Consider the following 72,089-nt stretch of genomic DNA (forward strand, 5'->3'; position numbering starts at 1 on the left):
ACTACCAAGTCCTTTCCTGTCCCTGACAAATGCACTCCTACAAAGATTTTTCAAAAATGTCACACTGTCCTTCCTCATGCATCTCTTCACTCTCTCTTCCTTTTAATTATATCAAATATGATCTCTTTATCTTCTTTTCAGAGCCTTTTCCAGTCTTTCTCCTCCCTAAATCTCTCATCCAGTGTCAAAGGACAAATCTTGCCCCTTATGCCTCTCCCCATCATTCCCATATTACATTTTCAAACAAGTGCTTTCATATATTATTCCATCTTGACACTAATGTTTTGAGGGAGGTCCCTATAATTATTGGCACAACCATTTAAACATAAAGACAATTAAAAATGTTTCTATAAATACATTAGTAACAAAATAAGCGCTAAGGAGAATCTCCATCCTTTATTGGATGTGGGGGAAAACATAATGACAAAGGATGAGGAAAAGGCTGAGGTACTTAATTGCCTCCTTTGCCTCAGTCTTAATAGTAAGGCCAGTTGTTCTCCAGGTGCCCAGCCCCCTGAGCTGGAAGACAGGGACAGGAAGCAGACTGAAGCCTCATAAAACAAGGAGAAACAGTTAGTGACCTGATACACTGCTTAGACACATATGAATCTATGGGGCCAGATGGGATCCACTCAAGGGTACTGAGGGAGCTGGCAGAAGTGCTCACCAAGCCACTTCCCATCGTTTATCAGCAGTCCTGGCTAAGCGGGGAGGTCCCAGTTGACCAGAGGTTTGCAAATGTGACGCCCATCTACAAGAAGGGCTGGAAGGAAGAACTCCAGGCCTGTCAGCCTGACCTTGGTGCCAGAAAATGTTATGGAGCAGATCATCTTGAGTGCCATCATGCAGCATGTACAGGACATCCAAGTCCTCAGGCCCCATCAGCATGGGTTTATGAGAAGCAGGTCCTGCTTGACTAACCTGATCTCCTTCTATGACAAGGTGATTCACTCAGGGGATGAGGGAAAGGCTGTGGATGTTGTCTGCCTAGACTGTAGTAAAGCCTTTGACACTGTTTCTCACAGCATTCTCCTGCAGAAACTGGCTGCTCACGTCTTGGATGGGTGTACTCTTTGCTGAGTGAAAAACTGGCTGGATGGGCAGGCCCAAAGAGTGGTGGTGAATGGAGTTAAATCCAGTTGATGGCCAGTCACCAGTGGTGTTCCTCATGGCTCAGTACTGGGGCCAGTTCTGTTTAATATCTTTATCAAGGATCTGGATGACGGGATCGAGTGCACCCTCAGTATGCTTACAGATGACACCAAGGTGGGCAGGAGTGTTGATCTGCTTGAGGGTAGGAAGGCACTACAGAGGGATCGGGACAGGCTGAATCAATGAGCCAAGGCCAATTTTGTGAGGTTCAACAAGGCTCAGTGCTGAGTCCTGCACCTGGGTCACAACAACCCCATACAACATTACAGGCTTAGAGAAGAGTGCCTGGAAAGCTGCCAGGTGGAAAAGGATCTGGGGGTGTTGGTCAACAGCTGGCTGAATATGAGCCAGCAGCGTGCCCAGGTGGCCAAGAATGCCAATAGCATCCTGGTTTGTGTCAGGAATAGTGTGGCCAGCAGGACTAGGGAAGTGATTGTCTCCCCTGTACTCAGCACTGGTGAGGCCATACCTCTGTGGATCTGAATACTGTGTTGACTTTTGGGCCCCTCACTATGAGAAAGACATTGAGGTTTTGGAGCACGTCCAGAGAAGGGCAAGGAAGCTGGAGAAGGGTTTAGACCACAGGTCTTATGCAGAGTGGCTGAGGGAACTGGGATTGTTTAGCCTGCAGAAAAGAAGGCGCAGGGGAGACCTTATCACTCTCTACAACTACCTGTAAGGAGGTTGTAGCAAGGTGGTGTTGGTCTCTTCTCTCATGTAGCAAGTGGTAGGATGAGAGGAAATGGCCAGCAGAGGTTTAGATTGGATATTAGGAAAAATTTCTTCACAAAAGGGTTATCAAGCATTGGAACAGGCTGCCCAGGGAAGTGCTTGAGTCACCATCCCTGGGGGTATTTAAAAGACACCTAGATGTGTCACTTAGGGACCTGGTTTAGTGGTGGACTTGACAGTATTAGGTTAATGGTTGGACCTGATGATCTCAAAGGTCTTTTCCAACCTGAATGACTGTATGATTTAGTTGTTCTTTTTTAAATCTTTCTTATACTTTCCTTTGCTACACTGCTTCTATGGTAGAGAAGAGCGATTATGCTTTTCATACACTTGCAATGTTCATTCAGTGAGAACACTGCAAATCACACTCATCAGTGGGGTCACATTGCTGACACTGCTGCTCATCAGCCTGCCTACATTCACCTTTCCTCTCTTGTCTAATTAAACTTAGAGTTCCTAGGCACAGCCTTTTGTGTGTGTGTATTTGTGATTAGCAAATTCAAAACCACAATAGTGATGAGATACCACTACACAGTACTAGATGCAAAGCCCGAGGAGCAACTAATTTGAGCAAGTATGCTAAATACATATGGCACAAGAACCATGTCTGATTTCACTGAAGATAGAAAGGGAAATTACTGATACCAATATTGCAAGATGGCATCCTTAAACACTCGAAAGCAGTAACAACATCCAGATGAGCAAGCATCTTTGTGATTCATTCCTACCTGCCTGTTGATAAAGAATATTACAGGCAGCTATTGTGATTATCACCTTCTCCACCAAACATTGGTAAGAAGTCCATCTTCAGCAAGGCTTGACAATGAATGAAGGACAGTCAAAGGAAACATGAACGTGACAAGTTCTTACACTGCTGCTGTGAACCACAAAATGGAACCTGACTCCTGTGCACTTTCTCCTCCTCTGTAGTTTGCTAAATACTTTGTTGTTTCCTATATTACATTTTTGCTGCTTTCCACATTGTGCATGTAGATGGGATGTTGTCATGTCCTTGTTCAACACAGTACTATTCGCTCAGTTAGATCTTTCCTATGACCCCACATGTTACATGCTATTAAAGAAAGTAAACTGAGAGAAGAAACAAGAAGTACACATAGCAAAGCTTGTTTCATACATGGTCTTATTACACTGAGCTTCATCTTTGTATTCCTTTCAGTTGTTCTTTTTCTAATTCACTGTGGCACCTGCCTAAAATCAGATTACAAATTCACTGGGTCGGGTATTTTGCATCTCTTTTGAAAAGGGCTTTGTGCAAATTCTATGCAAATGGTAAACATCAATCATCACCATAATACTAATAAACGCAAATTAAATGCTGCTCCAGGAGCTATTCCCTCAGAATTGTAAGTCAGCATTTATGTAGGACTTCCCCCCCACCCTCTGGACTTCAAATACAGTGGTTAATTAATTGAGGCTGAATGACAATGTCATAATTAGCCAAGCCCAGGCTGCTCTTAACAGTGATGGGGCTACCAACGTAATGAAGGTATTCATGATTCCAAGAAAGCACCCATTGCCATTTCACTGAATGGAATTAATATATTGTTTATGCACAGAATGATTGATCTTATGACAGCACTAAGTCCATACAGAATTGTAAGGAGCATGGAAAATGAAGAGAAAGAGCTTGCATCTTCACTCAGCAGCTGACAATCACTACATGTGATCTATAGAAACAGTGTCTGAACAACACTGGAGGCTCAGTTGCTTTAGCCTTTCATAAACATAGGGACAACACACAGGGATTTACAGACCAACTACTGTATGTAGTATACATCATATGGATACAGTTACAGGCATTAAGGAACCATACAACATTCAGGATATACACTAACCCTAACACGTGCTTGGAAACTTACAGGAAATGGGTGAGTTTTTTCCATTGTGTTAACCACAGACTACTGATGACCATCTATGCCTAGGAAGTCCTTTCTTTCTCATGTGCCTTTTCTCTTAGGCAGTTAGAGGCTAAACAACCAACAAGCTGATAGTCTAATCATTTTTAAGAAATAAAGCTCTTTAGTTACAAAGCTGATTGTGTCAAATCAGCTATAAATAGTTGATTGGGCTATAACAAATAGAAATTAAATTAATTATCTACTTAGAGCACCACAGTCTCCAGAAATATACTCCATAGCATGAATGTGTATTGTCTACTGACACTATGCTACCTCCTGAAGTGAGTCTATGCCAATCATATGTGGGATATAACAACTACAAATAAGGAATACTGTAAAAGTTCAAAGAGAACAGGAGTGATTCAGTTCCTGATTTCTCATCAATACAAATGACACTGCCAGTTGTGCTGTCATCACTTCATACACTATCCTCATGTTCAGTACATGCATGATTATACAGGTGCCAAAGAAAGTCATGCTACTATGCTACTGCAAAAAAACAGTTTCCTCTCCAGAGATTTTTTTTTGGTGTCACAGACAAACTAACTCAGGACTGCTCATGCACTATCAGCTATATGCAAACCTCCCAGTTACACCAACTTTTCTCAGAAACCTTGATGTGGCAGGCACAGGAGCTGTATGTCTGCCCAGTGAAGGTACTTGTGTGCACAACTGGCTGACATACCCTATGTCCTAATTCATCCATCACAGGCATACACATGCAAGCCTACTGGATCCCAGGAAATATCATCATGGCTATGAGCAGGAGGCTAAAGTCTGTGCTATGCCTTATGCTGTTGGAGTATAAGCAAAAAACTACCTAAAGCCATTACAACAGCTTCTGAGTATCTCTTGCAGCTAGAGCGATCCTCTAGGATGATGAGGAGTCCCGAGGCTTTTCTCATTTACCAGAGCCTCAGAAAAGCTGCCAACGAAATGTCTCACAGTCCACCTGCCTTTGCTTTTTTTCTCATATTTGCTTTTCTCCTCTCCCAGAGAACGGTGAGCTGGAAGCTTCAAGCAAGCAATCTGTGCCTTCTCGAGGCTACTTCTCATATTAAGAAATATCCCCAGGGGTGCAGTTTTTCAGGATCCTTACATATGACCTGTAGTTCTGTAATTTGATCTTTGCTTCTAGTCTTTCAAATAGCAAAAACATTCAGAGATTTAAGAAAAATACAAAGCCTTGCTGTCACTGGCTTCCAAAAATTTAACCTATTCTGTTTAGTGCTTTACCAATGAGCTACAGAATATGTCATGATATGGGAAAAAAGCCAACAAATACTGTTAGAGAAAAGGATTCTATTTTCATGTAGGTAGAAATCTTGCATCAAATGCATCAGGCAATACCACTTGGGAAGACCTGCAATTCTCAGCATCCCCATTGCTGATACTATCATCAAAAGCCATGAAACAAGTCAAGTCTCGTGATAAGAGCTATGTCCGTCACTAGTGAAGCATCATACAGTTATCAAAACACCAAATCACTGCCATCACCAACTGATGTTTATCCTGGACACAACAAAACTACTTAAGCAACCAGACCTTCTGAGCTAACCACCATGCACAAAATTAAGTTACATATTTTGCATGTACATACTGGAAAAAAAAAAACCAAACAACCTACTGAATAGTCCCTGTCTACCAAAGAAAATGAACTGTCTGAATATAAACACTATGCACCAAAGGTTCATTTGTGCATGAAAACAATTGAATATTAATTTATTTGCATTTTGTAATGTATTCTTCTCTCTCCATGTTAGTTTGCTCTATTTATCATACTGCTTCACCACTTCTCTACCTGTAGGGATAGTAGAAATTCAACATATCTTGGTGGCAGTCTGTGAGAGAGCGCTGTATTGGGAGACAGCAGAAAGTAAGGTATTCTGTAAGGCAGTTTCAGTGGAAACCTTTGCCTTTTTCCTTGCTCTTAGTTCTTTCCTTCAGTAGAAGGTATCTGACCACTTTCCCAACATCTTACTGTGTTCTGAAGGTCCTTTTTGATTCCCAGAGGATGAAAGGAGATGCAACTACATCCAGCCACTATCAGGTGAAAAGATGATACTCGATTCCAGCATCAGCAGCTAGAGACTGCTATGATAAGAAGAACAGAGCTACCTCAGTCTTCCTCAGTGAAAAAGAGGTTTCCTATAATCATGTGATGAATGAACATCAAACTATAGGTGATAAAGAAGTACAACAGAGGCCTAATGAATAATCCAGCCTTAACAAACAGAAGCTCAACAAGCAATCCTACCAATAAGTAGGTTTTTAAAGAGATGCTGAAGGACAAGAAGCATGCTCCTCTCTCACCACTCATTCCATGTATGATACACAGTTTTTTGAGAAACCTGTATCTGATCTGGCATGAGAGTTTAGACCACAACACAAATGCAGAGACAATAATGAAGATGCTGCACACGTGTAGTTTGATTGCCATTTGGATAACCACACCATCACAGTATGAATAAACTAATCAGAGCTGGGTTGTACATGAGAAATCTTGCTTGTCACCAACAAGTCTCTCAGTTTGCTCCTAACAGCCTGCTGGGAAGGAGTAACATGTGGTACCATTGCCAAATAGCTGCACATCTACTGGTTTTGAAGTCCAGGAGAGAAGGGATACACAGGGCACTGTAGAACATCTATGCAGCTCTTATCACTGCAATATCTTGCCTTGTGGTCCTCACAGTGAAAATTATGAACTGGATGCTCTGCTCTCCTGCATCTTGCAAAAAATACTGGTACACAGGCACACCCATATTGCCCACTGTTGCTCAGTTTTGCTTGAGATCTCTTGGTATCTGCCATATAGTATGTAGGTATGTGCATGTACCTGTATACATATATATATACACACATACACATACTTCCTACAACACTTCTACTAACCCTTCTCCTGACACTTCTACTAACACTTCTACTGAGTATTTTTGTGACATTTCTCTTCTTACTCCCTTCTGCAAACCCTTTTGTTGCATACAGCACAGAAGGGACTTGCGGATATCCTGTTCAACTGGAACTTTTGGGTGGAGCAACACTGCTGGCAGCAGCACCTCCTGTTTTCTCTCCTCCTTTAGGCGTAGTCCCATCTCTGATTATCTACAAGGCTTTATCACTGCTATTCCTAAACTCTGGCATTGCTCATCTGCAGATGACTTATATACATGCCACTGCTGGTTCCTCAGTGTCCTGCTGCACAACCCTTCTAACCAGAAAGTCAAGCACTGTTTGATGTTACTTCACCACTTTAAGGGGCACTAGGAACCAATGTACTGCTCCCTTGCTCCCTTGAGATATGCGTTGGGGGAAGGACAACACTGGGGAAGGGGCCAGCTCCTGAGACACAAAAACTGTCTGTCTGATAGGCACAATGACAGGCATGCTTGTTGCTGGTATTTTGAGGGGCTGAGGTGATTGGAAAATCCCAAGAACACTTTCTGCACTTCTGACTTTGCATGTTCGTTCCATCCAGGACTGCCTGTTAGCTTGCTCCCTGCCTAATGTCCTTCATATCTCAGGCTTCCTCAACAAGCCCTCCTTCCACCCTCATGCACTTTTCCTCTACTCTGAATCACAGAACGGTTGAGGTTAGAAGGGATCTCTGAGGGTCAGCATGTCCAACCCACCCCGCTCAAGCAGGATCGCCTAGAGCAGGTTGCCCAAGACTGTGTCCAGATGGCTTTTGAATATCTCCAAACTATCTCCAATCTCTACAGCTACTCTTCAGGTATTTATATACATTGATGGGATCCCCACTGAGTCATCTGTTCTCCAGGCTGAACAGTCCCAGCTCTCTCAGCCTTTCCTCATAGGAGAGATGCTGTAGTCCCTTAAACATCTTCATGGCTCTTTGCTGGACACTGTTCAGTAGCTCCATGTCTTTCTTGTACTGGGAAGCCCAGAACTGGACACAGTTCTCCAGGTGTGGCCTCATCAGTGCTGAGTAGAGGGGAAGGATCACCTCCCTTGACCTGCTCTTTCTCTCTCTCTCCTTCCCTGGTCCACGAACTCCCTCTTATATGATCCATCTTTCTCCCAATATTTTTGTGTCTATTTAAATCCTTCTTAAAGACATTTGGGGAAGGATCACCTCCCTTGACCTGCTCTTTCTCTCTCTCTCCTTCCCTGTTTCACGAACTCCCTCCCATATGATCCATCTTTCTCCCAATATTTTTGCGTCTATTTAAATCCTTCTTAAAGACATTTATAGAACTAGTATCCTCTCAAAAAAATGCTATGCTTTTTGAAGGACAGTAAATTCTTCACAAACCATGTCACCCATCAGACACAAGAATTTCATATGCAACAAGTGATCTGATTTCAAGTAACCAATTTTTCTTGATGCTAGGCAATAAAAAGTTAACACGGTGTTACTATGACCCTCCATCACAACTGTTAGTAAAAGTAAGGAACAAATTCATACTCCCAACAGACTTTTTCACATTAACAACTTCTTTCCCTCTTCCCATGTTTGAAGTTCTTCTTCACTGGTTTTACCAAGCAAACAAATAGGTAATAATGACGATGCAATCTAACCACTTTAACAAACACAATTGATTCATTTTTCTCAAAGATACAGACAGAGTCCAGTATGAGAACAGCTATGTCTTTACCAGTGTCCTCTCCAGAACATTGAATCATGCATTACAGTTGTTCACTTCCACAAATGATAACTAGAAGCACGTGACTGATTTCCAATGAATGTTGGGAGGTAATATAGATATTATTTCCAAATAATTGTACACTCTAGTTATTACTGTGCTACCACTGCAATAGCACATAGGAGGGCCCTTATGCCAAATATAGGCAATGAAAAAACAATAGCCCATACCAAAATGCTTAGAAGCAAGACTACGGGAGATGACAGGTGGAGAACATAAATAAAGAAGCAGTAAGACAACATGCCAGCAGTGCTGCTGTTAGTACCAGGCAAAGTATTTCAACTGCTTAGTCTTAGCACATATTTTTGGACTAGCAGACTACCTTAAAAAGCATCCTATATTATTGTTATGTGTAAAATACCTGTATTAATGTGCAAAGTACCTGTCTTAATTAAAAAGTACTGCACATTGAAAGAATTATATTATTAATCTTGGTTGGTTAAGTATAGTGACATTTAAGCATAAACCCATAGGATTTAAAGCCACAGTCACTACAATATGCATGGCAGTTTTCTACCTCAGTTAATCCACAGGTCTTCCAAAGAAAGTGTATGACATAAGAAACAGAGTTTTTAAATAATAAATAGAAAAATGGGTTAAAAAAATAAAACACAATTTAAGATTAGATAGATTAAGATTAGATCATAGTTAGGTAAAATTGTTTATGGAGATTAGACATCAATAACAGACCAGGCGTGTACCTAACAGCTAAGCTATGCAGAAGCATTTTGTGTGCTCATACCATGGGAACATTCAGACAATGTCTAACACAAGATTTGTTTCACAACATAAACTTGTGTAGTTTTAAACATATCAGTAGACCTTTTCAGTGCACCTAGATTGCTCGCAATTGTGTAAGAGGCTGCACAGATGAAGTATATTTCTGTGCTGTCATAAGCAACTTCTGACTTGGAATCTACCACACAAATTTTAACATTGCCCTGAAAATATTTTCTATAGATTAAACCTTAGAGTGGTAGAGATCATGCAAATAAACAAACTAAATGTTTAAAACAAAAAATTCAAGAAAATACTGCATCCGTGAAACCAATTCATTTTCACAAAAGTCTTCAGCTTTCTTTCGAAAAGGCTGTTGACTTTTCATTTTTTATCCCCCTTTTTTTCTTTTTGCTCATTGAATGCAACAAATTAATTTTGGGGATTCATCCTTCCTTTTCCTCTTTTTAGGCCAATAGATTTTGAGTATTTTCTCAGTTTGGAAGCATTAAAAAAGAAAAACAAAAAACCCCTAGGGAAAAAGAGAAACTAATTTCAAAAGGTATAAGAACTGCAAAAAGTCGCAGAATGAGTGTTATAAAATTACTACTACCTCTTACTACCCTTTCTTAAATCAGAAAAGCTTTTAAATAATTCTTACATATTTTAGAAAGTTTCAGAAGAAGAAAACTAAAATGAAGAGAGGAACAAAGAAAAAAAAGGGAAAAAGAGAAAGGATAAAAAATAAGCTCACATACTTTTGACAATACTCACCTTATTACACTAAATGACAAAAAGGAAAATATGAAGGAAACAAGATATCAAAATGCAGAAAACTCAAAATGTTTGGAAAAATATTTTGGAAAAAATAACAAGCTTACAAACTGTCCATTATCTACCATTTTAAAAGAGAAACATCTATAAATTTATATTCATTTTTACCCTCCAATGTTCTGATCACATTTATAAACAAATACCTCCTGTCAGTGTCTCCAAATTCTGTGTCCTGTGTTCCCTGTTTCTTCTTACATGGTGAATGGAGGTAGGTCTTTGTTAAGTGTTGGTTCCATATAAACCTCTCATTTTGATGGCAGATTGAAGAGAGAAAACATGCAGAAAACAGTACTTGAGTGTAACAAGCCCTGGTAGAGCCTGGGTTTAAAACAAATGATCATGAACAAACAGGTGTAGAGTGACTGCTACCAGAAGGTCCTGGAGAGTCATTTAGCAAGTTATATTTCTCTCCCTTTGTTCCTAGGAGGGGCTCTGGTGGAATTTGAGTGCTATTCACTGCCTGGCTACTCAGGTATGGAAAATTTCAGACCAGATATTCCATCTTGGATGAAGAAATTGGTATTTACTCTTTGATGTATATTCAAATAATAACAGCAACAAAATCACTGAAAAATCCCCAACCAGTTCTCTGTTAAAAGCATCCATTCTGTAACAGGGCAGAAATCCATCCCATTATGATCAGATAACCAGCACTTTGATCACTGAAGTATCTTTACCAAGGTTGTCATTTACAACTACCATAAACCTGACCCAAAAACATGCAACCAGCCTTGAGCTACAAGTCTAGCAGTGCTATAAGATATCCTGCTTCTCGAGATTTGCCCTGTGGTGAAGGCCTGGACAGCAAGTATTCAGAGGCATTGAAGTACAGCTGAGACAGCACTACCTTAAGACGCAAACTCTTTGGTTACTCCTAAGAGCTTTCTAAATGGTATTTGGACTCTCAGGAGGTTTCATTTTTAATCCTTTCTTTTGACTGAAGTGTCAAAGGCAAAACCTCCCCAAAGGTATCTTAGTACCAAACTCATACCACCCTCCAAAACTGGTTGCCATATCAGTATCTGGGAAAGACCAGGGTTAAGTTCATTATCACTGTAACCCTATATACACCTTTAAATATATATCCTTGTAATAACTAGACTGCTAATATATGGATTAAACCCATGAATATAACACTGCACAAAGGGTGCTGTAAGCATAACATTAGAGCCAAGGGTGCCATGCCTGCCATGGGTTCCCCTTTTATGTGTAAGGTGTGCATATGCATGAGTAGTGTGTTAAAATGATGCAAGTGCTCAGCAGCAGATTTAAAAGGAAGTTAGTATGTAGTCTGGATAGCCCAGTCTGAACTTTCGGTCATGTGGAAGGAGAATGAAGGAGGTACATTTAGATACAGTCAGAAATTTTAAGAGTGATATTCACACTCCATGGCAAAGATTAGATGAGTATGCATTTGCCTGGAAAACACCAGAGGCAAGAGGGAATATTCCAGACCCTGCACAAGTCCATCCCTGCCTACACCCCCGCTCTTAATTCCTCCTATTCTTCATTTCCATTATTATGCCAGTGCCTCTGGCACTATTGCTTCCTCGGTAACTCCCTCTGCCTCCACTTCCCGCCTGCTCCTTGTACACGAAACTCCTTCTAGCTCATGGACAGGGAAAGGCAGACACCCTCTTTTCATCTTAATCCCTTCTAAAACACTCACCGCCTTTTACTGAGTTTGCCAGTGCAATCAGAAATGGTGCGACACAACTAATAAAAGTAATTATCAAGCTTTGATGATCATCCAGGACAGTTTTTATGTGTTTTCTCTCTCCATTTACACAGTAGGTCTCGTAAGACTGAATTTAATGTTCTCTCCTCGCTGTGAGCATGTAAAAAATAGGTTAATAAATAAAAATATCCAAAGATGAGCACAGAAGGGCTATTCTCATGTTTAAGCCCAGTCTTGCCCATGCAGGATTTTGTGCTATGCAGACTCTATGTACTGTCACAACAGTAATTAAATTTGCACAAAATCCTTCACCCTCAAAAAATCACAAAGTGCCTTTAAAGTTTAAAAGCACTGAAATACAGGCTCCTGTTTACATGAACGGGAAGACATTTTCCCATCCTTAAAATCCAGTCACAAAAGTAGCAATGAGGGCAGAAGCCCGTCTCAGGATACATGCAGCCACCGTCTCACTGTGCTTTCAGAGCCAGCCAGGCAGGCGCTCCATCACCTCTGCGACATAAGCATGTGCTAGTGCCATCTAGCAGCCACCCAAGACAGCCACATCGCCCAAGACAAGCTTTTTTATTTGCTTCCTTGCTTTTGCAGCTCCTAAAACACATCCTGTCATCCTCTTTTATTTCAAATCTCTTTTTTAATTCAAGGTCCAATCCTCCACACCTGAGCCAAGTCAGAGTCACCTTCCAAGAGCTGTGAAACATCGACTCATCAGTTGCAGGCTGTTGTTGTTAGCAGCTTCCTCGCTTCTGTATTGTCTCTTTTGGTGATTTTTGTGTCACTCAGGGATGAACACAGGTCGTGAGCACCTCTCTCTTTCGGCACCTAAGCTCTTCCATGACAGTGTTTTGCAGTGACACACAACTGGCAGAGTTCCTAAAACAGCTCCCTCTAGTATTTAAGAATAAAAGAGCTTTCAAGCCAGAATATAACTCAAACCTGACTTTCACATGCTCTTGGCTAAATCCTGCTTTCCCCACTGACTTCCTTGGCTGAGGTGTAATATATTCATTACATACAGAGAAGTTAAAGGAAACGGGAGACAAGCAATTATTTTGCTTTGTTTTTTCTATTATACAACATGATGTGCAATTTTCCCCAGCAAGGAAACCTCGTTTAACAGCTTATAACTGGGTAAACGTCTGTCCAAGTTATATTGAATCACTACAGTTCAAAGAAGACTTTTTGTAATTTTTATTTATGAGGGAAGAAAGTAGCTAAGAGGGCTTTTTTTTACCCCAAAATAATTAGCTATTGATCAGCTCTTCAGTTAATACAATATTAAATTGTTTCAAGATCCTGTGTTGTTGTTTCACGTCCTCCTACTGAAACAGCTTTTTTCATCCAATTACTGATGACATTTTACAGAATAGCTAGGTTGAACTGGAATTCCTTTTGTGCTGGAAAACAGAACCAAATTAATCCTATCAGGCTGATAAAATCAACTTTCAAACAAGGCCAATTAACATATCCCATTTTTTTTCTTCCTTGCATTCTCTCTTGCTGCAAGAAACATCTTCAACTAAGTCATACAAAGTCTATGGTCTTGTAAGGAGAGTCCTTACAAACTGAAGCAAAAGTTTCTGTGATGGTGTCTGCAAGGAACCTACAGTGAAGAAACCTGGTAAAGAAAAGAGAGGGACAGAGAGAGATGAAGAGGAAATGGGCCATGATTCCCTGGTTGCCAGCAGGGTGGAGGCAACACCTGAGAGGACAGGGAGGTAGCTGGCTGATCTGGGACTGCTTCGTTGCTCTGCAATACAGCCTTGTTTTGTAAAGCCAATCTGTCCAGTCACCAGGGCTGGGATTCCCCATGAAAAACGTGGCCACATGGTTGGCAAGGGAGGGGTGGAGAATGATGCAAGAGTTTTGTCAGAATCACTCCTCCACATCTCAGTGTGGGATGTGCCTTCCAAGATACAAAGCTGTCTTCCAAAGTACCACATGCCCTGAGCTAAAATCAGCCCAATTAAAAGAGTTGGCAATTTAATGGATGCAACTCTTCGCCAACTGGTGTTTAAACACCTGGAATGAAAGATTTATTGTGAGAGTGTACTAGAAAAAACAACTACCCTACCAACGAAATAAACACACTCAAATCTGCATTCTGTGCAAGGCAAAGTGTCTAGAGAAAACAAGAGGATTTTCAAACGTGAAATCAGGACCAGATCCAAATGCACTGACTACCTTGGCATTTCTTTTTAGGTCTGAATAGGCCAAAATCGTGTCAAAATCCCTTAAGATGCAGCATTTAGTGCATTGGCAGATAAATTATTTTAACCAAAAAGCCCACCAGGGCAATATAATGCAAAATATGAATGTTACTCTCTTGGTTATAATTTTTTTCTGTCACCTAGTCGCCGTAAATAGAACTTTATTACAATTCAATTAATTATTTATTCCATGTATTCTTTATACATGTTCAGAAACCAAATCAAGCTGATTTGTGCCATCTACTGGTAAATCAAGGCTTTCCAAATCCTAAGTACTTTAAATCTACTACACAGATAATTTATTTTAAATCTATTTCAGTTTACTATTCACCCTACACAAACGTGTTATCTCATTGCAAGCAATTTCATATATGCCCTGTCTGATAAAGAAGGCTCTGATCACATTGTCTGAGGATGATCAGCAGCATCCTATAGGACAAATTAATTCATGGGCAGCTTTAATTAGAGTGACATTGTTATGATTCTAATGAAAAATCTCAAAGGCACATTTTTAAATTCATGCAGTAAACTTGGATACTGGATAAAGGCTATTTCTTAGCTTGCACTATCTTTTTGCTTATGAACTACAATGTCCATATTGTGACAGCTGCAGACATGCTCTTTCACATCTGAGTTACCAGTTTAATTTGGAACCTCTATTCTGAACTGAGGTGTTCACAGCAGAGCCAAGGCTGGGCTGCCTCTTTTGTACAAGGCACTGGTAATATCTCACACCGGCATACTGTGGTCAAACCTTGCTATTCATAGTCAAAAATGCTGAACTCAGACCATGGCCAGCTTGCTCAGAAAAGGGCATCCCTGGAGCATGGAGATGCCTTTATAGGAGAAAAACCCAAAGGACCTAGCTTGAACAGTGCAGCAGAATGACTAAAAGGGACATGCTATCTCCTGCATCAAGGGAATGAAGTGAAGGAGAGAGAAGAGGCTTTTTCAGCTTCAGGACAGTGTTGGCAAAAGAACAAATGGGCGTCAGCTGGCCATGAATATATTTAGGTTGGAAATTAGAAGGCTTCCTAACCATCAGAAGAAAGAGGTTCTGTGACAGCCAGCCAAGGGGAGCGGTGGGGGCAAATGATCTAACTAGTTTTAAGATAGACCTTGGTAACTTAATGAAAGGGATTATGAAACATGGATGTCTACAACTGTAGAAAACTGGACTTGATGACCCAGGCAATCCCTTCTAGTCCTGTGTTCCCACGTTTCCCAGAATGTCCCTTTGCTTTGACTTCAACATGGTGCCCAGCTTCTGACAGCAGTAGATTTAGCTGCCTGTCAGGAGGCTCCAATTTACCAAAGAGTTCTGTTGATCCCAAACCCTCTCATTAGTTGGGATATGATTTGGTAGGAGTGGCCAATTGCCTTTTGTCTCTAAATCCTATGTTGCATTTGTCAGATCTGCCTTCTAAAGCTTTTAAACATAGTTTGCATTCATTTTTATTGTAGGCTGCAGGCAACTGGCAAATTAAAAGTGAATTAAGCAAAACCAGCCATTTTTAAGTACAATAGCCAAGGGATCAACTAAGATGTAATTATCTGTCATGTTTAACAAAATCACCACAACAGGAAAAAAAGGGGGTGGGGAAGTCACTGTAAGTATGATTTGCAATGTAAGTAACTTAGTAAAAGATGATGATTTATTTCTAAATGACCCCATGTTGCTTTTCATTTGGGGTATGTTTCAGTACAAATGAGACACTAGAAAGGCTAATGGATCAGAGACATGACCCAGTATCTGCAGATAGTGGATAGTTGATGTTAAATGCCAACAACATGCTGTTTAAAAAGAGGGGGCCTTGGCTGAGCCCCCAAGCTTCCAGCTGTCATTCACAGAAACAGCAAACACTGGATGACCTCTGAAGAAAAGAAAAAAGTCCTAAGTCTTGCAAACTGAGCACTCAAAATCGTTAAGTTCCTTTTGAAAATTCAGTTCTAAAGTAAACACACAATTAAGTCTATCAGCTGATACCGTTAAAAACAACCCTCTGCCTTTCTCCCTCTGGTTGCTGTTTCACCCTCCCCAGCTGCTGCCGAGACAATTTGAGTATAATAAAGTAGCAGTGCAGTGCTCAGGAAGTGATATGGAAGTGTGTGTGCCTGTGAGTCCGCATACAAAGGGCAGAGGAAACATGACACGTGCAGCTCCCCAGGCACCTTGCTGGAATTCTGCACCTCCTGCTGCCTGCGATTAAGCATGCAGCAAAAGGTTTTTACAAGGATCCTCTGAGAACCATTTCATTTTGTTTTCCTGAAGTAGGAAAATGTCAAAGTTCTTGAACTAGTTCATTCAGATGTCCAAGTGAATCATATTTAAATCTGAAAAAGTGGAAATACAAAAAAGCCAGCCTAATACACTTTCAAATTATATTTAGCTGATCTTCCCCTTTTTGGAAGGATTTGCTGTTTGGAAACATTTAGCCTCGTTGGACTCTATTCAACAGCCAGAAAATATAGAAAGAACAATCAATCAGGCATCTCATGAAAACATTTCTCTGGCGTGTCCAGCTGTACTTTCCATACAGAGTGGAATCATTTGGAAAAGAAGAAAACTGGCTCTATAGGAGGTCCTCTGCCAGTAACTCTCCATCACATGGGTATGTAAACCTACTGCTTATCTAAGGAAAGTGAGTGAGATCAAGAAAGTCCCACTGAGCTTAGTGGGAAAACTACTACAAGCAGAATTTGGATCATAACACTACCTTTTTGCCCAAAGGTGAATGCCCTCACCACAGCTGCCCCAGGGCAATAAAAGGAATGAACACATCAATGCCAACCTGGTCTTAGTCTCTGGAGAACACTCCTGAGAAACAATGCAGATAGATCTTTCTCTTTTTGATGAATTCATTCTTCCATTACACAAACTGCAAAAAGCTTAAAAATCTCAGCATTCCTTCCTGCTGGGTTTCTACTTCCAGCCCTTCAGACTCAACAAAGGAGGTGCCGCTGGGAAATATAACATAGGCAACAACCAGGCTGTAAGAGTGCTCCCAAATGGGTTTTCAAAAAGGTTCTGTAACTGTGCCTGTTTTCCTCCACCAATGCAGGTGTACAGTATGCCATTACCGTTTAGCCGTTGATTATACACAATATGTGCTGAAGCAAGCTCTAAACTTTTTGCACTGGGCTATACAATTATCCAAATAACAGGTAAAAATTTCTATTGATGTACTGTTTCTTCAGATAGCCTCCCCAGAAAAAATCATAGCCTACTATTATTAGTTTGGATTGCTGATTTACATTTTAGATGCCATCAATATGCATTGCTGCCTTTTTTTTTTAGATGAAGTCATAGACCAGCTTCTGTCAAGGGCCTACAGAGTCTTAAAAAAACCCCAAACACCTTTATTTAGGAATGCATAAAATCTTTTCTCCACCTTGTTCCCCATTTCTTGCCCTTAAAAAATAAACAAAAAACAACCGGATGTGGAAACGAGACCACACTGTAGTATGTTCAAATTTAAAAACAAACACATATGAAATTATTTCAAGACTGAGCCTAATAAGCCACATGGTTAAGATTCTGGTCCATCCAATAGCAGCGGGAGGTATGCCACTTCCTTAAACAGGTTCATAATTTCAAGCATAAGATGTCTGATTCCCATCACTACACCCTGCACCTTTTCTCACTTGCCTGATCACTGATTCTCATTTTTTTCCTCCTTCAGAATTGTTTCTTTCTCTACTAAGCATTCTGTAGGATGATTTTTTAATTGAAAATATCTTTGGGGATGAGATTCTGGAAAATACTTCACCCATTTCACTGTACTTTTTATATTGGATTTCATGACATTAACATCCAAACACTTTATGATGTCATTCTCATCTTAATTTGATTTTTCTTCCACAGCTTAGATGTTGCTGATATTGGGTGGTTTTCTTGGTCCTTAGTACTACAGAAGCCTAGAAGACTGATTGTGCCATTTGCAACATGGGTTGTGCCAGGCATGCTTGCATGTGTGTAGATCTTATGATACACAAAATCAATAAAAGAAATGTACAGCTGTGATCTCCCTATATTTTGAATGCAATAATTTTAACTTAAGCCAGGGTAATTGCTAGTTAATACATATTCAAACCATTAGTTTCACTCTCATGCTATGATCAGAGTAACAGCAGCTTCCCACTTTCTAGCTTGCTTGCTTTTTTTACTTCCATGGAATTGCAAAAACTGGCAAAAGTGCATGGTTTTTTTCTTTTTGTTTGTGAAAGAAACTCAAGAAGTTGCATTTACAGATCATTTTCTGATGTTTCAGATGGTAACTTTGCATTTCTTTATTCCACCACTAAATCAGTTTTTACCACTAATTCAGTAACATTGCTTTTCACTTCAGATATTAAGACCCTGTAATCTTGGGGTGTGGGCAAAGGATCAAAAGCAATTGCGTTATCCCAGTTTAACAACTTACCACTCAGCTATGCTACCTGATCTTATGTTCCTAACCTTTTGCATATGTGAGAGAAAACATGGTGGCTTAAATCTCATCAACAGCAATTCTGGATACTTGCCTTTGCAGTTCTTTGTCTTAAAAACAAACATAGATTCTGGAAAATCACAAATAAGAGCATAGACTATAAAGAGAATGCTGCAATGATAAAAACGGGCTTAATTATTCAGCAACAGAAATATAGTGGGATATGCCTACAGAGAGCACCCACTTCTTTCCAGGTGACACAAAATTCCTAACGCAAAGGAAGTACCCTTCCACATGATACGTATTCTGACCCTTTGCCACCATAGTTGATGAGTGCATCCACAGTCTTGTTTCAGAAAGAAAAAAACATTTTGGCACCCCAACGCTGAGCACAATGTGGATGCTAATGTACTTACGAACGTTATGAAGTATCCAGTACATAATGTCAGTATTCAGCATGGTATTTTGAAGAGAGTTTTATGGGCAAACCCCTCTTTCAGCATTTACTTAATGTAGACAATACCAGAACATTTCTGCATGCAGAGAGCAAAAACACTCTAACAGCTCCACATGTACAGGTTAAAAATTTCCTTGAACATATTCCAACTAACAGGGATAGTCTGTACTCGTGAGTACATGAAGCAACAGTGACTGTGAGTGGAAATCAATAGATTCCTGTCAATGAGAGGTTTGCTTGATGGTGACTTTTATCCATTTAATACGTACCTGAAAGCTATGAAATTCTGTAGCCTTACATGTTCTCAAGCCATGATTTAAATGGGCAGAAACCCAACTGGACTGTGAAGATGTGGTGAGGCCGTTCACCACATGGAGCAGCAGAACTTGACAAAGTAAGGGCTCCACTTCCAAATTCATATTGATTCAAATAATCGCATTGGGTTGAATGGACCTACTGAAGAGGTGAGCCAAAACTTCTGGATCAAGCTCCAGACAATTAATTTCCAGTAATTTGGCTTGGCAGGCACTGCTGATCTCCAGCCAAATACATGAGCAGCAGCAATTCTTCAGGGGGAAAAAAAAGAAGTTAAGATTCCTAATTAGCAGGAGAAAGTGCTTTTATGTCAGGATTGGAGATTTACATAATGTTCAGTCAGCACCAAAGTAGAAAGCACTGGTGCTGTAGTGTGCTATTTAGAGTGGTGTGCTGAGCTGCAGCCACCTCTCCCTGTAGCCACAGTATCTGCACAGTGTTCACAATCACCAGTTCAAAGTACATAAGGGCATACAGCATTCCGGTCTAGACAGGCTGCAAAAACAGATACAGCTGGGAGCTTGATGACTGGGTTCTCTTCAGCAGGTTTCACCACTGGAGAAATCTTGCCACTGCACACTTCTGCTGCATCGTAAGGAGCAAAACTTAGCACCTCACAAAAGCATGTTCAATTTGAGTAAAAATAGTTCAGTGATAATACTGGTATCTTCATTCAGGCCAGCAAAAAAATCAGTGGTGAGGAAGATAAAATGGGAATCCAAAGCTTACCTGGGAGACTAACTGCTCCAAATCGAAGGATTTTATTGAGAATCACGTTAAACTACACATTACACAGTGACTTTCTTGAAGTTATACATTGATGGATGGAAAATATGACAGATCTGTTTTCTGCCTGTAACAGGTCTAAAACTCGTGAAAAGCCCATGGAGAACTGTCTTTGTTTCTACTAAGTGCATGTGAAAAGTCAACAGCAGGAATATATGAACTGTAAAAATTCTGGCATGGCATTATTTGCCTTCACTCACTGTGAAATCTATGTTTGAAAGTTGCAGTAATTTCCATCCAAACACCTGATTTTAAGGGAAGCTGTTTTTTTCCATTTATCTTCCATTTTCTCCCATATGTACATGCATTTTGAGACCACACATGGTCCCTTTTTCCAGCATATGGACAAAATGGGAAGAAGGTAGAAACACTTCCATCTATTGCTATTGATGTGTTAAAACTGGCAATACTCAATGGGACTTTGGGGCAAAATTTCACTCACAGTTTCACCCAAGAAGCTGCATTTCAGAGAAGTTATGGAAGTATAACTCAGAGCAAACTTTGACCACAGGTTAGCAGTGAGACTCTATTTGGAGGAGTCCTTTCCTCATCATTCAAGATCTCTTCATGGTTTCTGGAAGAACTTGTACCATTGTTAGATGAATGACACAGAAAGTACCTGCCATGGTGGAAGAGGCAGCTACACTAATAGTCATGGGGAACATCTGGTTTGCCACTGTAGAAGTACAAGAAAGGGTGAAGGATCATACTGAGGTCTCAAGCCAGTACCCAAAAGCAGCCAGCATCTAGCCCATCATTTTCATATATCTTAACCAAGCAAGAAAGGGGCACAGGACAGGAATTCTGGAGAGCACAGAACTTTTATGGATGCACAATGAAAAGATGGTGTACAAGTGAAAAATGGAAGGGCAAAGGACAGCATGGATTTCAGGCACATAAAATTTTTCTTTCAACTGTAAGTGGATCTATATACACTGAGAGACTTATGTGGGGTTTGGAACCAAACATATAAATATAAAGATAATGAGCATTTGCAGAATTTAGAGGTAGGTCAAAAGAAATTGCTTTCAGAGAAATATGTAGATCAGAAGCCCATCAGCAGCCTTCCTGCATTAGAGATCCAGAGGCTTCTTAGTAGCTGCCAACAAAATGGTTGGTGGGATTTTGGCAAAGAGAGCCACATGCTGTTGCTGGAAAAAATCTTTCACAACTGAGCTTGGCATATATATCTGGGTCTGCCAGGGAGCAAGAGAGACGAGCTAAACTTCACACTTTTCATTGAACGCAATTAGTATGAATGCACTTAAAATTAGGAATGCAAATGCAAGCTACCAGCAGTCCTGCACTTCATCTGTACGCACCTCTGTCTGTAGCTTAAGCACTGTCAGGGTAACACACAAGGAAATGAACTGAAATGTATACAGCAAACTAGAACTCAGGCCAACAAGCTAGGTAACACAACAGTGCCAGATCCTCATTCTCCCTCTTTTGAGAAATGTATGGTCTATAGTTCAGCTGGGAACTGGCAAATTGTGATAAGGACATGCAATTGTTGCTGTGCGAGAACAGAACATTTTCTCTGTCTGGTAACTCAGACTTGGAGTCTCTGGTCATTGTGGGCTTCCACAGACACAAGCATGTTTTCAGAGGTGGGCACGTGTCAGCCATCATCCAGTGACCCAAGCCTCATTCTTAGTGAAGGGACAGCCAGAATACACATGTCAGCAGAGGTTCCAGCCATGGACAGACAAGTGCTTTTTTTTTTCATTATATGAAATTGTGACAAAGAGTTAATTCTAGGCAGTTGAAAGCTTGCTTTTTCACAGATATATAAATAATCTCCTGAACTATGCAATAGTTTGAAATAACCCATTTTTAAATGTCTGAAATACCAAGAATGTTTTATATCCCTCAGTTTTATTCCTTTAGTACTTATAGGAAAGAACTGTCTCCATGGCTGACACAGGTGATACTCCTATATCAACTGCTCTGTTCACATTCCCTAACATCGGTGGAAATAAGTGTATCCAAAATACTTTTCAAATAAGCAACACAATAGCTTCAGGTATAATGAAGACTTGTAACCTGTTGCCTGGATACAGAGGTTTAACGGGAATCACATGATATAGATATTGCTCTAGACTTAAAATCCTTGAGATACACATAGTGATCATAGGTCATTTAAACAGAGGAATATTGTAGATTAGACCATGGGTGAAAAAAATCAAAACAAAGACCACCTATATGAGGTGTATATACAACATTTTCAAATTAACTTAGTAGGAAAAAACTTTCTGGCTCTGTCTCACAAGCAAAGCACATTGAAAATGTAACAGGATATTCCATTTCTTACACGTCATGATCTTTTGCGCACTGGAAGACTAGAATACGGTAATTTCTCTGCCCAGACAGAACAACTTCCACCATTTCTAAGAGGAAACTGTCATTTCAGGTTCCCATCTCAAGAACATCAATCTCCAAAAACTCTCTCCAAAGCAAATTATTCATGCATGGCATTCAATCAGCAGTACCCATTTTTCTTGCAGAATGTTCCAGACATGACTTCCAGATCCCAGCTACCCTCTTCCTCTTGGAAAAAGCTGAAGGCTCTTATCTTTTGGAAAGAAATTGCCTCAGAATAGATTGTAGGTTCTGGAAATTGCCTCAAAAGAGTCCTGAATGTTCTTTTCTGGTTCTTTTGGCTGTACTCACAAGGAGTGCCATGTCCTCACTCAGAAGTTGCTGAAGAATGCTCTCAAATAGGGCCATAACCAACTGTTTCAAGAACTGTACAAGCACAGATCTAAGTACATTATAATACTTCCAAATAACTAAATTATTGACGTTCCTCTTTACTCATATTCTCACTTAAAGACCAGCATAACAATCAAGATTCAGGGAGTTCCTAGCCTTAAACTTGGATGTCTTTAAAAACTAGCTTCACTTCAGCTGATTTCTATTACCAGTTATTTTAAATTATTACCATGAAATGAGGTGCCAAATGGATACCAGAAGAGGCTTTAGTACAATTACATACCTAATAATCCACATGCTTTACTAAGCTTGCTGAAGTTTGGAAAGTAGATATGAAAATTAGCCCATGTTTTTCCTTTCAAAGTTTCTAGGAGCTTTCTTCTTCTAACTGAGCAGATACTACCACTAAAGTATTTTTTCTGTAATATTTGATATAAAGGAGGACAGATATACAAGAAACAGTGGAATTTGGTTAAAACCACAAATAGTAAAAGCCAGTCACAGTACAATAGAGAATGGCTTCTAGTCATCAGCATGCTGAAGGAAACATTCACACTGATGACCTCACTCTTATTTAAAATAACCAGGTCTATGAAATGCAACTTTGCATTCTGTTAAACACACTATTCTCATCTGGAGCATTCTAGGCTGACTTAATTGCCTGGCTGAGGAATTCAGTGAGATGTTTTCCAGACCCATGCAAAGGGACTTTTTTCCCCATAAGCACTTCTGTGGCTGAATTGCAAAAATCAAGCAAAGACCTTTCTCATGCTTGCTCTAGTATTACTCATACTAGTAGACTTAACTTTCTGCTTATACTTTGCCTTTGGTCTAATCTAGAAAAAAGATTTTGAAGTAAATACAAGAATGGAACTTCGAAAAAGAAAATCTTTTCATCAAAGATTACAGATCTTTAAATCCTTAGAAAGCAAAAAATAAGAGTGGTAATAACTGCATTTTTCATCTTTAAAACATCTCATAGTGCCAACATTTTTTGCCACTGAAACATCAGCTATAGCAAATAAATAAACAACATCACTGATGTTTAAAACAATGTAGAAGAGAAAACTGAAAGTAATTTGAGCCACTAATTTACTTTGGCAAACCATGACTATTATGCATGAGCTTCCAAGACCCTACACAGCACTTGTTATTTAGTCTGTTTTGGTGCTTGCTTGCAGCACAGCTAACTAGAACAGTAGGAAAATATAATAGACGTAAGCTGTGATACATTTTCTTTCTAGATCAAGCAATGAGTCCTACTTGGCACAATAGAAAAGAGAAGAAACAGTGGTGGGCTTGGCTCCTACTTATTTCTTGGTGATCTGGGGCAATTTCTCACAAAAACTCTTAAGTTTCATTGTTACCTGAAATAACAATGTTAACCCAGACGATAAGTTTTATTAATAAGAAGTAATGATGGGAAAAAGGAGGGAAGTGAGATTCAAAACAAGATAGACTTAAGTAATTCCATGTAACAGAATGAGTACGGTAAGAGATGTACCTATCTGATAAGAAACAAACTAACAAAATTATTTACAAGTTACAAGATATATTAATATATATAAAAATATATATAATTTTATATATATATAAAAATAAAAATATGCTAAACCCCTCAGAGGAACTCTACAATTAAATCACTTACATAAAAGGGAAATTCGAACAGAATTTTTGTCATTTACCAACTGTATTATGCAAATTGATAAGCACACCATAGGCATAATAAATTCACAACTGCCTTAAATTGATCTACTTGCAGGCTACTGCAGAAGGGTCAGTCCCACCCTTTTCTGCAGGTCCAACTGCAGTCCTGGCCCATACTTTGTTTTAGCCCCAGCAATTATTCTGTTTCATTGCTCATCAGATCATATCACTGATCTGATTTTAAAAACTTCTTAATTTTCAGTTAAAGTTTAGCTCAATGAGCAAATTGAAGCCTTCTTCCATGGCTTCATGAATGCCTCATGATGCAAAGGAAGAGGCAGGAGTACATAGCCAAGGCGAAGCTGGGCATGCACACTGCAGACAGCATGGCCTTACATCAGCCTAAGCTATTTATGAAATGCTGTGACTGTATTAAAGCAATGCAGCTACCATGAGAGGATAGACAGATGTGAAATCAGGAAGATCAATTAAAAATCAGTCTTAATTGATCTTAATAGCATGCAAGTAAATATATTTTATGCCACTGAAATATTGATGAGTGTTTGCCTGTCACTATATTATAGTAGTTTTGAAACTGAGTCAAGGTGCTTTACACAAGAGCAGGGTCCTTGAAGTCCCATTGATGTCCTTATATAAGCCACCTCCCCACTCTACCTGCCCTTATCTTCATTTCTTCACACAGCCTTGCAAAATCATTAATAAAGTACTACTTATTTAAGGTGAAGCAGGAATTAGTTTCTAATGAGACATTCACAACAAAATCCAGCCACCTTCTGCTGAGAAAGGCTCTCACCTCAGAGACAAAGCAAATTGGAGCAGCTGGTTTTAAGAAGACTGGGTTTTCCAAAGTTATTTAATACATATTACTTACAGTTCATATAAGACCTGAGCCACTAAGTAGAAGAGATCATAATTTTATGTATGTCAACAGTAAAGAAATAACATAAAAAGGGATAAGCACTATTCCAAAGGAAATGTTTTATTAAACAGTTAGACGAAAATCCCAGAAAATTAAGATCAACTCCATGTACAACTCTGAACAAAAAGGTAAACAAATCCAGAAGAGAACCAGATATGAAAAAAAAAACCCTATGATGATCAATGGAAGACCTGCCAACAACAAACAACATCTGAGTCATTAGTCACAAATTGTCCACTGTAACTTGCATCACTGAGATCCAGCTAGATGACATTTCAAGCCATGTACTAACCAATCTATTCTCCACCCCATACAGGCAAGACAAGCCATCACCCAACACACTATCTATCTTCTCCATAAACATCACATTTGAAAAGATAGGTCCCTTATGTAAGACTAATAGTGCTGGATTCATTTACTTAGCAACAGAAACAAATCCAATGTAGTCACATAAAATAAATAATCTAAAGGTGAGGGCAGTGGTACTTTAATGGGGATACTCAAGAAAGATCTGTCATTCTGGGCAAGTTCAAGGCACACATTATCAAAGACAGATGTCTAAACTCCGAAGTTCAGTTCTCTTCCTCTTACATTCAGAAGACACCTCTAGTCCAGCTCATGAAACCTTTCACGTCTGTGTCTTTTGTCAATGCTACATCTCAGGCACAGTCTTTCACAGACTTTTAAAACGTTAAGATGATAGAGACCAAACCACAGAAATGTTAGATAAGAAGGGACCTCAGGAGATCTATTTTAACTCCTAGCTATGAAAAAGGCGTGAATAAACTTAGACTATCACTGACACTCATGTGTTCTTAAAAATTCTGATGATGGGGATTCCACAACCCACAAAATCTCACCCGTCCCACCGCTAAAATATCCTACAAAAAGACTTTTCTAGTATTTAATCTGGATATTCTTTGTCCATTTCAACTGACTACTTCTAGCCTTATCTCACCCAACACTGGTAAACTGTTTACTGTTGGCTGCCTTGTCATAATATTTAAGAATTACAATGTCTTTCATAATCGTTCTCTTTCTTTTGTGTTTGCGTAGGGTAAGATTTTAGAGTAGATCACAATTTCTTTTATTTTCATTTGTAGGCACCCTAAAATTTTTCTAGTCATTGTCAAAGAATTATGCTTCACATTAGACAGTACTCCAGATGAGGTCTCACCAATGCCATATTAGGAAAATAAGTATTTCCTATTCTTATATATGCCTTTCTGCTAAACTTCTTTCAGAATTGCTTTTGGTGGTTTTGCAAAGACAGCACACACTTGAGTTAAATTTAAGCTATGAACCAATAATCCCAAGGTCCCTCCTGTTTTACTGTGGCCTATTCTGTTAGGTTTTCTATTATATCTCTCTGTTGGATTTTCTGTCCTAAACGTAAGATTTTGCACTGTTCTCACTCAGTTTCAGCATATCCCTTTCATGATGTTTCTTCAAATTAGGAGAAATATTTGATATTAGAGTATTGCTTTTTCTTAGTTTTTTTGTCTGTGCATCAGTTTCATCCTGGTGAAATCCAAACCCATAAACCAATTTTTCTTGCTGTTCTAGGAAGAGACTGCATTAGTAGATGGCACCAAGGTATCATCTCTTGTCCAGCAAGAAACATTCAAGAACTTAATTCAATAAATTTAAAACTCATTTTAAGGAAAACAACACACTACAGACATGACACAGAGTGCAGGACACTCACTCTTAAGTCAACTTAAAGGACAGAAATACAGAATCCACACACCAAAGATTCGATGATTTGGTGAATCATTATTATTGAGTATTAGCTAAACAAACTGACTCCCAAACGCTCCCTTCCTCCTCATGACCCACAAAGGTGCATGCCAGCTGAAGACAAAACATTATATTCAAGTGCTAATGGCAGAGAACAAGAGCTGAAACAGACACAATAAACTACAATTAAATCCTCGAAATGTGTGATTTAGTTTGTAGCACAAGCCAAGGAAAATGTCACATCAGCCTCCAATGAAGCTGTAAAGCACTCTGTCTATGGCACTCACAAGAATATATGCACCTAGTGGATCTCAATTGTTTATGCAGTTGAATGTAGCACTGTGAAGTCATGATAAAAGCACTGCAAATCCAACCCATCTCCTTCCTCACCCAAAAAATCGAAGGAGTCTAGTGCTAGTCAGTTCTTGAAACAGCCATATCTGTCAGAAAAAACTTTCCTTCATCCTTCAAATGTACAACAGCCAAAGAAACACAGAAGAAAGCATTCCTTGGTATGATAGTCCAAACCTTTCATTCCTGAGCAAGCTTTTAGGAAAGTTAGCCCTAGACCATATTCGAAATCACTAAGTGAGATTGTATGTCCCATAGAGCGCAATCTGGATGCGAGACTAGGAACTGTAAATGACATTTTAGTGACAATAAGGTTTTATCTCTTCCTGTGAAGGTACACAGTATTCAGTGTATATAGCTCAATACAAAATACTACTCAAACACCTGAGAAAGACTAGCAGTGCAGGTAGTCCACTCTTATCCATCCACTCTTAGAGTGAATGGTCTTCTTCAGTCTGAAGACACCTAATAATAAATATCAATAAGCAGTGAATTCACCATTACAGCCATGACTTTCAAGGTTGCATGAGCTGACGGTCTTTCCAGTTCTCTATATTTGGTATGAAACTATAGGTTTATTTAGAAGTTCCAACTGCACAAAATACTACAGGACATCCTATGAACAGCACAATCTACCATAAAAACATCACACCCATCCTTCTTTCTCTTCACTGGCTACATTAGTTTAATGCAGCAAGTTCAGTCTTCATCTTTTACCTTGAAAATATTCAACTTCCTAACAACATGAAATAAATGTTATTTCACTTTCAATACGCACATGTAATATGCTCTGAAGTAAAAACATGTACTCTTTATATTTGAATTTTTTATACTTACAGGTTTTTAAGTTCAAAGTGACTGAGAAAGGGGCTTTGACTCACTGTGCACAATTCAACTAAATTGCAGACAAGAAGTAACAAAGATGTTCTTTTGCACAAGGAATAGGACAAAGTAGACAATCTTTATAGGAAAGTACAGCAAGGTCACATCCTAGATATGTTGAACATTCAGCTCAAAGGGTCCTGCAGAAAAGGACAAAGAGACACAGGCCTGAAAATTTAAAAGAGGGCAAACAATATGAGCTATAAGCTTAGGCCTGTAAAACCTGTGAAAAGAGCTAGAAAAGACTGGGATTGCTTTATCTTTGAAAGGAGATGAACAAATGAAAACACAATGAAGTATCAGATACCCAGGGTCTTTGTGTCATGTTTTGTAACACAAGAAAAAGTATTTCAATAAAATAAACAAATATTTAAGAAAAAACCAACCACAAACATTGGAACATTCCAATACAGTAAAAGGAAATGTATGTGTATACAATGACTAATCTGGAAACTCTTTCCTACAGAAGGATAATAAGACTGAGGAGTTAGATGAAAAAGCAGCTAGGTATTTATGTAGGTAGCAAGAGTTCCTTAACATAACACTAAAAACCTGTGTGGAGAGCATATCAGAGAATGTGCATCAGGCTTTAAGCAACCTCTTAAGTGCTAGTAGATAAAATAAAGTGTAGTGACAAGGCAGAAAGTGCCATTTTTGCCCACTGAAGGGTGTTCCCCTTGTTCTCTGAAACATCTGGAACTCAGTGCTCTCAAATCCACCCCCCTGCACTTAAAGTCTGAGCCAGTATGGCAACTCCTAAAATCACGGACAGATTCATGAAACTGTAATGCCAAGTTACAAACACATTTAATTCAGCTTTGCAAACAAGAAGCACCTCAAGAAGATTTTACTTGTGAAGGGTAGCTGAACTTCCTTCTGATCATGTTCAGAGAGCATCCTCCAATGTATTTCTCTCCAATATTGCAACTCTTGAAAGGCTTCCTTCCATCTAACTCAAGGCGATTTTCTGGTATTGTAGACAGTCATCCAAACACTGAGATATATTTATACTAGGAAAACAACTTAAGTGAGGATCAAAACATTGAGTTCCCCAATCCATTACAGGCTCTATCTAGCAATTCAAAGGCAGCTTGCCCCAAAAAGACTGCAACAAAACATGCAGCTCTTGATTAATTTTGAGGATGGTTTTGATAGGAAAAAAATTTTGGAAGAGGGAGGGAGAAATGTACTGTTATTAAAACTTAGTAGATTAATAAAAAACATTCTGTTTATTAAAAAATAATTATAAGGTTTATTTTTTAAAAAGTTATATTGGATAAGGCATGTATAGTTTACAATCCATATGAAGTTCATTTTCAAATTCACTTTGATACTATGTCTGAACTAGAAAGAGCAGAGGTTAAGTAGGAATGAAACAGGAAATGGAACAACAAATAAAAGCTATGAAACAAAACCCTATGTTTTCTGTAATCTGGTCACTAATGGCTTTATACAGCAGGAACACTACACATGGATGGGGGGGCATGGAAAGCAGCAGACTGTTGTGTGTCCGACTCCTGTGCCCTGTCAACCTACTCAGCAGAAAGCTGGCTGGGGTCCAAAGGTCTAACTAGGAAATACAAAAACACAGTTCTAAAAAACCAAACCTTTCAAGCTCCCTGATCCACATTGCTGAGTTCTTCTCTTGGACATTTTTTTTTTTTTTTGGTGCAGAAACAGCTGCAGAAACATTCTTTTTTAATACTTCAGAAGTTTACCCCAAAACTGGATTAAAAATGACATATCTGCTTAATCTTGGACCAGAACGCTTAGGGCAGATTCTTTATAGACATTTCTGGCTACAACTCATGCCCCTACAAACACACAATGCTCATACACGGTCTCTTGGCTGCCTTTACATATAACCATCTGTTAGGCAGAATCACCCATTCACAAACAGTTCCAGCCTGTTTCACAATAGTTTCGGACCCAAGCAAATGCTGGCTGAGGAACGCAATTGTGCTGTTGCCACTCGCAGGAAATATCTTTTGCCTGACTGTAATGCCAATTGCACTGATCTCACATATTTCTGTAGATTTTATCACACATAACAGAACATACAGCCAAAATGAACAACGAATGGATAAGAGGAAAAGTGCTTTATAGGCACTTGTACCTTTGCTGTTTTGTAGTAGAATCTGCTTAGTAATCTAAGGAAACTAGGCAAAGAAGTGGCCCCAACTTTTGCTGACTGATGAGCAGTGATACTCAGCTAACCCCACCTTAAACAACATTAGATTTTAAGTTCAAATATTTCACTCTCACGTGCCTATAATTAACATGAGAACAAGCCATGAGCTGTGTAATTGTTGACATACGACCTCAAAATAGAAGCTGCATGCACATATAGGATGGAGCTTTGTTAATGGAGGCATAGGAAATACATAGAAACTAGGAAATGACCCAAGTGAGACCCACAATTATATTTCAGTCAAACTTGACAGCAAATCTGTGAACAAGACTAGTGTTTCCATTTCTTTGAAAGGCAGGCAGATGTAACTTCAAATTTGACAGTGATGCTAAAAAACTCCTCAGAGTTAACATTTATGTCTTTGCTAAAGTTTTCCCTTTAAGTGGTTTCTTAAACAAGAAAGGACAGATGTCTGATAAACATAAACCAGATCCTTCCATAAGATAAAAAGTGAAAGATTTTTTTATTATTTTTCTGGGAGAGATCATTCTTACCTATTTTTAGTAAGGCAAAACTTGTAGAGTAAGGTAATACCTTAATTAGCCCAAGTGGTATAGCTGGAAAAAATGGATATGCTTTCAGCACAACTGCTGAGTACTTTCACTATCTGCCTGTACCACATGCCAAGTCACCAGCTGAGGTTACACTAGCTCTTTTTTACAGAAACATCTGATTTTGGAGGCTCACTCTTGCCGGGGGTTGCTCAAATTTGGAAATGTATTTGGGAATATGTCTGAAAACTCAGAGCACCTTATGCATGGAAGTCCTACTATCTTGAAAAAAAAATAGTTAAGCAGGTGTTCAAGGTAGTAACTACACTCAAGTAATTGATTCTGACAGAGGCTAGAGACCACAGATGTTCCATCAGTCTGATTTCTTCTTACAGCAATCCCAACTGGCTGTAAATCCTTCTGTCTTTGCAGCTGACAATGGTAGAATCCTACAGGACATCTCATCCATGACTTTGTCCTATTGACTCCCTAGGATATCCTGCCTGACCAACATCACTTTTGTAACGTCTTCGCAAGACCAGATGGGTAACACGGAGAACTAACTTGAGGTTCTCTTCCAAGTTGTCTCCAAGCCTGACTTCAGTGAGCCCCTATCAGTGAAAAGTATGGGTGATCAGTGAATCTGGCCTCAGGCCCAGTCTTCAGACCACTCTTCAAAGGCAGTGAAGACATAGCCGTTACATTTTGCTGGATCGGGGCCAAGGCATTCAGTACTTTGCAGGAATATCCAGGCCCTGAATCAACTTAGAAAATTACCCTGAACTCAAAAAAACAGACTTCTTAATGTGTCTTGAAAAATGTACTGTTCTTTAGGTTATTTGGTGACATAGAAGTCAACACTGTCATGTCTGATATCAGAACAGTCTTAAGTCATGCCAGTTAAACAGTAGAAGCCTACAGTGCCTCAGCAGCCAAAACTAGGATTATTTTTTTTATTGAACGCAACATTACATCTTTCAGTTGAACATACTAATAAGCATCCACTCCAATTAATTAGAAAAATGTAAAGTTCCTAATTGCACACATCAGCTTGACGTTAATTTTTATTGGAGTTTTTCCTCATCTACAATATAGTCAGTCTATTCATCTGCACATCTGAAAGAACTGCACATTTCAGAGTTTATCATCTGACTTCTTGTAAACTTCTCATTTGGCACTAAATGCAATGACCATGTTGATTAGAGCAACTGTATGACATGGGGATGGAATTGCTGTCAACTCATTACAAAAATATATAAGGCCTCACTTTTAATTACTCACTTAGTAACAGATTAGTTCTTATTGCCTGCCAACAGCGTGACCTCTCTCTCTTTCAAGGTCAACATAAATCAAAAAAAATCAGATGAGCTTGAACTCGTCGTTTATTCACTTCTAACCGTTTCATAAGAAAATCTGTTTAACAAAAAAAGCAAGTCTCTGTTCAATAAAGAGACCATTATTAGGACTAAAGAGCCAAATTTCCTGTTGTGTTTTTTTTTTTTTTTTTCTGAATAGCCTCAAGTAATATTCCAGGAAAAAGGCCTTGATACTGTTCTTTGTGGAATAAAAAGAAAATCAGCATTAGAAACATGAGATTGCTTACAGGTTTCAAATACCGGTGCGAGTAAGGGTTTCCTCGTTCCATGCTTTAAGGATTAACGGTATTAAGCACTACAAAATGACATTTGTCATGTTTACTTTAGCTGTCTTGAGCTGACAAAACTCTGCAAGCCTTATAAATAGGGGTTGAATGTGACTGTTTTCTGAGATTGCTGTCGAATAGTGCAAAAATATACAAAAGGCATCATTTCACTTTCAAGGAAAATCCTAAATAAATAAAAATTCTTAAATACAATGAAATGGTACTGCTTTGATGATTAATTATGACTTTGGGATATGAAAGACCTGGCTATGTCTGTCTGTGTCAGTAAAAATCACTTCAAGGTTTTGCTGTCACTTTGATGTTCTAGCACCTAGATTTTCATTAATTATAAAATTATCTTTGTGAGCCTTCTGACCACAAAGAATGTGTTTTACTGGCCATGTAGCACAGACTTCTTTTACAGAGAGCTGTGTATTTATGCAAGTGCCCAGCCAGTTCAGATGGAGGACAGGTGCCCAAATGTATGGCCATAAATATTTTCAGTAGGTCTGTCATTATTTTTTTAACAGAAATGCTTACTCTGGTCTATGCCATAACATACATATATTCCCCACTCTGCTAGAGTTGTGCCTTATGCTGCTCAAACTTATTTCCAGCATCCATAAAGAAACAAGCCACATCAACAGAAATACATGCACACCAGCATCTTGCACGCTTTATGTGCCCCAAGGCTGGAAACGCATTTGATTAACACACACAAACCTTACTCTCAGGATTCACTTTGTCAGGCCAGATTGTGGATGTTCATGGAGCTAGAAGGAGAAACGAGCAATTTCTCAAGTCTCAGTACTGTTCTTCATTCTCAAGACTGTATGAAGGGCAATATCTGCCTCTGTCCTACAAAGAACATTTTCCAGACAAGTAACATTGGATGAGGTAGTTTAAATGTTAGAGATGACATAAAAGTAATGTAGCTCCCTAGTAAAGAATACAGATAATATGAATAAAAAACATTGATACGTTCCTATTTATCTTCTGAGATACACTAACAATTATTAAGGTACAATACTTTCCAAACACAGCCATCTTCAACTCTTAAGTTCAGATGTCAAACTATTAGTAGGGCACCTGACTAATTCAGTTACCCATATATTTCTGCAGAATGATTTGTGGGTTAATTATAGCAGGAAAATTATAATGACAAATATATAGACAAAGCAATATACATTATTCATATACGCAATAAAAACATCAAATGTATTGTCATGACTTACTGCAGTGCAATGCGTATGGCCTTTTGACCAGATGATACACCAGATGTTTCCTTTCCTTTAGATTTGAAAAGTTCATATGCAGCAGAAGTCAGGTCCTGAGGGTAGGTGTGGGGCTTAACTATTTAAAGTTAAACAGGCAAATATTGACAAATAAAAAACTGTTAAAATCATATCATTCATTTTCTGCTTAAGTCTTATTTTTTCCTGTCCATCCCCTTAGCAGAATGCACAAACTGCTCAGACTGTAGAGAAAGACTTGATTAAAGTTTTGTCTTTCACTGCTCTTGCCTTACTTTTCCTACTTTAAAATAAATTTTATTTCATTTTTAAAGCATAATAGAATAAATACGTGTCTGAAGTAACTACAGAATGCATTACAAGCAGAAATAGATTGCTTTTATATTGCCATTCCTCTTACAAAATAAAAAAGAGGGGGGAATAAAAAGCAACACTTTATTTTAAAAGTATCAAAGACACATCTGCTCTCTAAATGTGTTTTGCCTGTGAGCAGAGAAATACAAGCAAGGTATTGTATAGATACAAACCTGTCCCTTAAGCACTCTATGCCTGGGTCTTCCCTGTATCTCCACCTGACATGTAAAAAGAATGGGGGTTCAGGTCTCCCAGGCAGAAATAGTCACACAAACAAGTTGGTGCACAAGTATGGGTAAAGCACAAAGAAGTGTGCTGCCAGTAGAGCAGACAATGCACTCAAATCATCACTGAACCATTGACATGGCAAGAACATTGTTGAAGGTTTCATTAGAAAGGAAACACTTTCCCCCCTTTTTTTACTACCCCTGAATAAGAAAATGGCCAGACCTCCTCCCCTCCAGTGAGATGGCAACTTTTGACTGGCCCATTCCCACATTTCAACAAAATAGGCAGTAGCCACCAGTCCTCCCATTAGCTCCACAGACTTTACATTGAAAGTTTAGCAATACTCAAGGGCAACCTCCAAACCTGGGCCAGCCCCAGAAAGTGCAGAGGGACTATAAAACCCCACAACACGTATGGATCCCACCTTTCCTCCCTGCAAAACCTGCCAACCTCTCAGGAATGAGGCAGAACAAATCTTACACAGTCCAAGATTTTACAGTTCTGAAGGGGGGCAAGGGGGTGTAAACTGCAGCTAGACCCTGGTGTATTGTTAAATTTTAAAGAGATAGTTCAGCAGGATTTGCTGGGTCTTACAAGTGCCTACATACAACCTTCACAGGCATCCCAAAAGGTTTGGCTCTGGAGAGGGGTAAGAGATCAGGCTGGTTTTCAATTTTTTCTGACTCCATTTGCCTATCCTGAACCATAACAACATTAAAGCCTGGAAACAGAACAGACCGCAATGGAAACTGTATTAACACTGCACTCTGCTGTATGTTATATGCTATACATCCCTTCTATAATTCCATCTTTGCAACTCTGTTTAACCTCAGGAAGTAGTTTGAACTGTGGTTTGTATCATAGCTGCTATACACATCAAAAAGTCACTGAGCACACTTGTGTTTGCTTCTTTAGGTACCCAGAATGTTTCTTTCCCCACCAAATGGGTGTCAGTAGATATTAGATTGAAGAATTCTGCAAAGCAAACAACAGACAAAACGCAGCTCTTCAGAATGACAGCTCTCCTTCAGGATTGTAGGGATTGTCCACCACTAACCCTACTCTCATCTGTGGGATGGTATGAAGATCTCTTCATTGTGTGTCTCCCAAATTCTATGCAGCGGATAATCAGATGAAGTTGCACTTGTATCTTTCAAACTAAGAGATTTTTATGCCCAGGGACGTTTCATGAGAAAGACAACTTTAAAAGCAGAAAGAAAAAAGAAAAGGAAAAAAAAAAATGTTATTGCGCTCACAAGTAAAGCAGCACCTGTAAACACTAGGTGGCAGCACAGGAAATAGTATTTTTTCCCTCCATTGATTAACGTCATTGAAAACTACAGCGGGATTTCAAAATCAAAGTAATATTCTAAAATCATATTACAAAAATTTGGAAAAAATGGAGTAACAATACAAAAATAGATAAGAAAAATCAACAGGAGTTCTCCCTTCTCTTAAGAGTAATACTTTACAGCCTGCCTCTTCACAAAATTACATTTTTTATGTAATGCAGCACTTTTATCCAACTACAAAGCTTCAAGATCCACGCTGAACACATATTCTTTTCACAGGGTCCATACATTACCTCCAGATAACGTCTGCCCCAGACTGTTTGTTGACTGATCTGGACAACATGGATGCCTAGAGTCTATCAGCTCTGCCTTCACCAGAAGGAAGTTGTTCAATGCACAGGATAATGCTAGGAGACTGGGAGGAAGTTGGTATCTACAAATGTAGGCCTGAAGAAATAAGCTGCACAAATCATCTGGGACTGGACCATAAGGAGCTGCTTTCTTACATCTTATCCTTTATGTACCCCCAGGCTTGCAGACCTTTTGCTTTTCCTCCCCTGACTACTGAATATATTTCTTGTGATCTTATATATTCCAGTAATGGCAGGAATTTTCAGAAATTTGTTGAATGCTTATCCCTAAGAGCAAGCCATGATCAGTTCTGGCCCTGACTTAAAAACAGAATCCTTTGAAAACAATCCTGAACTTCAGCCCCATCCTTTGAAAAGTGCATGAGCACCTACAAACACGGATGCGGACACACACATACAATCTTCTGGCTGGAATTCAGTTTAGCAAATTAATTCCCCTATCCCTGGCCTCTTTGTGACTCTTGACTTGGTGTTGCAGAGGGTCACAGAATATGAACTTGACTGCAAAAAAATCTTACGAAACTGAACGTTTGAGCAACTGAGTAGCAAATGTAACTCGTCTGTATGTGCAATGCAGGTGGGTGGGGGGAACAACTACTTACACATTCATAAAGAAGGACACTAGCCCATTGTAAAAGGTTCTCTGAAATCATTAGCTCTCTGCTTAGCAACAGTCAAAACACAAAAAGGAACAGCAAAATTAAAAAACAAACAACAACAACAAAACACCAAAGGAAAAGAATAGAAAAACTTAGAAAATATCATCATGACCAATCCATCCAATGACAACAGAAGATACAGCAAAATCAGAAAGTGCATGACATTTACAGAGATCAGCAGGTATATGAAACTGTTTCCATTTGATGAAAGATCAATTAGACTGAGTCTTCAGCTTGGAAAGAAGACAACTGAGACAAGATATAATAGGCAGCTTTAAAATCATGAGTGATACGGAAGATACGAGCAGAAATTGATTACATTTCTCATTGTCTTGGAATCAGTGAGCATCTATGTAATTATAAAGCATCAGGTTTAAGGTGAATAAAACAAATACTCTTTCTCACAGTAATCAGCTACAGTGTGGAACTCATTGCCATAGAGCATCATGGACAGAAAGTAGAAAAGGATTTTAAAAGGACTGTCATGGAAAACAGGTCCAGCATAGCTGCGTAACATGATGGTCCAGATGCAATCTCCATCTCATGCAGTTTATAAATCACCAATTACCAGATGCAAGGAATGTGTACTACGGATGGATTACTCAAAAAACCGCACTGTTAATAGTTTCTCTGAGTATCAAGGACAAGATCCTGACCTAGACAGTCTGCTGGTACCACCCAATAAAGCTGTCCTAGAATGTTACGCTATAGAAAACACTACTTGCACTGCATATAAATTCTACAAATTAAAGATTACAAATTTATGTGTTAAAAACAAAAAAACAAACCACTGAGAGCTGCATTGACCTATTTTCCTTCTCGATCATGGACTCTTGAGACAGTCTAGAGATATTAGTACTAGAGGTGAACATCCAGAGACATAGTCAAGGACTGATGAAAGCGTTCAGTAAAACACCGATCTTACTAGAGTCACTGGATATTTTTCTTATGTTGAATATATATTTGAGGCCAAAAACAAAAGCTGAATTTTTTAGTTCCTAAAATCCACAACTACAACACACAGTTTGACCAACAACTAAGGGAAAAGCCACTTTAATTGGCTATTCTATAGTCTCTTTGCTCTCTTGCTGTTTGACCCATTTCTCCAATTTGAATTCTAAATGCGAACTTGCTCTATAGCATTCCCAACCGTTTGAAAATTAAAACAGCTCAAAGAAATACAGTAGGATTTTTAGCTGAATCCTTGCAAATCCAGATGGTACACTGGAGCTTGGGTGGGATATTTTAGCAATGTCACTGAAAATTCAGCTAAACACCAGATCATTAGTTTCACAGTTTATTGTCCCTGTGTCACCACAGTCAATGACGATCAGGGGATCTACTTTCTTTTTCAGGCTGTTTCCTTGAGCAAACAAGGCTTGCAGGCTTATATTCTTTCCATGTACCCTACTCTTGCAAGTTTCATGAAGACAAGTGCCAGGACAGAGGCACTTTATTAATGTTTCCATGGAGGGAAATGATGCAGAATGAGTGGAAGCATCTTCCTACATGCCAGAGAATCCACACATGGGATCGCTACAAGAATCCCGCTCACAGAACTCCTTGTTCTTGCAATGCACTCACCATGTGAAGAATTTAGAAGAAGGAGAATCAATGCTTAGGAGATCAGCTGTATTTCAGGGAGTAGACAGGCCTGTGTTACACAATTAATTGTTCTGAAGACTACAAGAGACTACAGTGATAATCAGTATAATACCTTGTACACAACAGGGAAGCAACCTGTCCTGGATTAACTCATGTCTTTGACTCCAACCACTATGGCTGAGTTACAAACATGATTTTAGGAAAAGCATCCAAATTTTGTTTTCACATTTTCAATAGTGAGGAACTCGCAAGGCTATTCCAACATTTAATTGCCACTAAGTATTTAGATCTTGCTACGTTGTTATCTGCCAGACAGAAGAACCAGTTTAGACCCCCATTTAGGTTTACTTGTATACTGAAAGGCTAACTCTAAAGACTTAATTTCTTGTTTAATGAAAGAAGTAGGCTGAACTTGTTTTCAGAGTGAAAAACATATTTTCCAACCCTTCTGATCATGCTTGTAGGTTCTCTTAGAATCCTGTCCAATTTTTATTATTTTTTTCTTCAACTGTGGATGCAAAAATTTGAACTCATGATCCTGACGTGATTGCAGGTACCAAATACTGAGGTAATATAGCTTCCACACAGTAATTTAATATTCTCCACTCTATACATCCAAGGGTCCTTTTTATTAGGAACTACTCTATCCATAGGCTAAGTAGGTAATTTCCAGACTGCTGGAGAAGACAATCAACCATACCCTTACAAATTTTACTACAATAGGGCATTTAAGAGTCATTCCTGTTACTGCTACTACTGCCAAGGAAGGAATCATAGGTGCTATGTGGCAAGAACAGCTGGAACAAAGGCTGGTAGCTCCCAGCAGCGACTACTGCCATACCTCCCTTCTTCACCCTTCGCCTCCTTCCCTCTCCTCCCTGCCTAAGGTAGCAAGAAAAGCAGCAAATATCAACACTTCCATCTAACTCTGTATCCCAGATTCACTTCCTCCACATCTTTCTTTCTTTACTCTGACTGGCGTTAACCCAGGCTTGTCCTAACCTTGAATACCTGGATTGCCGTTATTCATTCTGCTCCAATCTCTGGTTCTGGGTCATTTGGCTCCTCAGATGCTCACATACAGCTAAATGTGCACCTGGGCTATCAGGATAAAAGCCACATCATGTAGATGTGGCTCATATGCCTTTTTCCTAGACAGATGAGCCTGCAATTTGCCAAAGTAAAACTTGTTTGTCTGTACCCAGGGCTCAAAGTCATAAAGACTGCAGCTAAAGAATGGGGAAGTGATACATGATGGAAAGGAAAGGACAGAGAAATATTTACTAATAATGAGTAAATCTCATCTTCCAAATCAATTGTAAAAGTATGAAGTAATGTATTTTCGAAATTACTAAGATACAAAGGCACTAAAATATGTATAGGTAAGTTATAGCAAAGAATTTACCCAGTGAAACCTTGGTTAGAAAGCTGCAATATAATAAAGAACTACTCCAGAGCTGATTCTACTTGAGGGGAAGGAAAAAAAGTAGAGTAAGAAAGAAAAGCATTTGGAAATTAGATACCACCAGCCAGCAAACAGTTAAAAAATATTTTCTAAAGATAATCTAATCAAGCTATCTGCATATAAAGAAGCTGTATCTTTGCAAGATGCAGCTGAGACAGTGTTAGGAAGAGGGAGTCATGCTGCTACACCATTGCTTTGGGTATAACACTGTCCATGCTGCACTGAACATGAGTGGGAGATGCCACAGTCATCTTAGATCCCACTCCCCCAAAAATTTGGCCAGATCCACTGAAGAGGAGCATTTTTGCCCAAGAATGTTGCTACCTGTGCAGTGAATCTCATTGCAACCTAAAGCAGAGAAACGTGATCTGATGTAGGGATCTGAATCCAAGGCCACACTGCCCAAAAGGATTCAAAGAGGTTTATGTTAGATGTTCCAGTTTTGGATTAACTCTGATTTCAAATGTAAGTACCTCTAATGCACCTCATGTGACCCAGTGCATAAGGGTTCCTCCCAGTTATGATCCACTGGTTAGTGGAGAACTAGTTTTTCAAGCTGTGAAATCCACTTTATAGCAAGGCCTTAAAACCTTGGCAATACCTTTGAATGACAAATGCAGACCTCCTCTGAAATACATTTCAGCTATGTGACCCTGATTTAAGTTAAAATTCATAGACTGTTAATTAGCATGTGGAACAGGAAGTTTCTAAATAGCTCACCAGGTATGTATTTGGCAGGCAGTATAGCAACACTTGAAGTGTGGTTAAAAAAAACACTTTTTTACATCACTGAAAGTTTAATAAATATTTATTTCTTCAGGGACCTCCTACGTTAATGAAACCTGTCTGCTCTTGTTTGAATCTTTAAAACTCATGTGTTAAATAGCAATGCTGAGGCAGTGTCTCTGAAATTGCACCACTAACAGCAGAGGAAATACAGAGCATAAGTGTTTTTTGTGTCTATTTAACAGGTTTTATGTGTCCATTAAGTGCTTGTTTTCTGTTTTGTTAATCATTCCAGCTCCCATAATAATTAGACGAAAGAGGAAATCGCAATTTCAAATGCTACCGTTTCTCTGGTTCTCCAGAGTTAAAAGGAGGAAGCAGGATTAGATGGCTTTCTCAAATGTTTTTTTCTTTTGCTAATCATGCCAAAATCACATTTCTGTGCACATTAGTCAGATAACTCATCAAAATATTATTTGTTTAGCATCAGGAAGCAATTCTGTTTACCGTATAAGATAATAGTCAATGGCCTGAACTGTATTTTTAGCAATGTTATAATTTTCTAAGACCTTGTGCCCTATCCTCAAAACTTGGTCAACTACTGGCTGCACAACTTACACAGCTGCAGGTTAGATTTCCAGCCCTGGAATGACACACCACGTGGCAGTACTGTTAGGCAGCCTGATGCCACACATAACAAAGTGCCTTTAGTGCCAAGTGTCATGTGCCAGGAGAAAGAAAGGTCACAGAGTCTCACACTGAAAGGAGTCCACTCTCTCTACAGCAGACTTACTCGCCATCTAACACACCTCCCAACTTCAAATCATGCTTTAACTGGATCATGAATTTGCACTTCTGTGTTTTGAGTCAATGCCTGCAAATTTTATATGACTTTTACTTAGATAAACTCCTGAGGTCCCTTCCAACCTCAGCTACGCTATGATCCTATGAGTGTTACTGAAAGAAACCTGCAACAGCTTAGCACTGTGATCATTCCTCATGTTCATGACCAATTATATGTGTTCCTGTCATCATGTGGCCATGGAAATGCATTCATTAGGGCACAGGAAATGTAGAATTCTGCTCCCATATAAAACTGACCCAGTGAGAGATGGCACATCTGGGTGCCAAAATACTATCTTCTTTTCGTTCCTAGACCCAGCTTTGTATTATACTATTGCAGTTTTATTGCTTCTTTGAGCAAAGATTTCATGCAGCAGTGGATTCCGTGAGATCTGGAAATCTAGCCTTTGAAAAGCCATATTGACTACAGAGTAACTCAAATTCCTATAATCCTATGAGAGATTTCAAATCTTGGAGATGCAGCTTCATTTATAGGGCCTTTCCTCCAAATGAAATCTGGAAGAAATACTCAACTCCTACTCCCTGTTCCGTAAGAAACATTTCTCCTGGAGTTGTAAGGCTCCTGAGGCAGCTAAAGTGAGAGTGGAAGACATTCCAGGAGTGCCAATGGAGAATAAGAGACTGAAAATAGCTACTAATGGGACCTTTTGTTCTAACAGTTGTACAATCCTGATTCTTGGCCAAACCTGCTTCAAGGGATGCTGGTGGTACCTCATATTCTCTGAGTAGAGAACAGCACTCTCAGTCTGGACAAATGCATGAGCCTGGCAGGCAAGGGAGGAGGTGGTGGTATTCAGATTGCTGGAAATCTAGGTCCTCAATATTTATGATATACTGATATTGCAATTTGAATGCTGCGTTCTATTATAGCAGAAGGTCTGTTGTCAGTGTAAAGTTTCAGCTCAAAGCTTGGTTGTCTATAGCTTTCTGAATTTTCAGCTTCGTATCCTAAATGTGTGTCTCTTAATTTATCCAGACTAAAAGCACATCTGTTCAGTATTTGGCACATGAAATATTAGGAAGTATGCACTGAAGAAATATCCAGACCAAGTTATCAGCCTACGTACAAAAAGGAATTAAACTGTAATTTAAGAACTAATTTCACCTCTCTGATCTGTCTGGCAGATCTTTTCACTATTATTCTTTTGTCCAGTACATAAATTCCCATGATGCCAAGTAGGCTTTCATATACATAAAGGCAATAAAAAGATAGTCGTGAGATCCACCCAGCAGACACATACTGATGCCAATGATCAGCTGGCACAGAACAAAAGAGAAGGAAAATAAGATACTTTTGATGAGGTTCACCCTGCAGTTGGAAGAAAAGACTTTAGCACACATCTCAAAATGACAAAGGAGAGTAGCTAATTCTGCTTTTCAACATATGATTTTCCATTTATTATCATGATTATTCCTTTAAATGCAAGAGCCATCTAAATCCTGTAATACATTTTCATTGCCCCATTTTCACTAAAAATGTGCTGATATACAGCAGTGCCACAGTGGCACTTTAAAGAAGACTCACAATCCTTTCTGTGGGAAGGAGACAAAATACTGACACATGCTTGGACTTCCTATACCAGAATGTCGCAATTTCTATTTCAAGCACTATGTATTTCTTTCACAAGGCAATGATCCTTGTTCCAAATAAATGACCTAGATATGGAATAGATGAAAAAAACTTATTGATAGGAAACTTAGAAAAGGTGCATCGGCTTCTTCCTGATTCAACTTAATCTCATTAACGTATAATCCTCTCAGACAGCACATTTCATCCAAAGACTTTGTGTGTTAACCACTGAACCTAACAACCAGTCACCAACTTTCTCATCCCATTCTATAGACAAAGAATATTAGATACAGCAATGACTTGTCCAAGTGACTTCATCACTGGCAGAACAACACACTTCTTACATACAAAATTTCAGTATAAAATATTTCACATGCCCCAAATTAATCTAGTACTTTGCAAATGAATGCAGTTATAACTGCTTTAAATCATAGAATCATAGAATGGTTGGGATTGGAAGAGACCTTAAAGATCATACAGTTCCAACTCCCCTGCCATGGGCAGGGACACCTTCCACTAGACCAGGGTGCTCAAAACCCCGTCCAACCTGGCCTGGAACACTGCCAGGGAGGGGGCAGCCACAACTTCTCTGGGCAACCTGTTCCACCATCTCACCACCCTCACAGGAGAGAATTTCTTCCTTATAGCTAATCTGAATCGACCCTCTTTCAGTTTAAAACCGTTACCCCTCATCCTACCGCTATACTCCCTGATAAAGAGTCCCTCCCCATCTTTCCTGTAGGCCCCCTTTAAGTACTGGAAGGCTGCTATAAGGTCTCACTGGAACCTTCTCTCCTCCAGGCTGAACAACCCCAACTCTGTCAGCCAGGCCTCATAAGGGAGATACTCCAGCCACCTGATCATCTTCGTGGCCTCCTCTGGACCTGCTTGAGCAGGTCCATGTCCTTCTTATGCTGGGGGCCCCAGAGCTGGACACAGCACTGCAGGTGGGGTCTCCCAAGAGTGGAGTAGAGGGGGAGAATCACCTCCCTTGACCTGCTGGCCACACTTCTCTTAATGCAGCTCAGGATGTGGTTGGCTTTCTGGGCTGCAAGCGCACATTGCTGGCTCGTATTCAGTTCTCCATCTACTATTACTCCCAAGTCCTTCTCCACAGGGCTGCTCTCAGTCCACTCATTGCCCAGCCTGTATTTGTGCTTGGGATTGCCTTGACCCATGTGCAGGACCTTGCACTTGGCCTTGTTGAACTTCATGAGGTTTGCACAGGCCCACCTCTCCAGCCTGTCAAGGTCCCTCTGGATGGCACATCCCTTCCCTCCAGTGTGTCGACTGCACCACACAGCTGGGTGTCATCAGCAAACTTGCTGAGGGTGCACTCGATTCCACTGTCCATGTCTATGTTTCCAACACTGACCCCTGAGGAACACCACAAATAAGAATCAGTTATTAGGTATAAGAACTTTTTAAAATAAATGTAGCATATAAACCCAAATTTATGATATTTGTAAACAGTATTTCAGGAAAAGTTCTAAATTGTTGAACAAATTAATGTCAAACCTTATTCAAACAGACTAACATAACTTCTGTGAAGCGATCACAAAGATAAGGATCTTGTATTCTGGACCACTTGAAATGCATGTACTTTGAATTGAGCATTTTGATGAGGTTGTACTGGGCTGACAGTCAGCAAGTAAATCTTCCATCCACATTGAACTTTTTCAATGATGTCTGCTACTAAAACTATAAAGCAATATGAATTTGGAATAAACACATATATGAGTAATGAAGTTCATGCGAACTGTGAGTTCTGGAGCTAAGGATTACACTTGCTGCATCACATCACACTCTGCGGTATTATCAGTACACTTGATACAACTTCTTGATCCTTCATTGGGAAGTGTATTTGATTTCCAGTTTCTCTGGGCGCCTTATCAGAAGCCTCTGGTTATTAACTTACAAATGTAAGGGTTTTTTGCCTGAATTAACAGGAGAGCTGAAATCGCTGCCTGTAATACTATTTGCAGATTGATACTATTACTACAGAAACTAGAATTAACGGCAACCAGCTTGAATGCTAAGCAACAGGTCTTTTTTTTTTAATTGACTGTGCAGTTCTGTATATGCTTTTCTAATTGCTGTTTACATCTTTTGCATTTTTCTAAATGAGAATGATAAAATGTAGATATCATATCTGAATCTGTTTGAATTTCAGAAAGATGCACTAGGTTCTGAAGCTCCACATGCAAACCTACTTTTATGGTTTTAGTTTACAGTCAGAACAGTCAAAGAGTAGAAGTTTATTGTCTTAATTCTTTATTTGGCTGATTCAAAAGAAATCTCTGAAGAGCAACAGAATTTGTAAGATTTCATCATTCAAAATCTTGGGAAATTTTACAAAAAATTCTTACAGAATTTCAGTACCAGCAAACACAATCTCAAAATTTGACTTATATCCTCTGTCTAAAAATTTCATCTAATGAAACACACTTACCAGGTTTTTATATGGGATGTAAAAGATGATGTGATCAGCCACCCTGTATTTATTTAAGTGATGCTGATATGATCTAAGTACTACTATTTCCTTAGTTTTTTATCTATTTCCTTGACAGTAAATAGCAACTTTGGTTGCCCTGCAGCACAAAGAACTTGAATGCGTATAAGCCCTGTTCACTGATTTCTCTTTACAGATGTATTAGCTCTCTTCAGAGCAAGCTGCTCGCACCCAGGTAAAGCAGATGCACTCTGTAAGACAAATGGAAAGCAAAGACCATGAAATAGATGAAAAGTAGTCAAAGCCATGACAGCAGTTCACACTGTGGCCCAGTCAGGAGATGCAGGTGAGTACAATCAAAAGAATAAATCTCATCCTGAAAATTATGTGAAACATTTCAACTCCCATTCTCCTCAAAGCAGGAGTAAATCACTTACTGTACTTTTGGTTTAACATGTTCTATTGAGTCACCATGGAAAGTGCTGATATAGAAAGTGTCCTCTTTAGGTTTCAGTTAATGTTTAGAGCAGTGGTCCACAGTCTCAGGAGGATACCATTCTGACAAATTCATGTTTATGACTGTCTCCGTACCCTATGCATCATAACATACATTTTAGATTTAAACTGTAGCACATTTGTGACTAAAACATGTGATCTACAGCAAGCCCAAGACTTGTAGAAATGAAGAATACTCTGAGACTTACAGTGAAGCAGGAGGACCAAGGAACTCTGGAATCAAGTTGAAATGGACTTTTAAAGATGACCTTCAACTGTTTTTGTCACTATCAGACCATGCAATATAGGAAAAAGAGCTGCTGCCAAAGACTCCAAGGCCACCACAGACAGCTGGACAGCTCTGCATAACATCTCCATGTGCTCAGTCATTTGCACTGACATCATACACAAGTCAAAATTAGGACTGCAGCTTTCTTCTGCTTCGTGTTGTACAAAAGGCTGGGCAGATGCCTGAGAAAGTTGCCAATCTTGCAGGTCATAAAGACAAAGAATTCACTCTGCTCTCTGGGGCCTGTATACATACAATCCTAATGATTTCATTCAGATTTTGAACAAGTACAAAGGTCTGTTTGGATAGAGATCTTTGCAAACAGATATCTATCAGTAAGAGCAGGAACCACATCGGGCTGTAATACTAAATAGAAAGCTATGGTGTTAATAAAAGGAACAATATGGCTATACAGGCTAACTGTGAATTCCACCACTGTCTGAATATCTTCAGATTAATTTTCTTTCTGTAATTTTAAGAATAACCCACCCTAATTATTGAATGTCAGGTTAGTGTCTGGGTATAGTATGTTAAATTATGTGTTTTAAGAATGAATCCACCTGACACACCTCTCTGAAATGAATGCTTTTCAAAATGAATGGGAAAATGGCAACCATCAATAGTGACATTTTAAAAATAAATACAGAAATAAGTAAAGGAAGGAGAGGCAGTGAGCCTTTTAATTTCTGAAGCCTTCAAAAATCACCCATGTGTCTGCCTAGTAGACCCCATTATATCCTCAATTTTCAGTCAAAATCCCTTTTGACAGCACAATATAGCTTTCAGATTGACCAGCTAATCTATTATTTGAGTAAAAAAAAGTAAAAAAATTACTACCAGTTATGATGGCAAAGATGACAGAGATCATGCCTTCAAAACACCATCGCTTTTAGGAAAATTAATCTTAACATATACACAATGAGTCTTACACATGGTACCTGGAGAGAGGCAGACAGACAAACAAATATAATTGTTTCAGTGAGAAAAATTAACACAGAGAACTCTGTTCTCATCTCTTTTTTCCTCCTGCCACTGCAGTGACTTTAATAGCTCTGTAGAAGCTCAAATATGTATGCTGTAGCCCAGTGCTTCTTCAACAGACACAGCTGGTCTCCTCCACAGTAGTCCTCTGAGCTCCCTGGCAGCAAATTGTCTTTGGTGTGAGATCCCCAGGAATATCTTTCCCACCACTTCTCTTGACTGTTCCAGTGAAGAAAAGGGGCACAATACTTAGCACAGCTTACAATGTATTCCTCTTCCAATACTGTTTTACCTCCCTCTTCCCACATATGGTTTTCTAGCTTCAAGTACAGCCCATTCTGGGAGTTGATGCTGTAGAGCTGGCTGAACAGACTGCCTGCCTCCCATTCTGACTACAGGCAGAATCAGATACTTTTCATTCAGGACATGTGTCCAGCTTGTCAACCTGTCAGTATCATCATTCAGCACGCTACAGATACAGCCATGAGAGGACAGCACAGTTTAGCACTGGATTGATGCAATGTCACCTCCCTTACAAGAAGGGTTAGGAGCCTCACAGGAATATAGCTACTGTTACATTGAATGTTAACCAAAGCATGGCTCATCAGTCTTCCCTAAAGGCAAGCTTTGTAGATATACTCAATAGTAAAAGTCAACACATAATCAGAGGTAAACAACAGAAATCATATGTAATTTCAGTAAAATCCTGAAGCTGCTGCCATGTAGGAATACAGTTACAAATACTGAAAAGAGATGCCAGGGGCTAAGGAATAAACAGAGTAAGATCCATCTTTCCTTGCTATGCAGTGACGAGATGGGGAGCTACGCACCACCTGGGAAGTCTAGTGCAATTTCTGCCAATAGCACCACCACGGTGACAACCTAGGCATCACTAGACACAAGATACCTTCTCCCAAGTTCATTTGGTCAGAGCCTATGTTTCTGATAGTGACCTATCTGCTGAACAATCTAACTTAGCAGCAAAGACCTTAGACAATCAGAGATACAAATACAGGCTTGCTGTCTGTTCAGGCCTATGAGGTGCAACAGACTGTCAAGGCAGAAGAAAATTCAAGCTTTTCACACCCCATTGATGATGTACCAAACCTAAATTATCAAAAACAAAGGCTTAAACTTGCAAATTCTTACTGGCAATATGAGCTATCTTTATCATACTGGTAAATCTATCAAAATAACAACAGTTGTACAAAGTTCCTCAGCACTTCGGAAAATATCAAACCACTTATTTGGTTGCCTAAATTTGAATTGTTCAGAAGTGATTGGTGTAATGGACAAAAGCTAATGGGACAACCCAGGACTCAAATCATTGCCAAAATCTGCTCCAGTTCTCACCTATCAAATTGTTTTCCCTCTTGATATTATTGCCTGAAGTGCATGAGCTAGGAAAATGAAATTCATAGTAATATTCAGAAGTGTTTCATGTGAGCGCAGTGTACATTGCTGGATTGCATGGTTGTTTTAATAAAGAACTTCAAGTCAGAAGCTCTTTCCCAGTACAAGACACAGTATTGGTTGATATAAGTCTCCAAAACTCCACTTATTGTGTGGATTACTTAGTACAGACAGATAATAACTGTTTGAAAATTCCCTTGTTTACTAGTCTATGCAAGCCTCAATTCACATGTCTAAATGTATCCCTATTAAGGAAAAGTACTTAAGCATGTGTTTAATTCCCAAAGTCCCAGGCTCAAATGCTTTCCGCAGTGGAGTTGTTGTAACTGTGATCATCTAAAGAGACTGCTTTCCAGAACAGGGGTGTTTTTTCTGAATGAAGGCCATTGCTCATTTTAGAAATATGCGCCTGTCTTACTGAAATAAATGGCACACTGTTATGCTCCCATACCTGGGCAAAGTGACTATGCTTCAGCAGTGCAGTTTACCCACTGTGCTTACTCCTCACAGCAGCAGCTGTGACAAGGGATTGTTAGTAAATTAAGAATCTTGGACTTTTTCATGGCATCTGTAGTGTTGACTGCACAATTTCAAAATGGGGGGAAAAAGTCTACATTTTGTAGCTCTCAGACTTCTGTGGATTTCCATGATTCTGGGAAGTACAATTTTATGGAGCTGCACTAGTCATTGTTAATTTAAAATGAATATAAAAACATATTTTGAGCTACATTGCCTTTTTCAGAACAAGTGTTGCATCATTTTCTAGCCATAATTTATATGATTCCAGATTGCAGTTCAGGGTCCTGGAAGCCAATTTTTTTTTAACTTACAGTAAAAATTTCTGCATTAACAGCATAGTTTCTGTTCATCAAAGTTCTAATTTCCATTGTTTTTTTTGGTTTTCAGCTCTATAAATCCTAAATGTGCCTTTCATTTAATTTTTCCACACTTTAAGTACATCTGTTCAACATTTGGTTCATGAAATACTAGGAAGTATGCTCTGAAGAAATATTCGCTTTACTTGTCAGCCTACAAAGAAAACACAACAAATCTGTACTAAAGTTTTTCTTTTCAGTAGCTCACATTTAACCAGCTAACTCCCACACTTATTAAAAACATGTATGTGATTTCATTGCATGAGGATATTTCTATGTCTAAAATATGTATTAAAATATAGATTCCAGTTTCAAACTCTTAGAATTATAAAAGGCAATAAACCAATATTAGAATGTCTTTAATCTATTTTATGGCAGGGCATGTCAGATTAGAATTTATTCAAATAGAAACTGTGCTTTTACAAGCTTTCTCATTAGATACCTCTTACTTAAATAGCGTAATACTCACTCTTTCTGACACCTGTAAACAACCTCTATACTGGGAGAAAGGTGTTCCCACTTGTTTCAAAAAGATCTCCCCCTATTTTAAAAAAAATAAATTAAAAATTATCTCTGTCTTATAAATAGTGATAAAGAAACATTTAACAAAGAGCTAAACTTACCACTATCACTTTGTTCTGTGAAAACCCAGAAAATAACAGAGCAGATGTGGTAAATGCTGGTGGAAGCCATACTACTTTAGATTAATAAGAATACAAAGTAGCAATAAATATATTGTGCACTTCATAACACAAATCACGTCAGCTCCTCAGTGATCTACTCCAAAATGCATGAAAAAAGAAAAAAAAAGAGAAAAATTATTTTAACCCACTTAACCCATACTGGTCTAAGTTCTGATTTCAAGTGGTTGTGACACCAGTATAAGTTTTAGTGGAGCTGCTTCTCCAGTTACATGATGGAATAGCAAAGTTCAGTGCCTAGCCAAGGCACTGACTTTTCTGCAGGCTGATATAAAAATACACAAGGGTACAAAACCTGCAAACCACACCTTTGCACACCAGCCAGGCCAATAATACCTGATGGTTTTCCCTATAAAGCTTCTATACTTTTGTCAAGGCTAAATTGTAAGGCTTCTTAGACTGAAACAATAGCAACGCCTCCAAGTAAAAACTGCCTGCTAGCTGCAAGAGCCACTGACGTCCTCAGCTCACTTTGCTACTTGCCAAAGAGTGAAATAACCCCAAGTACGATTCTCCTCGGCCAACTTCTTCTTAGAGCACAGCATCTTCTGGTCCCAGGCTGACTGACTACATCCGTGGGCCTTGAAAAAATTAAGATCCAGGGAAAAAGGAACTGTGTATCTGTTTGAAGTCTCACGCAGATTTTCAAAGGACTGCACTTATCCATGTGCCAGACCCCAGCCTAAGTCCACAGGTTTTGTCCTGACAGGAGAGTTAGGCTGAGACTGCAAGATATCAGAGGAAGCTAGAGCACCTACCCGTAAAAAACACAGAAATCCCATCTTCTCTGGAGGAACAACTGTAACGTGAATTGCCTGCACTTGATGTTTGCAGTCTGAAGAGATCCCACTAGGGAACAATTTATAGCCGTTTCTTGTGTGAAGCCTCTCTCCTGGGTCATTGTTCTGTGTTTCATTTGTAGTCGCTTGCAAGTAGTGAAAAACAGGGAGCTATGGATTAGAAATTTTCCCAAGGATCTCCATAAGAATTTGCTTCGAGACAACTGGATTCATTCCCCATATGTTCCTCTGAAGTGAGAAGTCTCTCTCTTCAGTCATCCCCCTGCAGGAGGCCAAGGAAAAGCTGGTTACTGCAAACAAGTAAGAGAGCATGGGACCTATCAAGCTTGCAGTATGTTCATCTTTGCTCTTTTAATGATGGGTGTATTATTTCCCAGAGGCTCCCATATGTAAGGGATGACTGGATCCCTTCTGAAAGACAGAAATGCACAGAACAAATTCTGATCTCCTTTCTAATATGATAGATAAAGTACTACCCATTGAAATGGTTCTCTTACCAAGGTCTAAGACATGTTCTCTGGTTATATCATTTACCACTAGACATTGCTGCTTTCTTACTGGAAAACATGAACCTCACCAAGAAAACTAAAAGAAACAGCTATATGAGTACTTAGGGAAACACCATTCCCTTATTTAACAGTCCTGTATGTACTTTTCTTAACAGGGGAAAAAAACAAACCAAAACAAACCCCTTCAGTTATGCCATTCTAACATCATATAAAAATATTTAATTTTTCCCTTCTGGACACAAAGCTGGGGTAACTGATATATTTTTCTGTATGTAGATCTGAGTGTGTAACTGCTTGGAGTAGTAACAGTACATGCTTCAAACCTGTTATTTAAAACTGCCTGCTTCCAGCATGTATCAGAAGTGGAAAGCACCAAATTGAATTCGAGTAATTCCTGCAGAGGGATTACTCAGAATTCCATCAGACTGTGACTGCTTGTCCAAAAGGTGGATTCTGGGAAACAAGATTTATTTTCTTCTTTGGATTTGGCAACATCATACACTCAACAGATTGATAATTTTCCCTGATCTCCTTTTCCAGTTTTTTTGGCTTCTCAGGGTCCCTTATTAAAAGTACTCTATCCATGTATTAATTTATAAAAAACAGGATTTCTTTTGGGTAGAACTGGTAAAAAGTGCTGGAAAGTTGGTAATCTGAACCCCCCGAGTGAAATAAAATTTGCAGACATAAATTGCTGTTATGGGACATAATAGGTAGAATGGTTTAGATATGAAGATATTTTTATTTTCATAATATGCCACCAGGTGCTGTATGCTCTGTATCAGTTACTCAATTCACTCTTGGGAAGTAATGACAGAGGAAACTAAAAGATTCAAAGAAACTGTTCTGGAGGGGTTCCACAAAGGCTCATGAGCCTATTTATTTGCCTCCTATTTGAAATATCTTGTTATTCTATCCCCAAAAGATAACACTACTGGCACACTCCCTCAAATAGCTCATCAACTCAGCTACTTTATAAGCACAACTGGCCTTATATGCATTAAGACCTAGAGAAAGAGGTTTCTCTATCTTTTCTCATCACACCCTCTAAGCATCCACTTGGTCCCTTATGGGTGTCATTGTTTCCTACAATAAACCTTCAACAGTCAGTATATTTATATCCTTCACGAATGCCAGAATTGTTTGTACTGGCTGATGTGCCACGTTGTAGAAGAGCAGTAAAGGCTGACATACACACACCCACCAAAAAAAAAAAATATATTAGAGCATATCTCAGGTCCATGGTTGCCTGCTTGCATAAGCCCCAGTTGAAATACTGACTGGCTTCTGAAAAAGGGAGCTACAATCTAGAAGCTATTTGGGACTGCTCAGCTGTCCTTACTCTTCTCTTAAAAAAGGCATCTGCATGGTATATTGTCCTAAGCAGCTCCTATTGAACTTCTATCAGATGTTGTTTCTGCCCAAGAGTTCTTTTTCCTTCATCCATTCCTTCCTGGTGCCATCTACAGAAGCAAGGTCACCTAGGTGGGAGGTCCATTTGATTTATTATTCAAACATTTAGAAAGGTACAGGTTCAGTTTAGATATTTGGTGAGCCAACAGTCACACCACTTTATTGAAAGTATAAACATTTTAATAGTCAATATTTAGCCCTACGAAATGTAATCCCGGTAATTTTTCAGTGTTCCTTATTGCTTTAATTTTCTGTTACCATTTAGCCCCAATACTAAAGGTTTCTGGATTACAAATTACCTGAAAACCACAACATTTAATGACATTAGATTAAACTTAGTAGATTTTTTCCCTTGCAAAGCTAAACATAGTAGAAATTCTTTTTTAAAAATTTTATTGCACATTTTATGCTTTGAGAAGCACTGGAAGTGCATGGTTTCCACCAAGCACACGTGACTCAGAGGAATAAAAACTGCAGTTAGGCTTGTAAAAAGCATATTATTTTTAAAGCCCTAACCCAATGTAGCGGAAAAGTCTTGTATGTCTTTACCTCTTTTATAGGAGAATATTAAGTGTAACCCCAACCCTTTATAACAATGTATCATCTGTTTCAAATTGGAAGGAAATCAACTCTCTAATATGGTAAAATAACATATAAGTTAATTTTCTAATTGAACTCTCTGGTCTTGGACTGCCTGCAATAAACCTTGATAATCTGAGACTCAGGCAAGCTCTGGTATTTTGGAGAGTGGATTGAATGTTACTAATTATATGTAGTTGGCTATTTCCACCAGTATAAAGGAAGAGCAGTTGCCTACATACTCAACATTCAGCGCAAAAAAACACACTAATGCCATATTACCATTGAGAACTGAAACCCACAATATTCAGGAAATTCTGAGCCCTGGTTCTCATAGTAATTACAGCTCAGCAGCATCCTCCCATGCAGTATTACAAACTAACTAGAAACTCACCATTAGCATATATACAGGACAGGACTTTTCAGACACTTGTAGCCTTTGGGTTTTTCTCCCCCCAGACAGTGTTAATGACAAACCACAGTGGAATTCAAGTGCTTGTGAGCCAGCGAGATTTTGAATGACATTCTGGAAAGGGAAAATTTCACAAGAAGAGTTATATTATAGCTATTCAAAGCCCATTCATCTGAGCAATGAGGACATGAATGGTACCTTTTGCCGTCCCTAACTGCTTTATTACAAATTATTATTACGAAGTATGTGCACTGCAACAGAATATGCAGTGCACAAACTATGTGCAAATACTAGACAGCATATAGCTGAGGAGGTTTGAAGTCCCCATTTTTGGAGATGATGACACTCCAAAATTCCCCCCAAAGATAAAGGTCACAGGCACTCAGCATATCTAACAAATACAACTGCGATATTCAAGGTCTATGAGGAGGAAGAAAACTATATTCCTTTCTGAAAGACTCAACAGCCACCCAAGGTGTAAACAACATGACCTCACCTGATGCTCTCCTCTGTGCATTGGAACATCTCTTCAAGAGAGAGCTGCCAGAAGAAACAACCCTGGCAAGCCACATCATGGAGGTAGTATGGAATTAATCCTATAACTGCTGATTACTTATCAAGCATATATGAAAATGAAGTTCAGTTAGAAGCAAGGAAACCATATTATTCAAATGGTTACACAAAAAATACAGGAATGCACGTGCGTGAATTACTTTCTCTTATGTAGAGCTTAAAAAGAAAAAAAAAAAGGAAATTTTATTTTTCCTCTAGCTAGTATAGTCCTCTAGTCTGACAGACAGTGGCCAAGTACACTGTTACCATTCACAAGTCCCCCGGTTATCAGGAAAGGTCTCATTAATATTGTGTATATATATCGGCTCACAGTGGGCTTACTATAGCCCAAATTTAGAAGAAAATATTTTTTTTTCCCTGAGATCTTTGGTTACATCATGGCCAAGGCTTATTCCCAGTTTCCATTCCAGGGTCAATCTAACAAATCTGGATTTCAAGGGTGGGTTTAAACAAGCTTCAAGCATGAAAAGAATGCCTTTATTAAAATATAATATGTAGGCTTGTACTCTGTGCCACTTGGTTTTCCAAAACAAAACTTTTTTTTCTCTCCAGAAATGAGACAGACCAAGAATTAGTCCAAAAAAAATATGAAAGAATTCACTGACACAGCTAGTAGTCTGCTCCATTGTTCTGAAGTGCCTGTTGTGGTACCAAAACATTACCTACATTTTGCAAAAGAAGTAGACAAAATTTATTTCTTTGTCATTCAAATAAGGAAAAAAACAGGGGTGTTTTTTTCACTGAGAAAAATAAAATCTTCCTAAGTTCTCTTCTTAGAATAGGTCTCCTGAAACGATCTTAATTTCTTGCATACCTGTGTAACAATAAAGTATGATTTTAGTTGGACAGATAAGTAGAAATATCCTTTAAAAGCAAAAAGAGTCTCTCTTAGCACACTACCCCACTGAGCTCAACTAACCCATAAGTTTACACAGTAGACAGAAAAATTGATAGTCAAGACAGTCCAGGCCGAGGCTTGAAATGCATGGAGAAGAATTAATCCACAGTGGTAGCTTCAGAAACAAGGTCCGTGGAAGAAAGTGGACATCTGACACATGTATGAACAATTTCTGTGGGCAGGTACTGACCTATAGTATTCGCTTCTTCATTTGCCCATTCAGAGATTTGTACCTCGAAGTCAGTGACACTATTTATGAGTTAATTTTCCAGGTCTTCACTCATTTGGTTGTCCCCTCTCAGTCATGGTTTACCACTCAGATTTATTTGATAGGCATTAAGAGATATACTCCACTTGCAAACAAATAGTATAAGGCGTTTGAGTAAGCAGCTCTAATACACATTCTGTGCAGGAAGAAATTAATAGGTGAGAAACAACTCCAGTCAAGATGGACTTTAAAGCCCTTCCCATTTGAAAGCTATGGCTTTTAATACCTGGTCACAAATGCAAAAATGTCTCTGACACTCTAATATAGATGAGCCCAACTTAAGCCAGGAGGATCAGCTAGGTAATTTTTCAAGGTCTGTTCCATCATTAATCCTTTAAAAAAACAGACTTGGAGTTCAGCTGGGTAGATGTTCTCATATCTTCAAAACAGTTCTCAACTGAAAAGGAAACTCTAAGGACTCATACATAGTTCAATCCTTGTCAAAACAGAGAAGGGAGAAAAATATAGAACCAACTGAATTGAAGAAACTGTGCAGAAGGGCTGCATAACCTCACTAACTCTCAAGCAACTTCTGTCCTGGTGGTGGAGGTTACTGAACCTGCCCAGGTTCTAGCTGAGCACTGTGTATGAACCTGGCAAACACGCATGATCAAGATAGCCTCAAATGAGCAGTGTTCCATCATCCACAGATTTAACTCCCTAACAGAAAACTATACATGTGCTTCTTTCTCCTTCCTCTCTCTGGAACTTCACATCATAAAATTCAACACCACATATTGTGACGGGGTCCTCCCCTCACAACTCAGAAGTGGCTCTGTTAACTCAAGTCTGACACAGGTGGATAGGACAGTAGAGAGGACTGTACTGATGTTGCTGTCTTTACTAAAAAAATAGGTAATTGTAGACTACTACAGCCAACCCATTATTCTTAACAACCAACATAAGCAACATCCCCGTTTTGCAGAATAGTCAACAATATTGCCACAACCCCTCTAAAACACAAACTCACACCACACTTGCAGAAGGCATGGGAGTACAAGTGCTGTGCTAAAGAACTTAAAACCTATTTGCATCATATACTTTGTAGACGTACGGTTTTCACCAGATCCATAAAAGGGCTCGAGGTGCTCAGAAAGAAGGATCTCCTTTCCAAAGCCAGAAACTTCCTCAAGTTACAAAGAAACCACAGAAATGCTTGTTCTAATGTCCACTGAAAAGAGGCACCTAAGCCAACCTCTGTTATGTTATTATAAGGGTAATTTTATCTCCAGTACCAGATCTTGAGTATCACCAGACTGGTGTGCAGATGAAGTTATTACTGTCCTCTGCAGCTTCTCTTTGAGAGGAGCACTAAGGTCTGCAGAAAGATACTCGGTTGATTTGGTTGTTCATCTTCAAGCAGCAGCACACTGGGTTACTAGACTACTGACTTTAAAATAATAATCCTTTTATGTCTACATCAACATAGACCTAAGAAAGCTGTAGAGCTAAATTTAGCAGACCACAAGCATCAGAAACAGTAATTACTCAAAAGTAGGGAACATCAGTAGAACGATATAGTTGAAAGAAGGAAGAAAATAAAGTGCTGCATGGCTTAACGTACTGACCAGCTGGAAAACAAACTTCTTTCTAATTAAGTATTATAGTCTGAGAGGTCATATATCGCTGCATGAAGGTGTTTTTTCTTTTTAATGGGGGAAACCAAATCTGATCCTGCAATACTCATGGCTGCAAATGCAGATAAAAGTTGGGTTGTGCCAAACTGAAAGGACAAAACAGTCTAGGTGCAGAGCCAGCTGTAACACACACTAGTCATGGCCTTCAGTGCAGAAATGCTGCAGTTCAAGAGATCAGCTTAGAGTTTATAATTTTATTGCATGAGATTTTCTTTAAAAGCCCTGTTTGACTTCCTGATTTCTCTCAATGGCAAGCTTAATATCAATACTAAGACTGCTGTAGCAATAACCGTGTACAGAAAAGTGAATTTTGAATGTGCTTTCAATGAAAAGCAATTTACAAGGCATCTTGGGGCGAATCTTCAGTGAGCTGTACAGGGTATTAGCCACCTGACTTGCATTAGCATCAATAAGAAATGGCAGTTAAATCTCTGCACACTGAGCTAAAAATCTATCTGCTTGTATTGAATCATTGCATTTTAAATATGACTTCATAACAAAAAAAAATTCTGTTACTGCAAATATGAAAGTGTACAGTGGTTGCAAGTGATCTGAACTGAGAAGATCTTGTAGCTACTTTGCATATTAGATATGAATGGATAAAAAGGTGTGCTTAGATTAATGCTCAACAGTGGCAGGCCCAAATATCTGTCAGCAGTAACCTCCACTGTTTGCATGCTCTGTGAGAATATTCATAAAAATAATATATTCAAATAATTTCTGACCATGCAGTAGACCCCAGACAGGGCTGAAAGTGCCCCTGGTTGTTGTAGCTGGCATTCTGCAGTGACTCCTCATTTATTCTAGAAGAGCATGACTGCACTTTCTGCAACCCAAAACCATGTTCAGACTACCCTTTTCAAAGCTGCACCATGAACAATATTTGCAAACTACAGGTATTTTATAAAAAATAGAATTAAAATACGGAGAGCCCATGTCTTCTGATCTATTTTTTCACATTGTAATGGACAAGTAGAACTTATAAAATCGATATTTAAAAGCCAATATATAACCAAAACTTTAGAGCGAGAACCACTGCACTCATTTTCCAGTAAGAAGTTAGGTTAGAGTTTCAGCAATTAGAGGAAGTGGGCAAATATGTTACTCCAAAATCATGTGTTTTCACCCAGATTAGGTGTTCTCTACAGCCAGGATGGTCAAATGGAAGGGCTTTAACTTCTATACACATATTCACCACTGAACTCTCTCCAATTCACATCTCAAGTAGAACATGGGATTAATGATTCTCCCCTTTTAACAATGTTAGAGATACACAAAATATTGAGGTTAGATTATCCTAAGGAGACTGTGACTTTCTTAATTTATAGATGACCTCACTCACGGAGGGACTCAAAATTGGCACATTTTGAACTGAAATCCAATCAGCACATTGAAGGAACTGTTAGCATGCCATTCCTGGTGAAGAATCCAGACTTTGTAAAATACCCTCAATTAGTAACTTTCATTCTCAAAAATATCTTCGTATCTTTCTGCCACAGCCTCCATCTATTTGCCCAGACTTCAAAGGACAAAGATGTACAACAGAATCAAAGAGGAGAAAGTTATTGTTGTTAGATTTTTCTGTAGTTTATGTTTACTTATTGTTTCAGTTTGGAATAGGAAATAAATTCTGACTTTCTTTCTGATCAGCTCACATGATTATTCTCATTTGCATGGAGGAATGGGAGAGGTCTGGAACATCCAAGCCAAGGCAAAAAGGGGTTGAAAAGGTTTAATAAGAACATATAATGAGAGTATATAGATAAGAACAACTCTGTTGACTGCAAAGCATAGTTGATCAAGTCAATACAAGACAAAATGCTTAAGAAAACTGAAAACAGTTCATGAGAAACCAGTTCTGCTATTGCTCTGCACATCCCAGCCATTCCACAACTTGACTAATCTACCTGCCTATGATAATGAATTAACCATATTTCTACTTTTTGGCAACAACGTGTGTTGCACACATAGTTATAACTGGAGCAAAAAAGAAATGTCACCCCCAACCTTCCTACATGTGCAATGCTATTTAAAGAGCCAAAGCAGTTCTTCCATTTCTTCTGTTGCACGTTCATATTATGATAAATATGTGAACATTTATGTGTACTATAGCAATGTAGTGCCCTCACCTTCTTGTTCCTCACCACTTGAACACAAGAAACATCCTCATCTGTAGGGCTGACATGTGGTACCCTGCTGAGTTTAATTCCATCCAATAGAGAGCCAAGGTAGAAGCATACAGAATGGTCCTTACACACCACACATTATTCAATGCTAACTTAAATAAAGCTCTTTTTCCTCCTTTCAGTGTTATGAGAGTGGAAGATAGAATTCTCCAAACAAAACAAGACAAAGGTGAAGAGAAATGAAAGTACACTTGTTTTATCCAACTATTACAAGATTCCAGCATGTAGCTCCCAAAGACCTGTGTTACTATCTCAAAACCCCTAAGATCTTTCTCCCTTCAGCAATGCTCTTTTAATGTCTCCTGAGCCTTGACTACAGCACCCCACAGTGGATGACTGCAGTGAAACCAGGACTTAGAGGTGGTAAATTGAAGATTTAATCTCTTTTCCACTCAGTGTGCTTCTTGCATCTACACTGTGCCCCCAAGTAGATAACAAACTTTTCTGGTTATATTTTACTTCCATTAAAACTTGACAGCTGTGCACCATGTGATTGCAGTACCTCACAATATGGAGAAGACCAAGTAGCTTGTTACTGCCCTGGCTCTGCTGAAGACCTAGAGATAGAGTAAAACAGGAATTTCAAGGCACTGTGCATCTTCTGCCTGAAAAAGAGCTTCACAAGTGGAGCATGCAGCTTGCCCAGTATTAAAAAATGAGGGCTCACCACCTTGTAACAATGAACGTATATATATATAAACAAGTCATTAAAAGAAGCTATCTAGACAATGACATCGCATTAACTATATCCTGCTCCCACTGACTTGATGAGGATTATAAATTAATCATCACTGCACAGTATTTCTACATTTATCACATTACCCAAATGGCCAGTTGTTACTGAAAATATGTTTATTTTGGTTGACTGAACATGTACACATGTTTCTCCTATCAAGACACTCATCTGGTGAGTAATTAAAATTAACAACCAATTATCAGAATTATTATTGGGGACACCACAACTAGACCTTTGTAATGGCTTTAATGAAAGCAACAGCTGCTTTTATAGGTTATGGAGCCAGCTCCATGTCACACAGAGATTATTGCAATGCAGCTAGAACCAAGTGTGATGCAGTATCCCAGTCAAGCTCCAAAAATGTAAAATGTTACAATTGACTAAAATAAAGTGACTCTAAATAATCACCTAGTAAATAACTGTTAGGTCCCAGTGCAACCTTCACTGCAATATACCAGATCTCGCATATCAGACTTCAAATAGAAATAATTTTAGGGGAACAAAAGCACTTTATTACTTCTTGTAGATGTGTATTTTTTTCCCTCTTCCCTATGGATTTAAGGCCAACTGAAGTCCCTTACACAACAAAATAAATCCTTGCATTATGCATTCTATTAAAATAAATAACAGCTAATTAAGTGACAGACAGGACGTAGTACTAAATTCCTACTACGAATGAAAATCCCATATGGCATCAAACTTTTTGTCACACTTGAGTAAAGCTAGCTGTGAGAGAAAGCTCTTGCATACACCAGCTATGGGCACCCTGCAAGAACAGTTGATGTGGATAAAAATGCCAAGTGGCATCCCCGAGGTGAGAGGTGGCCCACAACCCAGCTGTACCCAGCCTCAACCAGGCCAACCACTTAGCAAGCATGACTGCATGTTGCTGTTTAGAGAGGGACAGGAAAGGGAAAGTCTGTGCAGATCAAGTCTGGAAGGTTTCTAAAAATCAAGTGCATGAACGTGGCTGTATCTGGTCTGCCCAAAATACCTCCTTGGGAATACAGTGGCCCCTATACAAAAGCTGGCTATCCCTGCTGTACACAGCCATTGATGGGTCAGCCAAAAGGCTGTGGGATATGTGGCAGCATCTCAAAAGCTTTTGAGAGTCTACAACACCAGTTGTGACATGCTGTGTTACTGCCCTGTGGCTGATCCAAAGGTTTTTGGGTGTAGAAAATTCCAGCCTAAATCTGGGGATGTGGGAATTCATCCACCGTTACTTAGCTGTCTGCGCAAATGCTCTGCAAAAATAACAATCCTCAAGCTTTGTTAAAAAACATCTCAGGGATTACTACAGGAAAAACCTCTATGAACCATTAGCAAGCCCAACTCAACATGCATTTCTACACTTTCAAAAGCCAGCCGAGTAGAGACTATCAGGCTAAGGCAGCACTCTGCTGGCAGAGGGGAGCCAATTACCCCTTTATATGGTGTTTGCTGCGCCAGACCCCAATCCTCCAGGGAACAGGGATTGGGACTAGGGTCGATGGGTTAGGTAAAGTGCTTATTTTAACCAAATATAAGATAATATGCTAACACAAACCACCTAAATTTCCCTACAAGGGTGGGAAAAGCACATATGTTATTTATTTTCAAGTTCCACACTGTAATAATCATTTATCTTCCTGATTTATGTGCAAGTATAAATTCATATGCAGATTTAACATATCTAATATTTAAGGATGAGGACGGGAAGGCAGGGAGGTTAAGAAAGAAATACATTATGGCTTAGGTGTATGAAACAAGGTCAGAAGAGAGTACAAGAGCTGAGATGGCAAGAAGCCTGAAGTTAGGACAGAACAGATTATGACAACCAGCATTTGAATGGGAAGGCACAGTAACCAAAAAATTCACACACTAAGAAGCAGGACTGTGCAGACAAAAAACAAGAACAGGACGTAGACTTAAAAAACAGAGATCTGAAATGCAACCATGAAACATGCTAAAAAATGCAAAATACCGGGTAGGATTCCCTTATATACTCAAAGATGGGGCTAGCACTCACTCATGGGCTACCCCACAGCTAGGTCCCACCTGGTCACTCTCTGCAAGCCGAGCTGCAGACACCAACTGTTTCCAGCTGCAGCTCTGATGCCTCAAGACAGCTTGCTAGGAGCTGCCAGGGATCAGGTGTTCAGCTCTAAGTGAAGATACAACTGTTGTACTAAGGCCTCCATCATGACTGGGCTCTCTAGAATCTGAATTACTAACAAATAATGGGAAAGGCCCATAATATTTCTTAATAAAAGAGGTAATGCATCTGCAATGTATTCTTTTACATGATGTCAGAATTATAATGGGCAGCAGATCCTTAATTGAGTGGGGTTTTTTCTCTTTCTTTCCTAGCAGAAATACTATGAGGCAATCCAAAATAATGTTTAATTTAGGCGTTCTCACCTGGCAATACAGAGCCAAATTAATGACACTGGAAGTCTCAAAGCAACAAGTTAACAGTCCTAACCATGGTGACCAAGTCTGGTACTTTTAAAATTTATTTTAGAGAAAGTGCCTGTGCTGGAACTCTCAACTCTGACTTTGCTATTAATTTCTGTGACTGCCTTGCAGTTCCTGCTGCAATCTCATCAGATATGCCCTTTTTTATTAAACTTTATGATACGTCTTTTTGCCTTTGCTTGACAGTGCACAGTACCTCTACTGTTTACAACTTCCAGCCCCACTCTCAGTCCAAAGCAGCTGAAAGTGTCATCAGTTTTATGCTGTGTTAGTTTACAGGGCTTTTTTTATTGTGCACACACACACAGAGCATAAATGTCAATAATGAATACACTCACAAGCTATAGTAAAAAACCACCATGATACATAAGGAATTCCAATAGTACACAGCACATAAAGTAGTGTCTAATACTTTTCTGTTTAGACAGCACTCTTTACAGTTACTTAAAATCATGAAAGAAGCATATCTGCATTGCAAGGCAAACCCTATAGTCTGCCCACCAGGCCAATCCTGTCTGCCCTACTCTCTTTTAACTAGCAAGAGATTTTTGTCAGCAAAGGCAGCAGGCAGAAATCCTTCATCTCACGTGATCAGTCCTGCTGAAGTCAGTGAAATGATCAGCTCGGACAAGAACTGGGCACTGTTGGCCCCACTGTGCCTTGACCAAGATGATCATACATACGCTGTGTTAGCTAGATCAATAACATGTTTCATGAGATAAAGATTATTAAAACTCACATCTGAAGTTTTTCAATATTCTTTGTGGGCTTCAGCCCCCATTTACGCCAGTGAAAATCCAGATTAACTCCCATTCATAAACATGAGAGGATTCTACTCCTATATGTAAAAGAGCTACAATATGCTAAAAAAGGTCAAAGCGATAATCCTCTGTAGAAAAGAAGAATGCAAACAAATATCAGCTAATCAGGGAACACATGCTGTTTTTTGAAATGCTACTATAAAGATTAATAGCTCTTCTTTGACATCCAAGAGCCTTTGGAAACTCTTCATATTAAAACACTTTGTAAATCACTTTTAGACAAAAAGTATTCAGGGAGCCCCATTTAATCAAATTAACTACTAGGGAACTTTGATAACATTCAATAAAACTGCATGTGCTTAGAATTCTCATCGCTGTTCCTAGGATATGTAATTATTTATGCTGCTTTACACCATTTTGCATTGGTGTGAAGCCTGAGAGAGAATTAGAAACGGTCAAGAAGGTTGTTCATTCCCTGTGTGTCTGCTCATCTTGGACCCAGTCCTGGTCCCAGTGAAGTCAAATGATTCCCAATGAATCCCTGGCAAAACTCCCAGAGGCTGCACTAGGAGTAAGAACAGAAACAAAAGGCCTGATCCAAACCCCACTGAAGTTGATGCAGGACTTTCATTCCTTTCTAATAGGCTTTGGATCAGGCCCCATCCACAAAACATGTTTAGAGTCACTGTTTTAAGCAAGACATAAGGAGGTACAGAGTAGATTTCTGTCCTGCTTGATGCTACTGACAGAGGTGTCTGTGCAGCTTAGGTCGCCCTCTACAAACTGTACGTGCAGCCTAAGTGACTGGCCTTATCTCAGTGTGGCCATGAATGAAGTTTGTGTCTAAAACCAAGCATACAAACAACAACCACAAGGCAGCACAGTGTGGAAGCAAGCTAAGCCCAGATGAGGAATAGCGTAAAACCCAAAGCCCACAAGAGGAGGGCTGCCATTTTCTCCTCTCCGTTCTGCTACTCTGCGTTCTCCAGCATCAGGAGCAATGCAAACAGACACAGGAGCCTGTCCAATCTGTATCATGGTCCTGGGCCTCTCTAGCATCATTTGCTGGACAAGGCTTTGAAAACTCCCTCCCAAGGTCTACACAAGAGTTAGCCAGAGGAACCTCAGAAAAGGACCTGCTACCTGTCTGCAGTCTGTGCTGCTGGGATGTAGAATATTTATCTCATATCCAACGTGGCATCTCCCACACACTTCCTCTACTTTATTCCCTGTAACTTCAGAATTCGCTCTGTAAATGACATCAAAATTTAAACTGACATCTTATTTGAGAATATAATTAACACAAAAAGGTTGCAAATCCTTGAACCTCAGTTGTTCTTAAGAATCACAGAGCTGTGGAGTCCTGAGCTCCCATAAATTTTGCCACTGACTCATTGTAAAGTGTGAGTAAAAAAGTGTGGGCCTTTAGCTTCCCCATGACTCTATTTTTCCAACTGTAAAATAGGCATGTTATTATTCCCTGTATCAGGGAATTTTCAAGATGATTTGCAAATTGTTTCAAGTATATAAAGCTCTACTTACAAAGGCTAGGTTTCATTCTTTAGACCTAGATCTGAAATGTGATTCTGAAGTCCCAGGACATGTTCATCATCTCTAGAGTTTTGCTTTGGCCAGGACCAAAGCTCAGAACACAGAATTAAAGTTCTGGGTTTCTGGCATCCTGCAAGAGTACATGGAAAACACAACCAGAAACTCAGAAGAGGGAAAGGTGACAACAATATTTTACCCCATTTGCAATTCCCACAACTGACATTAAAATATGCAGTGATGTATTCTTTACCAGTATGCACATAATCATTTTGGGGTCTGATGTTCCTCCCACTGAAATACAAGAGAGAAATTATATATCATACATAGTGAAGATTTTGACATTTTATTCCTCCCACATATTTTAATGGGAGGAAGGCATTAAATGCCAAAACCACTCCAAGGCACAGCATGCATTTTATTCTTACACTGACCTCCATCCCACACAATGCAAACCCAGTGGTTGTTCTCCAATTAACAAAACAATTTTTGTTATTTCAAATGGTACATACAAGACTGATGTTCTAGCACAGTTTCGACAAGTGTATGTAGGTTTGAAAAAAAAATCTATTATCTCAATTTCCCTCCAGCTCTAATAATCAGTTGGACTTTCTTTTATTAGTAGATTTCCTCTTTTCAAGTTCATATCACAGACAAGCTGAAATCACTGGAGAATCCCAGCTTATAGACAAGCAACTTTTAACATGGGTCCCTACATTATCTTCAAGTACATGGGCACAAAACTGTGCATATGAGAGACTGTACATAATTTATGCCCTATATCTGTAATCTACAGGTGGAATATTCTTGTTTACACTATGTAAATTTCCATCACTGCCCTTTAAAACATGCCCTCTTGTTTATTACGATACATTCTCAGGAAGTTCACCCTGTCTATTGCATGCACACATTTTAACATTAGCATATATGGGCATTATCTTCACCACCAGAAGAGGCTGATGTTTGGCTAACATCTCGATTTGAAGCTGCACTGGTCAGTTTTAAGATGTTATTTTTGGTTTCTAGAAAAAAGGAAACAAAGCATACCACCAGGCTCCATGCCAAAATTCCATCTTCTACTTCTCCTCCTACTTCAATTCTGTTTCAGTGTTGCAGGAGCCTGACATGGTCTGCTGTGATTTGCATCTTCTGGATGCTACTGTGACATAAACAGAAAAAAATATCAGAGCCTCCACCATGAATCAAGTCCCAGCATTTCTCAGCATCTTAAGGGTAAGGTCTCTTCATCTTAAGCTAAAAACTGTTATGGCCCCTTTACCATTTACATAAGCGTGAAAAGTAAAACAAAACTAATGTATCTGCAATATGCTTCCATAATGAACTTGTGTGTTTCCAAAGGCTGGCAAAAAGCACTCTGAAGGATAACGATGTGAACGGGAATAAGTAAGTGATGATTTTGTTGGTTTCAACTCCCCTGTCTTGTGTAATATTCCCCTTTTCTCCCCCAGGTTTGGAATCACACAGTAAATGCAGAAATGCTATGCATGTCAGATATCCCTTCCATTTTGCTCTCATTGCATCAGATCTCCAAAGCTACACAAAGCTGCCAGGTCAAGATTTAATCAAGAGATCTCCAGGACCTGCAGAAAGCAACAAAAAACATGCAGTAGAGAATCTCTATGGGTCAGCTCTGAGCTGACACATGTTGATATGTAATGGCTGTGATGCTACTAGAGTTTTAACAAGGTCTTTCCATACAAACTTTAGTCCATATTAGCTCTTGGAAGGCTCTCAAAACACACCATTATTGCAAATTCTGAGTATACAAATCGTGCATTGACTGAATGCACCACTTACAACAGTAGTACCTTTACCATAGGAAGCATCTTATGTAAGAAACAGTTTTGGTGCACCATCAACCACTGCCCCTGCTGAAGCTTGAGCAGAATCTGACTTAAAAGACCACCAAGAGGCATGTTGCAATGTTTTAATTTGAGGTAACAAATAGAAATGAAGGAGTTTGCCATTCCATGCTGACCTAGACAGAAAATGTTCAGTACTTCTAAAAATGAACTCAGACTGACGTTGTGGCCTAACTATCAACTAAGATGATAAACCTAAGGTACCTGAATTTTAAAGTTTAGCTGAAACTTCAAAAAAATGGCCTACCCTTGCTCCAATAATATATACATTGCTGTGCTGTTGAATTATTATTGGGATGACATATTGTTGAATTGCTTGTCTCACCTAAAATGTCGGGTTAAGGCAAACAGTGCAATTTCCCTTAAAGTATCAAAAAATATCTGCGCTTGGACTGTTTGCAAGTTAAGAGTTCTGTTAAAGATCCTTCTCCATGTCCTCCAAGGAGCTTTCAAAATCCAACAAGGTTCTCAAGTACAGATGTTTACAAAGGGATCACTACACCAGCATATGTATTTATGCAAACACATGTTGGCAGTTGGCTTTCTGTATCTGTTCCACATCAGAAGTGGGTGAATTTCTCCACCACAAGGATAGAATATCTTGCATGAGTAAACTGAACCTCACTGAAGTGGTTTGGGACAGAAGAAATTAAATGAGCAAAGCACTGCACCAAACATGCTCTTTTAGGCCAAATCATACCCATTTCTGGAGCTCCACTATCTGAGGAGAGAAAGATGTGGATTTGGACCACTGCAAAATTTGGAAGAATCTCTCAGAACATGAGCTGAGCTCAGTAACCACAGCCAACATCCTTTAAGCTTCTTTTTAGGAGCAGCTATTGGAGATGTAACCAAAATGTCCCACTAAGAGAACACGTGTCCTCATCTGAAACCAATACAGATTTCTAGCACATGCAACATGCATGTACATGCAACAATAAAATAGAGCTATAGAAAGACATGCCTATAAATTAGTGTAAGAATAATCATTCTGAGCACACATATATACAGCTCAATTCTCGGAGGAGGTAAAGGTGCTGATTATTAGTTCTGCCCTTTCAATTTCAACTGTCTGGATATAAGAAAAGCTCAAACAGTAGCTAATCTTAACAGACAGATGCATCCTAAACCACTACTTACTTTTTTATTTGAAGCTCCCCTCCTTTCTTGCCAGACTACACACAAACCAAAACTTTATAAGCTGATTTAGAGCAAACAGGCATAGCTGCAAAACAAACAGAGGGGGGGGAAAAAAACAAACAAACAAACAAAAAACCAAACCCAAAAACCACTGTAAAACTCTCCAGGCAGCAAAAAGTAGAGAGAAGTAGCAAATCTGTGACATTGCTGGAAATGTACAAAGACTAAAGGGCTGCAAACCAGAAATGAACTGAAACATGACACAGCCCTAACATCCAACTGCACTTACGCAGTACTGGTAATGAAAGAACAAAGCACTCCAGGTATTCCCATTTTTCCTCTTTCTTGATGAAAGGTGATATGGCAGTCTGCCTTCCACCAGGAGGTACCTGCCATGGAGACTCTAAGATTTTTTTTTTCTGGTACACCGCTGCTTCCCCCTTCCCCAATCACTTTCCTATATCTCGGGTGTACAACCGCTGGTAGCAGAAGTGAAACATTCAATATGCAGAAGATGTGTTCAAATAAAAATCTGCTGTAAACTATATTCTATAAAAGCACAAGAGTATTCCTTGTCAAATTGAAACCATCCTTCTGGTCACCAAAAGACACACAAATTCAAAGAACAGATTATTCTTTCCACTGATATTAATCACGTATACAAGACATTATGAAAAATGGCATGCTTAGGAGATGCTGCAAGCCCACACCTGAGTCACCTCAGTTACCATGCAATGGGAACACATAGAGTTCTGTAAGGCATTGAGTCCCTGAAGAGCAGCAGCATTTCAAGAATAAATGTCTTCATTTTATTTGGTCTGAAAGAGATTTAGGTCACTTCATAAACTTAAATAAGTACTAATTGTTTTTATCAGTTGACTCAATATAGGCACATATTTGCATATTTTTGCATAAACAGCTAATGTGTACAATTCTCATCTATAATGTTTACAATGTTTATAACTTATCCTTTCAAGATCTAGTAAAAAAACGTTAACCAAGTAAATCTCCTTACTGTTATGGAGGAAATCAGCAGTATTCTACTTACTTTTCAATCATGAGTTATAAAGTTGGATCACAGGCTAAAATGCAAGTTACTATGAAGCTTGCTGCAGTTTAATTACTTCCTTAGGGATTTCTCTGGCATGGGGAAGTCCCCAAGTGGAATGGGGTTGATCTCCTGCTATTACTGCAAAAGGACACAGTAATGGCACGAGCCGGGTCAGCAAGCTGCAACATTTGGCCAAGTCCCAACTGCTGTGTCTCCTGCCCTGGATCAAGAACGTAGCTGTTGCAGAGCACAGTTAACTGGAAGGTCACATACAGCCAGTGTTGTAAGATCCCATCCATTTCATAGAGTTGGCCTGTCGTAAGTCCAAAGGGCTTAGCCCCTTTACAACCCTTTTACTCTTAGCTGTTGCTTTCTTTGGAAGGAGGGAGGGGATGGGGGGAAACGTTGGTCAATAATGAACCATCCCTGCAGTAAGAGTCCTCTTACTTGGATAAAATACACTATTGATTTTGGGGCAAAACCTCCATGCTGTTCTATGTACTAATAGATTAAAACCCAGTGTTCCAAATAGTTGCTCTGAGGTTGCAATAATTTTCAGCTCAACTCGACACCTGCCATGAAGTGGTTATCCACCTTACCACAGTGGAACATTACAGCCTTGTAATTCATTAATGAAATTACGAAGTGTAATGATCACATTTAACTTGCTGTTAGTGATTACAAGCACATCTGATAACTGTGCATTGTAAGACCTCTCAATGGGATGCTGACAATACTGAAAGAAAAGCTATTCTGCTTGCAAATGCAAATATAAGCATATGCAATAGAAGAACCAGTAAAAATATCACACCCAGATAGAGACCAAGAAGTTGTCAAATTCATTAGCCATTTTCTGCATTGCCAGGCTAGGGTAGATGAATCTTCTGCCTCCACTCCAAGTGATTAACTCTTTAGACCCAGTCCCTCTCTTTAACAATTTGTTGGAAACAGTTCAGAAAAGAAACTGCTGCTCACTGTGAAAAAGCCCATGTCTTCTATTCCTCCCGTTACTCTTGCAATCTCTTCTTCTACACCCTGTACACTGTCCCCCCCCCGGAAGTGCAGTACATGGCAGAGGACCAAACTGTTCTTTCCTTGGCATCTCACACTTGCTCAGATGCCTCCTCGATGAGATCTAAAGTTGTTTTATCCCTCCTTCAGGATGGATTTTAAATAAGATGTCAGAGAGCAAAGTGAGCTCTAGCTTGCAAATCTATCAGCCTACTGTTGGTAAGGCTATTGAGATTAAGTCATGTTCTGCAGTGTTTTCATTCTCAAGAACCAATTTGATCAGGTATTACAAATCCATCTAAATATTTTTGTTTTCCAACCTAAAATATGGCTCTATCTGCAGTGGATAGAGGAAAACACTTGCTCAGAAGATACCCGGATGGAGAAACATTACTTAGTACTTGGTATCTATAGATATGATATTGAATTATTTCCATTTTACAGACAGAAACATATCTGACCTAGCTGAGACTGTAGCGGAACTATGGATAATGTCTCTTCTGTTACTTCCATACTAGTGTTCTATCCACTGGACTGTACTACTCATTCTCAGTTTGTGCTGTAAATATTACTTATTTTTTTCATTGAAAAATAGCTGTCTGATCTAGCTCAGCAAGGCTTTCACCTGGAATACTACCCTCTGGGCCTTGCAAGTTTTCTAAACACTTCATTGTTGTTAGAGGATCCCAGTTTGTATCTGCCAGGCGCGGGTTCAACCCTCCTGAAATGGGTAAAGAAGGACCTCAGTCCTTGCAAGTACAATTTGCAGGTCATGTATCTTTATCTGCAACACTTTCATTGATTTTTTCTGTACAAAAGGCACTTCCATACCAAAGATAGATTTCAGAAGTTTTCCATTTTTATAATAAGCATCATACCATACCCTTCAGGTCTCCTGAGCTGCCTGATAATTAGTCTGTGTGGAACCCCACCATTTGAATGTCACACATGCATAACCATGAGCTATCAGAAAGAACTAGGGTTTCTAAAATAGGTCAGAAGGATTTGGTTATTAACAAGTATGAATTCCTGTCTTCACAATTTATACTGCAACAACAGTGGAAGGATTTCCTGTAAGAAGACGTAAAAACAAATAAATCAAAACAAAAACATATGATGGTATACAAACAAAAATGCATTTTAATTTTTTGTTCCAAAAATAAACGCGAAATGTATCTCATATTATTTTTTTAAAAAATCTTATAACATCAGTTGCACAAACATATGTTCAACCAAACCTTAAATGGTTTTAATCCTCAGCCAGAACCCTCAATAACTGTTATTGGCTCTATCTATGGGCCAAATCCTCTTAGCAAGAGTCACAGCCACTCATAAACACACTGAGTTTACATCTAGTGTTGACATGGAAAGGTGGAAAGGTGGCTCTTACCTGCTGTTCTTTCTTCTTGATCCAGGGCCAAAAGAGGCTTGGCAGTTTGGAAAAGTACTGCTTCCAGTTCACATGCTTTTCTTCCAGAGGTGAAGATCAGACTCTATAATCCCAAGACCTTCTTTCTCCAAAAATGTCCTCAGACATTTTTCTAGGACAGCTGTGTTTCTACTTTGTGCTGATCCAAAAGTGATTTTAAAAATGCAAATGAAATTGAGGGGGATCAATACACTGGTTCTAAACTGGTATCTAGTCATTATTTAAGTGTCCAGTGGTTTTTAACAGAACCTAGACTTGAGACTGAGAAAAAAAAACAACAAAAGCCTGCAGAAATAGGCAAGATGCAAATTAACAGACTTTTAAAGACTATTTTAAACTTTGGATTTAACATAAAATCTTTTCTTTTTTTTTGTTTTAATTGCGTAGTCATCTGACATCCATCCAGTCAGGACCAAAATTTTCAGTATGCAACCAAAAGGACTGTGAAGCTGAAATGGAAACTGATTCTGTTCCTAAGACAGCTACTTCAAAGAAACTGGTATTAGAAAGAATGACTCTAGTGCACCTAATGTCCTAGCTCTTAGTCCTCAGCATGAATTCTACTTGCTCCTTAACTGAAATGTGTCTGGTGACTGCACAGTTTTCCCAGTGATCAGTCAGCCAAAGCATTAAACTATCATAAGCAATATGGCCATAATCAGTCCCTGTTTCAGTGTTTTTTTCTGATGTC

The sequence above is a fragment of the Strix uralensis genome, chromosome 4 (assembly GCF_047716275.1).
Source record: "Strix uralensis isolate ZFMK-TIS-50842 chromosome 4, bStrUra1, whole genome shotgun sequence".
NCBI lineage: Eukaryota > Metazoa > Chordata > Aves > Strigiformes > Strigidae > Strix > Strix uralensis.